Source organism: Cyprinus carpio, chromosome A24, assembly GCF_018340385.1.
Source record: "Cyprinus carpio isolate SPL01 chromosome A24, ASM1834038v1, whole genome shotgun sequence".
Classification (NCBI taxonomy): Eukaryota; Metazoa; Chordata; class Actinopteri; order Cypriniformes; family Cyprinidae; genus Cyprinus; species Cyprinus carpio.
Genome location: NC_056595.1, coordinates 18,051,660 through 18,123,748, shown reverse-complemented (window position 1 = coordinate 18,123,748; position 72,089 = coordinate 18,051,660). Strand labels below are relative to the sequence as shown.

At 37.4% G+C, this 72,089-nt stretch overlaps 5 protein-coding genes across 6 annotated transcripts in view; 2 read left to right on the top strand and 3 right to left on the bottom strand.

The window, feature by feature from the left end:
* LOC109089254 (disco-interacting protein 2 homolog C-like) overlaps positions 1-16,877 on the bottom strand; it is a 112,543-nt gene extending 95,666 nt beyond the window's left edge. The window contains exon 1 of one of the 2 annotated variants that reach the window (XM_042714506.1): positions 16,465-16,877. In XM_042714506.1, coding sequence (XP_042570440.1) covers positions 16,465-16,543 — 79 coding nt within the window. In that variant the 5' untranslated portion in view covers positions 16,544-16,877. The remainder of the gene's footprint in view (positions 1-16,464) is intronic. The other variant, XM_042714507.1, reaches the window with a different exon arrangement.
* A 1,009-nt stretch (positions 16,878-17,886) lies between these two features.
* Positions 17,887-34,270, bottom strand: LOC109049430 (la-related protein 4B-like). Its single transcript, XM_042714505.1, is given in 18 exon segments — positions 17,887-20,126; positions 21,962-22,061; positions 22,705-22,835; positions 23,205-23,387; positions 23,890-23,934; positions 24,095-24,341; positions 24,761-24,867; positions 24,952-25,158; positions 25,286-25,339; positions 25,436-25,546; positions 25,636-25,739; positions 25,872-25,969; positions 25,971-25,994; positions 26,458-26,539; positions 26,708-26,863; positions 26,961-27,108; positions 31,535-31,673; positions 33,823-34,270. Coding segments are annotated over 17 exon segments (2,148 nt in total). The 5' UTR covers positions 31,622-31,673; positions 33,823-34,270; the 3' UTR covers positions 17,887-19,862.
* A 1,060-nt stretch (positions 34,271-35,330) lies between these two features.
* LOC109049160 (cohesin subunit SA-1-like) lies at positions 35,331-56,852 on the top strand. The gene is made up of 34 exons (XM_019066861.2): positions 35,331-35,528; positions 43,596-43,733; positions 43,815-43,932; positions 44,057-44,194; positions 44,286-44,382; positions 45,243-45,319; positions 45,406-45,610; positions 45,698-45,849; positions 45,934-46,007; positions 46,242-46,365; positions 46,490-46,588; positions 46,729-46,808; positions 47,110-47,217; positions 47,330-47,444; positions 48,041-48,158; positions 48,258-48,361; positions 48,449-48,541; positions 49,292-49,381; positions 49,497-49,700; positions 49,814-49,884; positions 49,976-50,063; positions 50,884-50,964; positions 51,050-51,142; positions 52,028-52,202; positions 52,465-52,604; positions 52,687-52,788; positions 52,905-53,053; positions 53,218-53,346; positions 53,789-53,997; positions 54,195-54,369; positions 54,524-54,637; positions 55,228-55,342; positions 55,506-55,586; positions 55,792-56,852. Exons 2-34 carry the CDS (start codon positions 43,705-43,707, stop codon positions 55,813-55,815), a joined length of 3,771 nt encoding a protein of 1,256 aa, XP_018922406.1. The 5' UTR covers positions 35,331-35,528; positions 43,596-43,704; the 3' UTR covers positions 55,816-56,852.
* Positions 56,853-57,717: 865 nt separating this feature from the next.
* Positions 57,718-62,769, top strand: LOC122135380 (E3 ubiquitin-protein ligase MSL2-like). The gene is given in 3 exon segments (XM_042714504.1): positions 57,718-58,811; positions 58,814-58,888; positions 60,061-62,769. Coding segments are annotated over 3 exon segments (1,779 nt in total). The 5' UTR covers positions 57,718-58,747; the 3' UTR covers positions 61,701-62,769.
* A 1,017-nt stretch (positions 62,770-63,786) lies between these two features.
* LOC109049154 (tumor necrosis factor ligand superfamily member 10-like) lies at positions 63,787-67,671 on the bottom strand. The gene is made up of 5 exons (XM_019066856.2): positions 67,493-67,671; positions 66,235-66,381; positions 65,925-65,970; positions 65,736-65,849; positions 63,787-65,214 (listed from the first exon to the last, which is right to left on the bottom strand). Exons 1-5 carry the CDS (start codon positions 67,613-67,615, stop codon positions 64,751-64,753), a joined length of 894 nt encoding a protein of 297 aa, XP_018922401.1. The 5' UTR covers positions 67,616-67,671; the 3' UTR covers positions 63,787-64,750.
* Between the last annotated feature and the right edge of the window lie 4,418 nt (positions 67,672-72,089).

Below are 72,089 nucleotides of genomic sequence, written 5' to 3'. Positions count from 1 at the left end.
GTTCTTCACAGTGGACATACAATCACACAAGCACACTCATACATACATACAGAGTGGGCCAGAAGAGAAGTAATATAACACCCAGGGAACAAGGTGCCACGCCTGACCACGCCGGGCGCAGGGAGAAAAACAGACTGAGAAGGAGAAAGAGTAAAAGAGAGGCACAGCGAAAGAGAAAGCAAGGAGCAGAGGAGGGTAGAAACATTATCCCACCTTCCAGCTTTGTGTGCACCAGAGAAAGGGCCTTTTAACACACATTACACAAGAGCAACAGGCTCGTGTTCATGAGACAAGCTATGTGTCTGTATATGTGTGTATTATATTGTGTGTACAGTAGTTACCATGGTCATTATGAAGCTATTAAGGAAAACACCTTTTTTAAAAAAAGTACATATGTGCATACACTACCATTCAAAATTAGGGGTACGTTTTTTTTAAAATACAATAATTTGATACAGTAATTTTAAGCAGCAACTGTTTTCAACATTGATCATAAGAAATATTTATTGAGCAAAACAGCATTTCTGAAGGATCATGTGACACTGAAGGCTGTTGAAAATAATTGAATAAAACAAATTTAAACCACCATAAAAACTAAACAAAACAAACAAAAACTAAACCAAACCAAACCAAACCAAAAAAACAAACCAAAAAAAAGCAAAACAAACAAAAACACAAAATCAAAACAAAACAAACAAAAACCATAACAAAAAAAATATTGTTGTTATGGAAGTCAAAATAAAATTCAATAAAATGAAATAGAATAAAATCAAATAAAATTAAATAACATCAAAAAAGGGTTTTATGTTGACATAAAAAGCTTTAAGCAGTCTTTTAAACTGTAATACTTCATAATATTACTGTTTTACTGGTGAGCATAAACTTCTTTTGAAAACGTCAATTATATTAATAATAATAATATTTTTATATGAATTATGCACATTTAAAAATTACCCCCTGATTGCCATACTCATATACTCATATATATATATATATCATTTAGAGGTTATTCCAATGTACTTCAAAGTACCAAAGAGACCAAAAAAAATAAATGGTAACTATGGTATTACCATAACAACAAAACCATGACAATGTCATAGTACTTCTTTGTAAGGGACTGAATTAATGCTTCAAGTCAAGTAGATGTAGGAGTCATGACATATTCAGCCCAAAAAAACTGAGGTCGCTATGTTACAAAGATGTCCTACAGCAACAGTCACATTTGGTCATTGTTTTGAGGTGAGGGAATCCAATAGGGAGTTGACTGACTAACCGCAGAATAAAATGTCAACCCAACCCAAGTTCAAGCCATCGCATTATCATGAGCAAAGCGTTCCTTATTTCACAGAACAGACTTACTGTGTGGACGCATCTGACGGAACTTCAGAGAATCCTGCATGCCTTCACCCCCACCCAGCTCCCACAATTCCTAGCAGCTTCTCTCCATTACATTCATATTTCCGCAGCTTTTATATGAGTCCTGCAGAAGAGCAGTGGCTACTGGCCATGACAAAGGATTAAAGAAGCTTAGTCTCTTTTTTGAGATTCCGGATTCTCTGTTGGTTTGAAAAAGGGGATTAATTCAACAAAAAAACAAAAAATACCACAATTGTATCCCCCCAGTTCTTTCAGGAAAGAAATTTTACTTTTTGTTTAAAGCCTGGTATCGATTTATTTCGAGAGGCCCATGTGGAAATAACTCTTGTTTCGAGAGTCCTTCAGACTGAGATCGGTTCTGGTATGCTTCCTGTCATATGGACGTGGCCAGCGGTGCAGTTGTGGAGTGAGAGGTGAGCAGCTGGATTCCTGGAAAACAAGTTAACTGGAGAGAGCGGTCTGGAGCCTCTGAGGCACCGGCGGAGGGGTTGGGATTCGTGGACTCCCCCTGAGAAAACAGGCTGCTCATGCGTCACGGTGCCAGGTGTAAAATGCCAGCATCTGTCGACCGTACCTTGCCAAAACACCATCCATCAGTGATATTCAAATGCGCTGCTTTTGGGAGCCCATAAAAAAACAGATTGAATGAAATTCTTCAACACTTCATTGGCGTTCCATCACACTGAGCTTCCATTAAAGTGTGTAAGAATCACACATAGTGTAAGAACTGAGCAAAGCATATTACAGGAGACAAAACATCAAAGATGGCCTTTTAAAGGTGGTGTTAGGTGAAGTAGAAGCAATTCAGCATTTTAAGGGAAAGTCCACTGCAGTTTTCAAATCTTAGCACATGAAAACATGCTCCACCAGGATTGATGCCAATGATATTACTAACTGGCAGGCCGTGTTTAAATATGAATCAGGGTTATGTGCCATCCAGAAGTGAATTGATAATGCCTTTTAAATTCCAATTCAATCCCTGAATTGAGGTAGCAAAAAGGATGCACAACTGCAGTATGAATTTGAATGCAAGGAATGCATATTCTTGTCATTTTTTTTTTTATTGTTCAACAGTTAGAACTTAATATATCACCAGAGCATTCAATAATCACCTTGGCAGTCTTATAAAGCCATTTCAATCATTCCATCAAACCAGTCCTTTAGTTCTGGGGTTTTGTGGCATCATCTTTTGCATAAAATTACATATCATTGTAATTTCTATCTAGAAAAGCAAAGTCAAACAATAAAAAAAAAAAACTAAAAAGAAATTTTTGAAAAAATATAAGTTTTGAAAAAATTTGTTTTCCATTAATTTTCTGGATTTCATTTTAATGGTTTAAAAGCATCTCTAGGTAATTGATTTTATATAAATAAATATTATTATTTAATTAATTTATTATTTTTTTTTAGAAATGCTGTGTTGTGTATTTACATTTTTCTGGTAAATATTTTTTCTGGTAAAATATTCCTTAAAAAAAACAATGTTTTAATAATTTTATTAGTAGTGGAAGCACTATCAATGTACTATCATTACATTAAGTAATATATTTCTGTTACAGTTTCTTCAAGTTAAACAGAACCTTTATTTTGACGGGTTGCTGTGAACACTTTTACGTTTCTGTTTGTATATGATATGACAAGTTTTTTTTTTTTCAAAAGATGAGTAAAATGACATGAAGTGACTCTTTTTTTTTCAAATAAAGTTCAAAATATACTCATTAAGTGTACTAGCTACTTTTGATTTAATGACCCAAATTTTGTAAAATTCTGTGACATTCCACGTACTACAGCATGACTCTTTCTAAGATAAAATTCAGAATATTAGTGATAGAAAGACAGAATAACAATGATAGATAGACCGATAGATAGTTACAGACAAATGATAGACCGCCTAGATAGATACCGACAGAATGACAGATAGATAGATAACTATCAACAGAGCAATAGACAGAACAAATAGATAGATAAAAAGACCAGAACAATAGAAAGAACAATAGATAGATGTAATGATAAATAGAATGCTAGATAGAAGATAGATAGATAGAACGATTAGAACGATAGAACGATAGATAGATAGATAGATAGATAGATAGATAGATAGATAGATAGATAGATAGATAGATATCAGTATTATTCATATTCCACTCATGAAATAACAGACAGCCAATTCTTAAATTGATTAACTTTTTGGTCTCTTCACTAAAAGCTAACATATGGCTTCAGAAGACCTGGAATACAATTCATAAAAACTACTATGGTGTATTTTGGAGCACACTGCCTGAAGACTATATGCTTCCATATGGAAAAACGTGTTTGTGTTTCTCAACAGAAAAAGTCATGTAGGTTTGTTTAATGAAACAGAGAAAATGACGACAGAAATTTAATTTTTGGGTGAACTTTCCCTTTAAATATGTGAGCACCTCTGACACTGTGCAGGAAAACAGGGGGAAAAAAATGTGATTCCTTCAGAAATTCTTTCTTTGCGATAACGTAAAGATCATATCCATCAGTAAGGGGGTCCATGATACTGGTGAGACTGATATCAACGTTGAAGTCTTATCTTTGGGAACATGTTTCTCTCTCAAAGTGCCTGGAGTGCATTACGGCACAGATGAAAGAACCAGCATTTTCCACCACATTGAAATAAGCACCTTAAATTGCCTACAGAAGGTGTGTGCTCAGGATGACGCCAGCAAGGTTAAAATGGCAATGATGGCCGAGATGAACTTTTGAGAACATAGCGAGATGGTCTAGACAGATTTGTCCAGGTGGCATTTCTAAAAAAAAAAAAAAAAAAAAAATTCATGTAATATTCATCACAAGGCAGACCTCAGAGGAGGAGAACTGCACATCAAAATCTGCTCACGAAATCTGCCTCAACCACATGATTTATCAGCAGTGACGGAAAGAGGTTTCAACAAGGTGCATCCGAAAACACACTGTAGATACGTACAAGCTCAAAGGTGTTTTTAAACGTGAATTTAGGTCACGGTGTGAGTCACAGATGTAGCTCGAATAAGCAAAAAAAAAAAAAAACTCATGACTCGTAGCAAGCCTGGCTGATGGTGAGCCAGAAAGAGAGCAGCTCCACACATCTCCACACTCCCATGAGACAAAGCCCAGCGCATTCTCATACCACAGCCTTCACATGCTCCTCCGCTCTAAAAAAGGCCTGCTCAGAGACGGCCTATGAATAGAGCGCATTGTCATCCACAGGCCTTAATGTGTCCACAGTTTCACAGAGGCAGGGCCTCTGGGCTGCTGGAGCTGAATAATTAAAGAAGAGTTCTGCATTGAAGGAGTCAGGGTGCAGAGCGGCAGGCGGTCTGCTATGGCTCATGAGCCTCAATCTTTCATGCTTTCTATGCCTTACTGTTCCCGAAGCACTAACCACCCATGATACTGTGTTTGCCTTAGTAAAATTAGATTGTTCCCAGGTCCTTCAGCGAGGGGCTCATAGACTTGATGGTTTGGATAACAAGCCAAGTGACCTGTCAGCATCTGTTGGAAAATATTGGAGAGGATACAAAATAGCTACCCTACCATAGTAGCCCTGTTCTAAAATCTAGTTGGCTGCCAACCTAAATAGCATTTGCGTCAGCTGTTTCAAAAAGTACACAGCAAGCGCTCTATATCACCTGAGCCCAAATCCAAAGCATTGTTCTAAATATAGTTAATGGATAGAGCAATCCTAGAATTTCTAGGATGTTCTAGAATTACAACAAACTCAGCAGAAAATAACATGGCAGGCAAAAAAAGAGAAAAGCTGACTATAAATATACCTATATTTAATTTAATACCAAAAAGCATCTATAAGCTAACAAATTTAATTAAAATAATAGTATATTAAATTAATAATATAAATAAGGATAAATATACAATATTTAATTTAAAATAATATTTACTAAAATAAATTAATGTTAATGTGAGTACTGTGCATTAAATTCAGTTGACTATAAATGTACTTATATTTAATTCAATACAGAAATGCATATAATCTAAATAATCTAATTAATAAAAATATAGTTATTATTATTGCCTATGAGAGTATTGTGCATTCAATTCAGTTGACTATAAATATAAATATTTCAATCAATACCGAAAAGCATATACAAGCTAAATAGTTTTTAAAAATACATTATTATTTTTATTTTTATTATAGCATTAATAATAATAATAGTAATAATTAAAAAATAATGAACATTTAATATTAGATTAAATAAATGTTAAATGCTTATTTCTTTCAATGCTGAAAAGCATCTATAAGCTAAAACATTAAAAAAAATGTAATAATAATAATAATTAATAAAAATAATTGGTTTTTAATGGTTTATGAAAATACTCTGTCATTAGCTTAACAATATGCAATATGTTCAATTACAGAAACTCAAAAGGGAGTCAAAAGTAAGCGGACCAATTGGATTTTCCAATGGGCGGAGTCCAGCGATTGACAAAACGTGCTTTCACTCTTAACTTGCAGCAATCACTGCTGATTATTACCAAACTATTTCTCCTCTGAAAGAGATTTTAAAGAGATTAGTTCAATTAGCTGTCCATGAACGGATGTAGATAACAACACTCTCTATTTCCTGATTTTTTCAACTTCTTTAGCTTCATGTTGTCTCTCTCTGTGTTTCATTTCTTTCTGTTTGACTCTCAACACCACATTTTTCTCAATTGTCGTCTCTCTCTGTGTTTCATTTCTTTCTGTTTGACTCTCAACACCACATTTTTCTCAATTGTCCAACTTCTAGAAACGTTCCCCAAAACAAAATGTAAAAATCTGTGGCTGCTAAAACATTAACAACCCAAGCTGCAGTGTCCAAAAACACAAAAGAACATTCTTTCCCAAGCAGGGAATGTGAAATTGAAAACAGTGAGCATTAGCCAACAGTTCGCCTTTTTTTTTTTTTTTTTTTTGTCCGTGTGGAGAGATCCTAAGCAGAGTCTGTTTTAAATATGGCCCTAAAGCATCCCACTGCTGATATTCCAGAATTTGTCATTGATATATAAACTTGTACAAAGTCACATATTTGGCAGTTTGCCCCTGGCTGAATTGACGAGCTGCGGGTAACAGTTGGGAAGGGCCTGTTACAAACACGCAAATACCGACTACACTGAACAGTGCCGTTCTAAATGATATAAATAACAGAAATGACTTCTATTCTCATTGGTAGGACTGGCATTTCTAATTACAGTTGGCTTAATATCTATGCACATTCTCCATTCCACACGGATCAAACATGCGTCCCACTTGTCCTGTGTTTAAACAAATGGCCTGCTCGCTTGAATCAATTAGAAATCATACTTGCTTTAAGCATAATACTAACACATAGCCTAAAGGTCCTTATTCTACACTAAAAACCCAATACACTCCCCATGTCCCTGATTTCAACATTGCTAAACCAATTTGGAAGTGAAATCCAAACTTTGTTGCTGCAATTTATATTTATTTGTCAGTGTAATCAGTGAAAATTACAGTCATTATAAGAAAGAGCTGAGGAGGGTTTAAAAAATTTTTATATTGATTCTGGATGCACAAAACCAAATTTGTAAAAGTTGAAAATTGTTTTACTTGACACCAGGATTATTCTAGGTGATTTTAAAATAGGTTTCTGTTAATTGAAATAAACGTTAAATAAATGAATTTTTTTATTTAAGGATTTACTTATTTTATTTTAGCTAGCTGTCAAGGCGATATTTCTCTTTTTCATTTAGTTTACCTTGATGTACTAAAATAACTCAAAATGAAATAAATATGAATAAAAAATATATAAGCGCCATTTTAAAAAAAAATTATAATACAACTAAAATTACTAAAACTAACAAAAGTCAAAATGGAATAAACAATAATTGTATCTCAATGACTCTAAAATAATACTGCTTGAAACACTGTCTTTAAAACTTACAAAAATAAATAAATAAAAATTACTGTGAGTGAAATGTTTAAAATGAGAGATGATACCGATCAAAGCGCTGTGGACAGATAAGAGATAAGAAAGGGGTCTCTAAAGGCTTGGAAACACAAGCACATTGTTCCTGAGCAGCACTGTGATGTAAACAGAGGACTTGATTGAGACCACATGACTGCATTCCTATAGCAGTTTCAGAGACGCACACAGGAGATGGACAGTAAAACTGTCGTGGCTGCTGCCGTCCAGCTGTGCAACCGCTGTCTGTCTGTCTGTTGCAGGATCACATGACTACACCACTCTTAACGCATGTCAGTAATTGAACATCCAGGACAGAAAATGTGAGTAGTGCTTGCCTTGCCCAATGCGAAGCTTCCCGCCATGATGTTAGGTTGTTATAGGCAGTTGCCAGGGCATTGCTACACGGCTGCTAGAGCAATCTGTTGATAAGCAGAGTTTGTTATAGGTGGTTGCTTACTGGTCCAAGACAAATGAGGCCATATTGGTTAGCCAGGCTTGGGTTCCTCCTCCAATGCATACAGGATTCTTTACCCATTTTATTGTCTTCAAACAATAATTTAAATCACCTAGAAAAGCAATTGCACACTTCAACAATGGTAATAAGAAGCACTTTCTTCCACCGTCAATACCACGACTGAGGTGAGACCCTTGAGCAAGGCACCGAACCTCCAACTGCTCTCCAGGCACCACAACAATATGGCTGCCCACTGCTGTGTGTGTGCACTTGGATGGGTTAAATGCAGAGCACAAATTCCGAGTATGGGTCACCATACTTGGCCACACATCACTTCACATTCACACAACAACAAATATGAGCATGAGAAACAGAAAAAAATTATGCTTGCTTGCTAATAAAAGTCAATTACGTGGAGAACACCATTCAAAAGTCCATTTTTTGGAAGAAAGTATTAGAACAAGAAGAAGAATGTATTAAATTGACCAAAAGTGCCAGAAAAGTGCCAGAAAATTTCAAATAAATGTTGTTCTTTTGAACTTTCTATTCATCAAAAAAAAAACTGAAAAAAATTGTATCATAGTTTCCACTCAAATATTACGCAGCACAACTGTTTCAACATTTAGGATAAGAAATGTTTCCTGAAATCATTTTAAAATGCAGCAAATTAGCATATTAGAATGATTTCTGAAAGATCATGTGACACTGAAGACTTTATTGGCTGCTAAAGAATTCAGCTTTGCATCACAGTGATAAATTACATTTTAAAATATATAGAAAACAGATAGAAAACTGTTATGTTAAATTCCAACTTCTTTCAAAAACTTTTCAAACAACTTTAAAAGGGATAGTTCACCTAAAAACGATTGTCTATGATTATTTAACTCACCCTTGCTGTTCCAAACCTGTATGACTTTCTTTTTCTATGGAATATCTGGAAATATTTCATTTTTTGTTCATACAATGAAATATTTTGAGCACCTGAATCATTCATCAAAATAGTCATACGTGTGTCAGTTGTGAAGCACTAGTGTTGCCAAATAAAACTTTTTCCTAAACACTCATTGGTCAAATAAAAAGATAGTCCAACCTCAAACACACCATCAGTTGAGTCAAAAAATCAAAAATCACAAACATAAAAAACAAAGATCAAATATCAAAAACAACCATAAACTTTACTCATCAAGAGTTCTTATAGTTGTCTGTGCATATGAGGCTGGGATAGAGCAAGTACACATATCGAAACAATTACACACTCCAGCTTTAAGACCTAAATGTTACAGATTTCTTCAGAAGGGTTGAAGATTTCCATCTGAAACAAATCGAGCCTCTCTACATGTAGTCATCTAGGTTCACGAAGGGCAAAGCAGACATCTGTTATGTTTTAACACCAAACCCAACACATGTGCAATCTAATGTGGTAAAATATTTCAATTATTAAACCCATTCAACGCCACTTTCACCTCCAATTACGAGTGCACAAGGCTTAACGACTGAATTACAGTTCTTGGTTATAGTAGTATACCTTAAAACACAAGCCAGAAAAATATTATCACTGGAATCGTTTGCATGAAAATCCCATCAAAAAACACACAGATTGTTTTCTCCACCGAGCTCAAACACATGGAAAGAACCAACGTCCGTTACATCCTTAAAACCAGGACATGCTTTCAGCTGCTACAAGGAAGCAAATGACGTTATTTCGGGAATGCATTATTTACAGCATTACACCTTTTGCTTAGCGACGGGGTTAAAGGTCAGTTTGAGCCGGATGTGGTTGCAGAGCAGTCAGCGGGCTGAACAGTCGCTCTTCTGAGGCAGCTGTGTCCTCGAATGAGGGCTTGGTTCCAAATGCAGCATAATGTTACAGCCTGATAACACAGTCAAAAACAACAAAAAATATGCACTCAGTTCCCTGTGTATGAAATGTCCTCCAAGAGCAGGAACAGATTTAGCTTCACTGAAGCTGTGGAGCAAGTCAGCAAGGTGTGAAATTGTTTACTACCTTTCATAAGGCAACAAGTGGCTTCTACACTAATAAATGGTGCAAATTTGAATGTTTATTAAGTGTCCGTGGGTCTAGGAATAAAAGCTAGCAGTTTAAGCTTGGACTGGAATGAAATGTAACAGTTTGAGCTTGTCTGTACGTCTCCCTCCCCATCGATGGCTCCAGTTATGCTACATCGGACTGATGCTACAAGATTATCTCATAGGCATCCGATGACACTCTTCCCACAGTCACCACAACGAAAAAAAATGACAATCCATGTGTAACATGTGGGAAAACTGGATGTGTACAGGCAAGTACAGAACTTGTGTAACTCTAGTCTTGATATCATATCATTAAGGTTATCTGGAGGTATGCTAACAAGATTTGGAAGTCTCTTGTGCGACTGTATGAGCTTGTGAAATACAATATGTTTGCTTAGACAAAGAAAAACAACTTTGTCTGACTAGTCCTCTCTATTAGATCTTAACATCTGCTTTGAGTGGGGTCTCGGGGTCAGCGGACAACAGTGATTGGATGAAAGTGCCAGATAAGCATAATCCACAAGGCTAACAACAGTTAAAGGAGATTTGCGTTAATAGATCTCCTTTATCAAGCTTCATGAAGATGCAAATGCCAGTTTGCTTTCTTAGACCGTATATATCTCATGAAAACTGTCAAGAACATGTCTTGTTTATATTTTATCCCAAAATCACACAAAACGTATATTTTGCATGAGGAAAACCAAGCCTTTTTAGCATTGTGACCTAACTTTGATGACAATTAAGCACATTTTCCCATATAAAATAAATCATTGTTGAATTGCATCAGGATGTCGTTTTAAGAATATTTCTTGGTGATTCTCATTATTAAAAAAAACATACTGTATAAATTGTTTTTTTTAAAATATTAGCATAAATTCAAGTCAGCACAACAAATAGTAGTATAATGTATAAATACTTTAATATGGATATATGCATGTCTATATGAATATATAAATATTTTTCACAAATTACATTAATGTTAAATATAAACAGTACATCAAAAACTACTTAATATATTGATGCATACATATAAAATATATTATATAATTACATTATATTTATTTATTTAAAATATTTTTGTCAATATTTAACAATGTAATAATTTTTATTTACAATATATTATATAATTATATTATTTAAATTATTCATTTAACAATTAATGTAATATACATCTACAATATATTATAATTATATATATATATATATATTATTTAAAGTAGTATTTGTCAATATTAACATTTAACACAAAGATATATATATATATATATATATATATAATATATGGTAATGAGAAATAGATATATATATATGTGCATACTTTTTTCATTATGGTAATGAGAATTGGGGGATAAGATGAGGGAATGCACCTAATTTTCATGAGAATGCCACAATGCAAAAAAAAGGTCCCAAAATAGAGCTCATTTTCTTTATGCAAAATAGATTTCTTAATGATTTGGAGTGAAATATGACCTGGACATGTTCTTGAAGGCTCACGAGATTCATTCTAGAACACCTTAGTGTAGGGTGAGGCAAAGAGGCAAAACCAGCATGTTTTAGTTCATTAACCTACATTTGGATCATGAGGAAGTGAGATGTACAAGGAAAAGAAAAGAAAACTCTGGCGTGCTGCCGTGAACAGGGAAGTGCTGTTTAATATTCATTTTTCTATGGAATACTGGGAGTGGGGTAAAACCGGGACTCATGGTATTTGCCCACAGAGACTAAAGAGACAGCGAGAGGAAATGATGTCAGTCAAACCAGATGCTACAGCATCTGTTAATAAATTACATAGGAAAACAAACCATACATTCCCTACTAAATCTTCACAAAATCAACCAATAACTATAGCAAAAACAAATATAGAATTAAAACTGCAGGTAAAGCAGTGAGATGCTGTCTGTCTGGCACAGCTTACGAATAATTTATGGCATTTAGCAAATGTCATGATCTCCCCATGTCCAAGCACAGGTGACTGGCAGTGACACAACCTTGGCACCACCATCTTGCACCGCAAGCGGCGCCTCGACCCCACTGCACAGCCCCTGTCAGCTTTCATCAGAGCCCCTTACTCACATACCTCACAACATTCCATCACTTCCTCTCACTTCTTCTTTATTTGCCATAAAGCAAATATTTTGAATAATATTGCTAATATTGTGAAATATCATTAAAATAACTGTTTCCTATTTTATTTAAATATTAATTAATTACAGTGATGGCAAAGCTGAATTTTCAGTCACAAGATCCTTCAGAAATCATTCCAGAAATCTATCCAGATTTAGTGCTCAAGAAACATTTCTTATTATTATCAACACATAAAACATATCAAACCTTATTAACACATAAAACATCTTCATTTACAGATACAGTCATTTGTGCTGACATTCTCAACAGGCAAGGCCTCAAATCAGGGTCACATAGGGGTTCTTTTCTTCCACAGCCAGCATGACCCCTGTTTAACAACTTAACCTTTTCACTTACTAACAGTGTTACCCTGAGGGTGAAATGAGATCCATTCATCCTTTATTTGGCATGAACGAGACTAATACTTAGTTTGAAGAATCAGAATCCATTAAGAGTCTGCCAGCATAGACAGAAGACCACTGAGAGAAACTCTCGCCAATCTGGGAAAGGTTTCCAAGCCATGTAAATCAAAATCAATGCAAACAAGCCTCACATGTACGTAAAAGATGCAAGGCATAAAACCTCAAAAATAAACCATGTTTGACTTATAACTGGAGGCAGCGAAACACACAATAAGTTTGTTACATTGTATACAAACTTTACAAACACATTATTGTCCTTAACGGCATTATAGGTCAGTACACAGATGCAAATCTTTCTGATGAGCAGACGTTCTGTAATTTCCAGGCCTTTCATCCCATGCCAACACACTGAGATAATCACCTCTCCATGAGTGCAGTGCTAAACAGCACCAGAAGCTAAGCTGGAATGGCAAGGGAGCATCTCATTTCTACAAAGGCAAACACACACAAGCAGAGGTTCAGAAGAATGATACAGGGCTGCAGAAAGAAGGAACCGAGCCAGAATATTCCCTCCACCGCAATCATAAAGTGAGGCAAAACGTTTAAATGCAAAATGAGCTGATTAAGGCTAACGAAGCTTGAAGGGCGGCTAAAAATACTTGTGTCCACTTGCAGACGAAGCAGCCTGTGATCATCTTTAAGTGAAGTTTGGCTGAAATTACATTTGGCTCTGAATAGAATGCGAAGGGGGTGTTTGCCATTTGAACATTCAAAAAAACACACACTGCCATTCTAGAGCAATTTATGACTACAAAAATAGAAATAATACATTCAAAAATCGAATAAAAACTGCTTCCATAAATGAAAGTATTAGGTTTATAAAAGGTGCTGGCTTACATGCTTAAGTTTACACGCTCTACTTAGGGTGCTTTCAGGGTGCGTTCACACTTGTCATGTTTGGTTTGATTAAAACAAACCCTGGTGCGACTGCTCTGTTAGTGCGGTTCATTTGAGTATGTGTGAACGCTGCGATCCGAACCCTGGTGCACACCAAACAAGCGGACCGAGACCACTGAAAAGATGTCTCGGTCCGCTTCCAAACGAACTCTGGTACTTCTAAACGAACCAAAAACATGAAGTAATGAAAAGATGCGACGTTATGCGACATGATTTGACAATACGGTGTAACCAAAACAAAATGAACAGAGGGCAAACATGGAGCAACGATGAGGTAAAGTGCCTTTTATGAGCTCCTTGTGAGTTTGCAGGTGGTGAAAATAAAATTATATGTACACTACCACTACATGCAAGAATGAGTGCCCTTAGTCCAGCAGACGGCATTAGGTGTGTTCGACTTAAATCGGTGCTGAGCAGACCGATCGGTTAGTGGGTGCTTTGATATCATACACCCGCAATGCCGCTTTAAGTCTGACCTGACGCACCTTTTGTTTGGGGAGTTTGATGAGTTCTGTCATGGTACGTCACGTCATTCAAGCCGACCAATCAGGTTGTGAATATATCACAATGCCTTTAGGTTCACTGTCAAAAATGCCAATGTGAACAGTAAGCGGACCAGGACCAAATGTATCATTTTCCTTTTTGGTCATGAACCAAACGAACCGAACTACAAGTGTGAACACACCCTCACACTAGTACTTTTGGTGCGCACCCGGGTTCATTTGACGTCAGAGTTCGGTTCGTTTGGATGATGTGAACACTGTCTTCCGAACTCGGGTGCGCACCCACGAACCATACCAGAGTCCGCTTAAAAAGGGTGGTCTGGGGTACAGTTCAAGTGAACTCCGGCTACAGCAGCAGTTTTCTGTCGGGGATTTGTCACGCCATGCCGCATCCAGTGTAGACAGTATCATTGATTATAATGAGTTCTATAGTATTTTGTCACGCCACGCCCCTCGAGTCTGGTGTAGACACGGTATAAGCAACGTGGTAAACAGCTGCTGGCTTGATGACGCAAACGAACTACGGTTAGGACCCAAATAAAATTATATAAACACAGTCCAGCGGGAGCAGGGGGAGGGGGGAGCAATCAAACTCGGATTCAGACCAGGCAAGCGAACCAAGTGTGAAAGCACCCTTAGAGTGTTTGAATTATTTAGTGACTTTTGCACAAACCATGAACTAAATGTGTACTGTTTTGGACATACTTGTTATGTAAATTTTATACCAAATGACTTTTGTTTTATCGAAGTACCATCCCATACTTAACGCTCGTGCAGCTGTTGCTATGGCTACCTCCTCAGGCAAATGTGACTAATTTACACAAATGTCTGTTTTATTAACTTACCAGCTGAAAATGCTGGTTTAAAACAGCCTGGTCTGCTATTCTAAGCTAGTTTCAGCTGGATTAAGCTGGTCTTCAGGCCTAGCTACACTGGTCTTCAGCTGGTCTCTCAGCTAGACAGCTCCCAAAACTCCTCTAAAACCAGCCAACTGAATTAAGCTTGTTTAAGATGTTTTAATCAGGTTTGCAATCTAACCATTTTGGTTAACGATACACTAAATCTTAGCATGTAACAGACAGTTTAGAACCCATAATGCTTTCTGTAAGACAAATTTAATATTAAACAAAGAATATTTGTGATCTATCTACCCAGTAAACCCACTGACTGTAATTTGTTAGGTATAAAATTATGCTGTTTTTCACTACACAGGTTGGTGCAGCATGTTTGGTATGGTTTGGATATACAGGCCTGCTTTCTGCTGGAACTTTGAGGCAGGGTTAACAAATGCACAAGCACTTATCGCCTTAAATGGTTCAGATCTACACACAGCAGACAATCACACATGCCACACACACACAAACGCACATTACAAAAGACCACCAGGCGCTAGAATTAAAAGCAACATTAGCAAACGGTTCACTCAGTTCAGTTTGCTTATGTCAGATGCCAGGATTCTCAACATGATACATGATACAAATATTACATGCCTGTGTTTCTGTCTGACTCCAAATGATGTGCAAAGCACACAATGCTGCAAAAAAGCCTTAAAGCCTTTACCAGCTTTGAGCTACCAATAATCAGTTTTGCCAATTCTAATTTTTTATGACTGATACCATTACGTTGTACCCTCCAACTAATTATTGAACAACTATCACCCCATCTGAAACCAGTATTTTTTTTTTTTTACAAATATTTATGAATAAACATGCATGAATATTACATGCAATATTACATACTATTATACTCATTTAAATATTCGTTAATATAAATTTATATTTGTAAATTGTGTTTTTACTGTTGTAGTCCAGTAATTATTTAGATATTATTGTATCAAAAGATGGGGGAAAAATCATATATATTTGCATTATCTGTCTTTTATGTTTGAAATGCATAAATAAAAAAATCTAGTCAAAAAGTAGAAATGGAAATACAATACTATAAATGTCTGCTTAGAATTATTTGGTATCTAAACATAAAAATAAACTGTATAAGTCTTGAAAAAATAATATTGTACGAAAAAATCATCAAGCTGTAAACTTAGTTGATGTCATGTTAAGAGCATATGTTAATAATTCATATTATCATACATCCATCATGTCTCTATATTCAAAATAAAACCTCAATTCCATTAAGATTAATATCTAACAATTATCTTATGTAAATGAATTTTTGCTGCATTACACTGTCTGGGCATCTTTTTGTGGTATAAATGCAGCTTCAGATGCAGCTTTTGCAGTCTAAAGATGGCATGGCAATGCAATTGTGGGGAACTGCTTGTTTACCTAACTGCTGGTGTATTGAAGACATTATACTGGCATAAATAACAACACAGCCAGAGAAATTCAAAAATATCAGCGGGTACATGAAGATTCCACGGCGGAATTCTGACCGTTGGTCTCTAGGGAAACGCATTTTCAAAATCCTAACGGAAAAAAAATCAATTCTGAAGTCTCTGAATGGTTTCCTCAAGGTCAAATAGATACATTGTAACAAAGAAAACGAGGCGGGAGTTACAGCAAACGAGCGAACGCCTTTACGAACACAACCTCAGTGCTGCTGCGGGGATAATAATTGGCTCCAACATCTGGTGCTGGTTGTGTTGGTATGGTGGTGGGTTTGTGGTGGGAGGGGGAGTAGGAGGAGAGGAGGGGGGCATTAACGTATCCTCCGCAACAACCGTATTGTAGAACGAAATAAGTCATTTAAAATGTCAATCATACCTTCGGATAACTCCAGCTCCAGCTCAGCCAATCTGGCCCGCACTTCCAGTGGAAGGGGCAGCGCATCGCGGTCCGCCATTGTCCGTTCAAGGGGGTAAAAATCACTCTCGTCCTCTTTCTTCGACTCTTTCAGCGCTGCTGCCGTTTCTCCGCGTCGCAGCGGTGCATAAGGAGGGCTGCGGGAGACGCGTGTCCAACAACAAACTGTTCGGTGAACGGTAATGCTCGGAGATTTTCTGTCCCTCTCAACGAAGCCCCGCCATGTCTGAAGGGCTCCGCCGTTTGAGTCAGCAGTGTAAGATGTGGACTGTCAGTGCGGTGAAGCTCGCGGATCGGAGCGGTGAGTATGTGTGTGCGCGTGCCTCTCCAACCCCTCTCTCCCTCTCTTTCTCTCTGTCACTCTCTCATGACGCAAGGCGAGTGTGATTTTTTACAGCCGCGAGGGGGCAACAGAACGACTCTGTTTATGTTTCCATAAATAATCATTTCATAATGTGAAATAACTATTCAGGTTACATTTATGTAATATTTATTTACATAAATAAACTAAATAAAATATGTTAAATAAAAAGAAACCGTTTGGATTTAAACTGATCAAAAGTGACGAGACATTAAAAAAATGTGTATTCACAAAAATATTAAACCCACTGTTTTCAGCATAGATAATAATATGCTTCTTGAGCACCAAATCGGCATACTAGAATGATTTCTGAAAGATCATGTGACTCCTAAGTCTGGAGTAATGGCTGCTCAAAATTCAGCTTTGTCATCACAAGAATAAATTACATTCTATCAAATAAAAACAGGTATTTTGAGTAGTATTTTTTAATACTTTACATTTGAAATTTTTAATTTAAAAATAATATTTAATATATCACTATATTTTTGATCAAATAAATGCTGTCTTATAGAGCATGAGACTTCAAAATAAAATTAAATAAATATAATAAATAATATTTAAAAATCTTACCAACCCCAAACTTTTGAACGGTAGTGTACTGTATATAGCAATACTTGATCTGTATTCAACAGATATATAGGAAATAATGTCCTAATGGTTGAGATCACAATGAAAATCTGGAATTTTTTTAATTTACATCTTGAAATAAAGTTTTAAATATTTTTAAAAACCATTTTACAATGTAAAATGATGTCAAGTGAACAAATATGAAATATGTAAGAAATTAATTACATTTAACACGCGACTCTGCGAAGATGGTCAGATGTTCTTGCTTCAGTTGAAGCACAAGATGCTGGATAATATCAACTTTTACGCAAACTATGTGGAGTGCTTGTATTATTGTACGCTTATATTATGCCACCTTGTGGTCATACTGGTGACCATATGATTATGCCAACATTGAGAATAAAACCATGACATAATTGAAAACAAACCAAGCCTACTTAACAAACATACAATTTCTCATTAACATTTATTTATTTTTTTCAATACATTTTCTCATAACCAATTTTAGGGTACCATTTTAACATTTTCCAATTATTTACATCTGTACAGAGAAAGCACACACATACAAGTGTATACATGTACTACAGTTTAGACTACAAGCATTTACACAGAGGAGAACAAAAAAACCATAATCCCATCTCAATCCCAAAAGTATTGTGCTACACAAATGTAGTGACGAAGGCTTTGTGACACCTCAACCACATCATCCTTTTTTCTACACTTTGGGAATTGAAAAAGAAAACAACAAAACAAAAAAAAAAAAAACTCCAAACTGTCATCTAAAAAGTTAAGGCAGAGACTTTTTTTTTTTCAAGTTTAAATAAAATTCAAGTTTTCAAACACTGTTAATTTTATGTGATGTTTCTTTTTAAATTTGCTTCTTTTTTTGAACATCTTAAAGGTTTATGTAATGAAATACATACATACATACACCAAGGTATGCTTCATTTATTGATGGAAAAATTATCAGTTGCATTCAGAAAGTCAGAAAAATCAACAAAAACTTTTTTTTTTTGATTAACTAAGGGGGGAAAAAATACTCACAGGGAAGATACAAGAGAATATAAACAACAGACACCATGACAACATCTCAAAGCATTCTGCACGTGCTTCACGCTGCAGGAAGACATAAAAAACAAAACAAAGAAAAAACAGACCGCCTCGCTCAGCCCAAGATGATTTTAAACTCAAATGAGAACCAATGAACTTAACTAATGAACAGCATGACCGAGAGTGACACTGAAATGCAAAGTCTGCATAAATAAGAAACCCCACAAAACAGCGCTGGTCCTTGTGTGCTGAAGGCTCAGATCTTTTTGCTCTTGATGTATACGTCACTACACAATCCCACTCATATAGTTGTGGTGATATGAAAGCGAATCGGTGAAGGTCATACGATAGACGTTGGTGCATGTCAGTGTCTTTCCCTTCGTTTCTATAGATAAAAGCACCAAAGTAACCATGTGACGAACCATAGCACCACACTGGGATTGCAAACAAAGCTAAGCAGCAAATAATATAGCCATCTATCATTGAGATCACAGCAGACTAGGCACATGAACACTTCACCCCTCGCAACCTGAGGACTTTGCAGTGTGAAGATCTTCCAGAATCAAATGAAGAGGCATCAGAGCGAATTCTTCCCAAACTATTGGCGAGTAGGGAAAAACAGAAAAGAAATGATACAGGAAGCCAATGTGTGCCATTAAAAGGTTAAAAAGAAAAGAAGAACAATGTAAAAGAAAGCATGCACACAAGAACAGGTATACATACACCTGCTACAATATCACATCAGTACAATTTGATAGAGGATTAGCATGTAAAAAAATAATTCAGAGCTCAAAAAAAAAAAAAAAAAGTCACTCCAGTGCTGGAACATCCAAACATAAAAACAAAACAAAACAGATTTACACGAATGTCTCACTCATGCAGTGTAATGGCTGGGACTGTCGGGATTCGGAATCGCCTCGGCACCAAGACACTCAAGGTTAGCAAAATTATATACATACCAGTTAAAAATAAAAGGAAAGAAAACACACAAAATTAAAGTGTTTCAGGATCAGCACTATCCAAAAATCACTATTTCCTCCCAACAGCACTACTTGAAGTTTTAACCTCAAAATAAAGGTGAGCTCTGACGAATGTTTTTAAATAGTTCATCTCCAACTGATGCTGGTTCATTAATCCCATTTTCCTTGGAAAACAACAAAAGATCGACAATATAAAACGACAGAAAGGACAACAAAAATATTCAGAGAACCCTTATGCACAAGTGCTTTTGTATGTAGGCCCTGATTCCAGTGACAAGCTGTCTGTCTGTGTGTGTGCTCACAGAGACCGTGAGATAAGAGGGTCTTTTTTTTCTTTCTTTTTTGAGCAGCCCTGACAAAGTTTTCGTTCCCGTTCGGTCCTGGAAACAAAACCAAGGCCCTCAGGATTGGTGGAAGGAAGCCGTCGTGCCACCGCTTGCTCGTTCTCCACTGCTCTGATGAGGTTTCACTGTCTCTCTGGGACAAGCCGTCGCCGCAGATTTGGCAGGTGTGGGTGCTGATTCTCTGCATCTGCGTTCTGCTGAGTCAGAAGTCTTGATGTCTTCAGCGGTGGAGCTGAGAGGCCGGGGATCTGCTGATGGCTGCTGTGTTGGTGCCTCCCTTATCCTCTGACAGATTTCTGCATAGCTCGGCTTCCGGGGCTCCTGGTTAAATATAATAAATGAAATCAAATGAATCAATTAAGATTATTGATTATGCATCATTGCATTGTCAAGTGTAAATCATAATGTCAATCTTTGTATCCAAAATGTAGCATGAATTAAAGGACATGATGAAGCAAATCTTTTATCAAAAGAAGTCATTAATGCTCAGCAAGGCTGCATTTATTTAATCAAAAATGCAGCAATAACAGTAATATTGTAAAATGTTGATATAAATTTAAAACAACCGTTTTCTGTTTTAAAATATAATTTATTCCTGCGATGACAAAGCTGAATTTTCAGCAGCCTGTCTTCTGTGTCACTCATTTGTACTAATATGCTGATTTGGTACTCAAGAAACATTTATTATAAGTATTATTATTTAGAGCCAGACCGATATATTGTTTAACCGATATTATCGGCCCATATGATATATTGGTATCGGCGAATATGCTGCCGATATAAACATTTATTTTTTTTACAGAACATATAACACAGATTAAATGCTTCTGAATGGTGTGATTAGTTAGTTAGTCCAGCAGAGCGCGCTCTATTGTTTGCTACTGGTGACCCATTTTTAACAGCAGATTCAGTGACGTTAGAGACTAGAGCTGATCTGTGCATCAAGGTATGCGTCTGCGGTGCACTAAAGGGGTCATATGATGTTGCTAAAAAGAACGTTATTTTGTGTATTTGGTGTAATGAAATGTGTTTATGCGGTTTAAGCTTCAAAAAACACATAATTTTCCACAAACTGTACATTATAGTTTCTCCTCTATGCCCCGCCTTTCTGAAACGCATAGATTTTTACAAAGCTCATCGTTCTGAAAAACGAGGTGTACACTGATTGACTAGCTATCCAGTGTTTTGTGAATTGTGACAGAAATCTTACACCCATTACCATTCTGTGATGCTGTGTACCAACGCGACCACACAAAATCAATAAAACCCATTACAAACGAGGCATTGGTTGCATCCAGTGGGGACATAATTATGGATTAAAATGATTTAGTCTTTTTATGTGTATTCTACATCTGTATATATATATTCTGTTTATGTATGCTACATACTGTATTCTATATACAGTACCAGTCAAAAGTTTGGACATGCGAATGGGAAGTGTGTCCAAACTTTTGACTGTACTGTATTATAATATAGCCTACACAAAGAATACCGGCCGATATATCGGTATCTGTCGTTTTTTCCTCCCTAGTATCGGTATCGGCCCCCCAAAGAACCCATATCGATCGGGCTCTAAATATTATTATCATTATTATTATTACCAATATTTAAAATTGTGCTGCTTAATATTTTTGTGGAAACCGTGATACATTTTTCAGTATTTTTTGATGAACAGAAAGTTCAAAAGAACAGCATTTATTCTAAATAGAAATATTTAGTAAAATTATACATTTTACTTTCACCTTTGCTCAATTTAATCCATCTTGGCTGAGTAAAAGTATTAATTTCTTTTATTAAATAATATGAACCACAGTTCCATATAATATGTGCTTCTGTAAAATCCACAAGCCAAGTGAGAACTATTTTTTTTACAAAAGCTACACTAGCCACAATCAAAGAGTTTTTACCATAAAAATTAAATCATGGTAAAACAGCTCAGCAGTGTCCACCATTTGTGCCACTGAGTTGGTCTCCCTACACTCAACAACATATACAATTATACATAATAGATTATAATTATATTATCTGAATATTCTGCTATAAAAATAAAATGTACTCAAAAAAAAAAAAAAAAAAGCAGAAGTCTAAATTTTGGATTCAATAAATTACTAATGGGTTTGATTCAAAGCACATGGTGAGGCTACCTGGACACTTACTGTTATTGGATTGCTCAGTGGTGTGGTTTTAGCAGCTTGTGTCTCTGAGCACTTCTCTGCAGGTGTCTGTGTCTCTTTAGGTTTTTCTACAGTTGTCAGGCTGTAAAATTCCAAAAAAAGCAGTCCATATATTAGAAAGCACCATTTTCTACAGTTTTCCAGCACTTTATTTTTTCCACCAAAAGTACATTTATAACATAAGGCTGTTTACAACAAGATATAATTTTGAATTTTACATGATTATTTTCTGTTCTCTCTGACCCAAAGAACTAAAGCTGTTTTTGCTACTGTACCTTTAAGACATTAAAGACCTCATCTTATATGAAAGTATTAAACACCACCGCCAAATTGCTAAATAATATTGAGTAAGTGTTGACAAGTAAAATTGGGTCGTAAAACACCATCCAAAAGGCTTCAAACTATTTCTTTTTGAATGCCACACATGAAAATATCCACACAACCTAACAGAATCCTGAGAAATCACCCGTCACTGTGACAGCTGTAAACTTACGTCAGAAGAAAAAAAAAGAAAATAGTTAGGTGACCTTTCTCATGCTTTAAGCCTTTCAGAAATGCTGTAACATCCACATAAGCCTGTAAATTATCTTAAGAGTCTTCTGAGAATACACTATTTACAATACAATAGAATACACTAGTTAAAATCTGAAATCACTTCCAACACCTTTAAGTGAAAACAGATGTGTCACATGTATTGATTAGTTACTCAGAATAAGAAAACCCACTTTGTAAGGGCTGGAGAGGGTGAGTGTTGGTGGTCCACTGGGGTCTGAGCAGCAGGAGTAGGAGCAGCCCGCACAGATTCTTTGGGAGTCCCTGAGATCACACGGCTGGTGACCACATCCTTATTTAGAGGCTGTGGAGAGACAAAGAGGCCTCTGTGAAACTCCTACGGCAAGGACAGCAGGAACTCACACACACACACACACACACACACACACACACACACACAAACACACACACACACTTACTCTAATCCATTCAAAACACCCAAGGACTTGTCATGGTTATGACGGACAGCAAGGTCTGCTGTGAACATGGCACTCTGTGCTCAGTGAAAGGTAATATTTAAAAATCAAGTGCATTTGGTCAATTATCTAGAATTCAAATAATATAAGCCTGAAACGTTTTTCCTCTTCCTTTTTTAAAATTCAGAATATGAAAAGACTAAGTTTAATGCTAAAAGACATAAAAGACACTCATCGAAGACTGAATGAAAGCCAACCTTGTCTTTAACTGCTCCGGTGACAATGTCAGACAGTCGGTTGTCATGGCTGTTTTCAGTTTTTACTTCAGGCTTTAGATTTCCTGCGGCTCCAGGTAGAGGAGGGAAGCTGGACAGGCCCAGCTCAAAGCTAGGGGATGGAGTGCGCTCTTGAACAGGAGGAGGTGACTGTGTTGCTGCTCTCTGTTAAACACACATATGGAGAAAAAGAGTTGAAATGTGTGCAATAAATTGAGCCTGCATTGGCACATTTATTTTTAACTCTGTTTCTGCTGTGATAGAAACACTTTCAAGTGCATTTTTGGCAACTCAATATCCTACGTACATTATTACACAGGACTACAGGAAAACTATTCTGATTGGTCAATCGCTGCATTCTCTAGTCAAACACCCAGGCAACTGATATTTTTCTTTTTTACATGGATGTGCTAGTTTTATGTCTTTCGTATCAATCTGGGTTCTTTTCTTGACAAAGTAACTGGCATTTTCATTCAAATCAATACTTCATGTGCGTTTATTTGTTTACTTGCTGTGTAATAAGCAAGATAACGTACATTCAGCCCTTCAGGATTGACTGTATATTATATTTTACTTGAAGTATATAGAGTTTTCTATCATAACAAAAGTAAAACTAAACAAAACATTTGTCTATGCAGGGTTAGCTGTAAGAAGGCAAATGACATACTGGAAACTTGTTGTCATCTCTCCTTTTCCTGTATCCATAGCCACCTTTCAAAAGAAACAAACGATCAAACAAGCAATATTGAAAAAACTACCACCATTTCTTACAGAAACAGAGGTCTACATGCTTTCCCCCTCATTTTGGATATGGTATTGGTATTACAATATGTATGAAATTAATAAACAGCTTGTGCAGATGTGCAGCATTACCTTCCACGGCCTGCATTCAGAGAGTAATCGGCCCCGTTAACTTCCATTCGTCCATTTCCAACCTGGTCCCGGCGTGGATAGCCTGAACCGCTCTGTAGTCGAGGTCGGCTACCCAGGTGATGAGCCTGTGGAGGACGTGTCCCATTGGGGACTCTCTCCGAAGGGAAAGTAGAGAAAGCAGCAGGGTTTTCCAGCAGAGTGGTTCCACGTTCTGTTGTGAGTCGAATGTGTGTTCTGTTGTGGGTCCTGTACAGATGAAAGAATGGTTACACAGCTGTTTTCTATTTTAACATTTTAAAACGTAAATTATTCCTGTAATGCAAAGCTAAATTTTTAGCATAATTACTCTAGTCTTCAGTGTCACACGATCCTTCACAATATTTTAATATGCTGATTTGATGCTTAAGAAACATTAACATCAATTTTAAAAAATGTCAAATTGATTATTTGTTCTGCTTAATATTTATGTGAAAACCATGACACTTTTTTCATGATTTTTTTAATAGAACATTTATTTGAAATGTATATCTTTTATCAAATTATAAAATTATTTACTGTCACTCTTGATCATTTGTATCCATCCTTGCTGAAAAGTATTAATTTATTTCTCTATTTAGCCGGTACTATAAATGCATAACAAATGTTTTTCACTGTAACAAAAGTACCTGTTTCGAGGTGTATATTGTCTGAAAGTTAGTGGAGATGTTGCTGATTTAAATGTCGGAGAACCAGCGAAGCCGTTAATGAACGCATGGCTGGGAAATGGAGTAACCTGTTGGTAGACAAGACTTGAATAGAACCTCTCCAAGCTACATTCAGATATTCCTCAGAGCCAAACAGAACACATGGCACTTACCAGAGTCGGGTCCAGGTAGCTCTGTGTAGCTGACCAGCCCTGAGGCGTCACCAGTCTGTAAAGAGGAAACTGTTGCTGTGCTCCATACACAGGTGGGATGTAGTAAGGGGTGTAGCGCTGTTGGACATTTGAGGACACATCCGCTGGCCGATACCCATTCTTTGGCACAAAAGTATTGACGGCAATGGCCTTGGCCTTTATTCTAGCCTAGAATACATTGGTAGATGGACAAAAAAAGCTTTAATTGAACGTGCAAAAAAGGAGAAGCCTTAACTCCATAAAAATAGCACAAAACATCCTTCAGTGATGTCACATATGCTGCACTGCACTCTACCTTTATTGGCTTCCCTTGAAAAGTTTTCACCTCTTCTCTGAGATACTGATATGCCTGAAAGAGTGATGTGTGCCAATGTTTAGCAACAGGAAGAGAGCTTATTAAAAATCCTGAGGCGATCAAATCAGGGGCAATAAAGGAGACTCTTACCAGCTGAGCGTCTGCCTCAGATTCAAAGGTGATGAACCAGTTGTCATTGTAGGCAAACTCGCAATTGATGAATTTGGGCAAGTTATCGCTCTTAAAGAGCGCTTCAACTTCCTGTGAAAATAAAAGCCAAATGTCATAGCACAAAAATAAGGTCAGAGCATTAAAATTATTATTGAATAAGAGAGATGCATGATGCGTACCTCCAGAGGAGTGGCCTCGGGAACCTCTCTGAGAATTACGATGCAGCGGTTCTGATTGGGCCGCACTTTCTCTCCACATTTGTCCACTTGGACAAGAGGCAGCGCTGGTGAGTCAGAAATGCATCATTAATGTCAGACTCATCTGCTGTGGGTAACCAAACCCATTTTGATGAGTCTAAAACAAAAAGCCACACTACGACCCATAAAAGTGCAAAGGTGATGATTTTTAGACTCACTTTTTAAGATGTCTGCAATGAGATCCACATCAGTGGTGAGTTTCTTGATTTGATCAAGGTTTGCCAAAGTCACTATTGGCACATACTGGTCACTTGAAGTACATGTCATTGGCTAGATTCTCCCTAGAAAAGGATAACAATAAAATCACAATACTAAACTCACCAAACCAAACCCACAAAATCCAAACAACAAACACTACAAATAACATCCAAAAAATTTCAGCTAAATAGTTTTCAATTAATTTTATTCATCAAGGATGCATTAAATTGATCAAAAGTGTAGTGTATGTCCTAGCCTTTTCAGAATCTTGTAAGCATATCCCACATTCTCAAATGCTAAATGCTCTTAGTTTACATTTGCATAAGTGAAATCTGTAACATCTCAATGAGAAATTAACACCTACTTCAGGCCAGTGCACCCAACAGGACCAGTTACCAATCAATAAGCTCTGTTGTTCGGGATAACTTCAGGCCAGTGCACCCAACAGGACCAGTAACCAAACAAACTTCAGGCCAGTGCACCCAACAGGACCAGTTACCAATCAATAAGCTCAATGTGATCAGTTGTTAAGATGCTAGTAATTACCTAGAGAGGCAGAATTCCAGCGTTGCCTTCAACTGTTCCCGAAGGTCTTCAAGCTGTCTGGAGGAGTCTGAATCATCCACCCCTGCACAAAAGCATAAATCAAATGATAAATTATTTAATAATGCGATAGCTGAAATGAATCCTTAACGATTGATTATGGCATCTTGTGTCATAGTTAACCTGCATAACAGTAAACAACTGAAATAAAAGTAGGTTGACAACAATGAACAAAAGAGCAAAAGGATATTACCTTTCATACTGGTATTCTGGTTTGACACAATGCCCTTCTCACTGGCTGAGCTTCCCATGTACACTGATTCAGGCTGTGCTGCAAAGGGCAGCTCTACAGATGTAGATACCTGCTGTTCCTCATTCCAGTTCCCTTTGCCTTCACTGTTGTTATAACCTAGCATGGAAAAAACAAATAGATCAGAACCTCCTCAGACTGATAGGGTCGTTATATGCTGAATTAACTTAAGCACTATCATTTCTGGAGGGTTTACCTCGTGAGATGCAGTTTGATGGGTCATCGGCCGCTTCTACCCATGACTGCTGAGGATCTGGGCAGGTTGGAGCAGAGGCCTCCAGTTTAGGCATGTAATTGGCCCATGCCTTTGCATTGGGATTAAGGTCTGAGATCTTGGAGGATTCCTTTAAAAACAAAAACAAAAAGCAAAAAACATGTGTTTTCAATAGGGTGTATGATTATGAAGAAAATGCATATTCAACTGTTGGCTGAATCAATGCCTTTACAGTGCACGCCACTTAATTATGGTTACAAAAACAGTGGTCACTTAAGCCACACTTTAACATGGGTTTTACTGCATTACATGAAAGTTTTTATTCATAACCTTTGTGATGACTTATCCTGACCTGAAAAATAATAAAAAAAAAATAATTTGTATTTTTCCTTTTTAATAAATTTCATTTAGTTTGATCTAATGCAATGACATTCATACACTTTTAACTGTGGCTAAAGTGTCCAAATAATTTCAAGGGCTTCTGAATAACCAAGCTCAAAGCTGGCTAGAGAAGTACTTACGAGTTCACTATAAGCATTCCGCCAGTCCCATACACAAGATCCTTCAGTCACTAACAGGTTATATGGGTAAGATGCTATGAAACCCATAGAGGTTTGGAAATCCTCTGGGAGAGCAACAGAGTCAGAGTCAGATTCAGCATCCTCTTCATCATTTTGCGCAGTAAGGCCAGCCTCAGAGACAGCATTGTCCCATGCTGACACCAACGCACATGCCTCTTTTTCGTTATCAGATAACAAGACACGTGGTTCTTTGGCCCACGCCGGAAGGCAGTGACTAGAGTGCACCTCATCGCTCAACTCTGATTTCCCAAGAAGGTCTGACACCATATTCAGCATGCCTTGCTCTCCCTCCATTTCACCCGAGCCCTGAGGATTTTCCACCTGCACCGAAACTGTGAATTGATCTTTATTGAGGAAATATATCTCATAAGATGGCAAGGTGGCATAAATATCAACCTGGTCAGGCTCTACTGGCAACGGAATTGCTGTATTTACATAAGCAGCTTTATCACTCATATCATCAACAATGACTTTCAAATCAGACTGATCAAAGTCGAGAATTTCAAGACTGCTTGTTATAAGTTGGGAAACATGAGGTATGGTAGTTGTCAAGCTCTCAGTGGATGCATAATCACTACAATGGCCTTGTACGGCACATGTCTGCGCCTCTCCAGTTTCAACTGGTAGTCTTGCAGTACTCACGAGAGGAATGTTGCAGTACACAACATCTCTGATTTCCCCCATGTCTTGAAGGTCTCTGAGCTCCTGAATGGATGTACCTGAAGATCTCGGAGTGTCATTGGTTGGCTGTTCTGAAGAAGAGTCTAGGTACTGGCAAGCACTTTCCCTCATGCAGTTTATTGACAATAAAGTGCAATCAAATGTCTCCAAAACTTCAGATGGGCATGGTGGTTGAGACAGTGTTTGTACATAACTGCTAGCAGAACAAACAGATTTCAAACAGTCATTGTTATTCCCATCATTTAAGCAATTAAGCAGCTCTAAAGTTGGTACGAGTCCCTGCTGTTCAAGTTGTGACATTTCGGTTTCACCATCATCAGTACACCAACAAATCTCATCCAGTACCTTCCGTTCATCCTCCCTGAAGCATTTGCTGGCAATATGCATCTCCTCATCATGTTGTGAACAAGTTTTTCCTATTTCATTGTCCATGACTTGCTCTTGTGCTGTTGCAGGCAATTCGCTTCCCAATCCCACCTGTATTAGATCACTCGCTGCAACGCTTTCTGGATGTCCATTATTACAGACATCATTGTGTGATGCGTTTACAAACCAGGTGGCATTGCTGTGGAAGAGATTTTCTTCAACAGGACGATCAGAACCAGGTACAGAGATTGTGTGAACGTCATCAACAACAGATGAACTCAAAGAACTTACATTGTGATAATCAGCTTCTTCGGTGACTTCCAGCAGATGCTCAAAGTTCACAAGAGCGTTTGTAGGAAGCTGAGATGGACTCATGTCACATGGTTCAGCATTTGCAAACTTAGCATTTGGTTCTACATTCTGTTCCCTGTTTGGATTGTCACAAGATTCTGACACAATCTTTGTCTGGTCAGTGGGAAATACACCGCAAGTGAAGACATGTGTGCTTAAAGTCATGTCTTCTTCAGCATAACAAGTGAGATCTAAACAAATACCTTCTGCATGAGATGGACTGCTCAAACTCTGAGCCACACCAGCAACCTCGAAGATAACAGATTCATTTGTCTGCACTTTACTTTGCAATACACTGCACTGGCAAGCATTCAGAATGACCTCCTCCTGCGTTGCTATTTGTCTTGGTTCAATTTCAGCTCTACAACAGGCAGGTGATTTTGACAGGTTGTCTTCTTCATCAGAAGCCAGTGGGGTCTCAGAGCAAAACCTTAAATTTTCAATGTCTTCAGAGGCATCTTTACAAGAAAACCTTTGGTCCTCTGTCTCAACTAAATTTTCTAATGCAGATGTACTGACAGCTGAAAGAGCCGGAGACGTTTTTTTCTGAACTTTCTCAGTAGGGGTTTTCTTGGATACACATTGATCTGATTCCACGGCAGCTACACTAAGGTTTGTAGAACTATCTGCTGTGCTGCTAAGAGAAGAAATGATGTAATCAACATTATCTGACACAATGGGTTTCTTCTCCGCCTTTAGGTTCAAGGACTCCATATTATCATCATTTCTACATTGATTTTCCAGTTCTACTTCATCCGGAAGACCATTTAGATCTTGCTGAGTTGTTCTCAACATAGATTCATCAAAAATGGTGTTATGCATGTTGAGCTCAGAATCATTCTCCAGATTTGTAGCCTTGTAACCAGAGCTACTATAAAGATCATGGTTGTTAAGTAGGGCAGCAGGTTCCCCATGTGGCAATGTGGTATCTGTACTTGACTTCAAAACAGACATCTGTCCATTTCGCGCTGGCAGATCTGGGGAGGGTTGATCAATGGCATCCTCTACAGCAGTAGAAGGAGAAAGTGTGTTCCCTGTATCTGTACAAGGAGTGGAAATGTCATTTTCAGATAAAGGCTTTTCATTTTCTTGAACAGGAAATGGATTTAGAAGATCTGGGTGGGCATGTTCCTCATTTGAAAGTGCTAAATTTACAGGTAGACTTGTAGAAGACCCTAGAGTTCTCTCTGAGGGACCCTTTTCTGTTTGTTGTGTTGCTGTAATCTCATGTAAAGGCCATAAACCTGTTATTGTGTGGTCTTTCGGGAGTAATGAATTATCAAACAAAGCCTTTTCAGAGACAGCTGGTGCGCTTGCGTACCTGACTGCGTCATCTTGTTTCACAGGCTGGTGCCCACACTCGTTCCCGAAATCCTCTAAATCAATCAAGCAGATGCTGTAGAAACTCTGTTCTTTTTTAAAGCTACGGTCAGTGATCAACAGTCCAGATTTTCCCTCTTCTGAGTCATCCAGATTTATTGAGCTCCCAGAGCATTTATTGAACGGAGAGGTGGCATGCTTTGGAGTGGAAACAGGTTTTGATTGTACATCCCACGGTGTCTTAATTTGTTCTTCTTTTGCAATAACGGAGAAACCAGACAGACTATTACCCAGGGCATTTCGTCCGAGGGAGGTGTTCTCACTCTTGCCATCTCTAGTTAATTCTGTGGAATTCTGTTGACCATCACAAAACCATTTTGCTCTCATTATGGCATTTTCAGCTATTCTCTGTTTCACAGAATCCAACGTTTCAGTTTCCTTAATTTGGCAATTGTCTCTCCCCATTTCACTGGCATTTCCTTTCTGGACTGCAGCCTTGTGGATAGGTGGATCGCCAACAGGTGGGTCCCAAAATGCCATTCCTTCCTGTGCACTGCTACCGCCCTCTTTAATGAGGTTAAGACCTGCTGACAAGTTTGTGGAGGAAGCATTACAACTGGTATCTAAAGCAGCGTTGACATTCCCATTTTGAGAAGGCTTCTCGATGGCCAGATCGGCCGCGGACCAAGCAGAGTCTCTGACGTCTTTCGCTGTGCAGCCCTCAGGAATGGCTGCCTGAAGAAGACTTGTTCTCTCGCTGACCATGTTAGGGTTCAATTCTTTGCTGAAACAACACCCCATATTTTAATTGGTGAAAGGACGTCTATGCAGACCGGCAAACAAAAACTAGCTCCTCTCACAAGCTCCTCAGAGAGGGAAAGAGAGACAGGAGACGCACGGTATGGCTGCTAACCCCCTCCCCAGACCCAAAATAGCACATTTAAAATTATACAGCTGACTCACATGGGCCCATCACTCAAATGCGAAGTCTCTCCAATGATTGGTGCTTCAATGGACGCTGCACTTGCATTGTATGAATGAGATCAGCAACTTGGCATTGTCTCAAAACACAAGGGTGGTACACACAACCGCCTGTTAAGCCCTTTCACAACGCCCAAAGCTGGGCGGGGTTACTCAGCTGTTTAGTAGGTTTAGTAGTAGTTTAGTAGTAGTAACGCTAGTAGGTTTTTATTCCCTAATCACAATTGCTTAACATACTTCAAAAGACTAACCGGCAATGTGTAGGTTATACCTTACCAAAAGGGGAATCTCTTTCTCCTTTGCTTCCTGTGACTGCTGCACCTGTGGCTCCACGATAGTTTTTCCTTCCTGGTCTGAAGTCATGAGCTGTCCAGGTTCTAGCTCCGAACGCAGAGCTCTCCAGACCACCAGGGAACTGTGGATGATGAAAAAATGGAAATAAATCAATTACAAATTACAAACGCTCAAAATCAATTAACAAGGGAACATAAATGGGGAGCATCACAAGTAATGTGTTGCAATATTCACAGCACAATATTCATTAATTATTATTCACTACATTAAAATGACACCAAGAAAGATTGTAGACTTTTATTCTTTTCTTACCAACCAATTACACTTCCACTTCCAATAATGTTCAAATGTTTAGGGGATTTGTAAAATAAATTAATACTTTTATTCAGTATTTGACAGTAAAGCGGTTACAAAAAATTCCCATTTCAAATAAATGCTGTTGTTTGAACTTTCTATTCAACATAAAAAAATGAATCACAAGTGTTTTCAATTTCCAAATCAGCATATTAAAATGATTTCTGAAGAATCATGTGATACTGCAGAAACACTGGATTAAAGGCTGCTGAAAATTCAGCTTTGCTACCACAGACGTATAAACTTCAGCTATTTTAAATTATAATCATATTTCTCAATATTACCATTTTTATTGTATGTATCAAACATATGCAGCTTTGGTAAGCATAAGAGATTTTTTTTTTAATCTTACTGACCCTATTCACAATTGTTTATATTATAATATGTCATTTAAAAAACATAAAACCACTCCACCATTATCAAAGACTTATGGTTTTCTACTTATAGGTTTGTACAAATATGTACAAATTCTTAAACCTTCTGATTGTTGGTACAGTAGAGCTGACTGGTCAATGTAACTACTGTGGAAAGCATCTCTGAATGAGCTGACCTCATCAAATCCTACAACTATTTAAAATGCTGAAAAAGGAGCTCTACTGAAAACTGTTTGAAATACTAGATATCTCAAATTGTTTACTGACAACAAGACTTAACAGACAACAAGACTGCATTCATGAGAAACTCATTCTTTAAAAAAACTGTATAGTTATTTAAACAGAATCTGAGTAAAAAGCTATACTGCAATAAAAACAACTGTTATAAAATACTATATAGGCACATTTAAGTAAACAAACATCAATAATGCATATACATCCAAAACAAAACCACTGTACCATGTGCTTCAATAAAAATCCGTAATGCACTTAGGGTAACCATATTTCAGTTTTCCAAAAAGAGGATAGTGGGGGGCGGGTGTTGTGTGATTGGTGGTTGGGTTTGTGGGTGGTTTGTATAATATCCAAACTCAAAATATATAATTTCCATACCTAAAATACATATATTACAGTCATTGTTATGCATAACGATCATAAAGCTAAAAGGCTTCTTACCAGTGGCCCTCCTTCGTAAAACTTAACATCTACCACAGTTTATCATGGGTAGAACGCAAAATGCTTCAATGTTACAAGCATTTCAGTCAAACGTAATTTATGCAATATTTGAAACCTTTAACCAACTGGGGTGAATTCAATATGGCAACAGTAGCACAATTCAATGGGGGAGGGGGACAAAAGTTAACATTTAACATTTGCTTGATCGTGTTAACATAAAAACACATACATTTGATCCTTCAAATGCGAATGCTAACTCAAGACAGTCCTTTCAAATGACACATGGTGGATGTTTACATTATGACAGTACGTAAACATGACTGCTCCTCAATGCATAACCATTTAAAATGACCAATATTTAAATGCTGTTTTATAAAACGACATGCAAGAACCATAAGCAAACTAAATGATGATTAAAAATGACATATGTATTGAAGATGTCAAATCAACTCTACCCATATGTCAAAGCACATGAATACTGCAGGGCAAACCCACAAACACAACAGTTCCTAGCTGAACCAGTCAAACTATCCTTTTCTATAAAGTGAACTGCACACGAACACATCAAAAACAAACTTTAAAATCCTTCAAATCTTCAGCTATCAAACACAGAATGTTAAACATCCATCAAACAGCTTATTCAAACAGAAAAACAATAAGAGTGTCTGTGTTAGCTTACATGCTAAAGACTGGCAGATATTGAGAAGTAACACAGCTAGCCTGTAGAGTTAGCGCAGGTTGCTAACTTCAAACGGGGAATAAACATTCAGGTATTCATTTCTGGATCTAATTTCTGTCTAAAACTATACATGGATGTAATGTGTGATTAGATTAGCGCAATAATCGCGCGTATGAGTCTCCACTCACCTGTTTCTGCTCTCCGCGCACGGGAGACTGTTTGCGGGCCGAACGTCTGACTTCCACGAATAAAACTTAGAAAACAGATCCACAAATCCTTGCAAGAAACTTTCAAACCACCACAAAACCTTCAACAGCCTCCAAGTACCACCAGCTCCTCGGTCTCAGGCCTGATAGTGAACTTTAAATGTCTGTTTGGTGATGTTTAAGTGACTGGCTAACGTTTGTTGTCGAGATGGTAACAACACGAGACTGAATGTGTGTTATTCTTCAAAACGGCTTGCGTCTCAGTGGGAGAAATACGACTGACTTTTACTGTACGTGCTAGTTAAACTGCGATATGATAAGGAACGGAGCCACACGCCTCTTCCCTCCCCGTGTATTTATGTCCGGAGCTAAGCTTCACTCTCTCGGCCAAACCGCACTACGAACTCCCGCCCAGAGCCGCTTTATTGACTAGCCCGCCCACTCTCCACTGCGGCCCTTTCAGTAACTCAACGGCTGTATGTTCTACTCGCGTTTGGCTGCAGTTCCACGAAGACTGTCGATAGGGGGCGCCATAAGACAACGAATTGGGAGTGCTCTGGCGTCCATAAATGAGGATAAAATTGAAAAGTTAAAAGCTTTTTGGTAGTTATGGTATTGCATGAAGACATAAGGTGCTTAAAATTTAAAGCCGTAAAGCAGTGGTTCTCATCTGGTTCATTGCATTTTTTTTAAACAAGCTTTTTTATTACTTGTCCATGACTTCATCACAACATACCCTTTTTTACAATGATGTAAATGATGTTGGTGCATAATATATGTAAATGTGTTTAAATGTATTAAATGATGTAAATATATTTGTAAAGATGGAAGCACTTGTACAATACAGTTGATAAGAAATGTAACCAATCAGGATCCTCACTGAGCAGCGTGTGACTTATGTGTGTGTGAGTGGATGGTCTGGGCTGTATTAAAACATTCTGTGCTTCCGTTTCATCTGCGAGGTGTTTTGGTTGGTTGAGATAGACTACGGGTACTGATAACGCCCAAAAAGGACTGTATTTTTATTTTTATTTTTTTGGCATGAAAACATTCTATGAAATGTTCCCGTACTAAAAATAATTTCTAAGTGTTACAATGCAACACATTTCCTTGTAATAAAAGAAAAAAAAAAATCAGTCACCTTTTTAATACATTATTATGCCTAATCGGGAAAAAAAAACATAGAGAGAGGGAGAAAATACAACTTATTACAATTTATTTATTTAGGAATGAATGAAAGTCTGGGTACAGTCCAAAGAGGATTTTCGTCGGGGTTGTGGGGGTATTTTTCGTAGCGTAACGCTACTGTATTTTTTGTTGATGTGCTTGGAAAAATGCCTGTAAGAAACACACGTGATCATTAATGATACAAAAGGCAACCTCTGCGAAAAAAATGCCCCAACTACGATCTCTGCACGGTCAACTTAATCTCTTCCAAACAAGGCTTTTGCTTTTGCTTTGTGTAAAAAGATCCTCTGTCCACCAGGAGGCGACCTCAGATCAGTCTCCCATCGCGCCATTTCGTTGCAGTAAAAGCCGCCAGATGGCAGTTTAGGATTGCTTCTCTCAGGAAAGGCGCGGTTCAGCTTCAGGTCTAATTTACAATATAAAAACATAAACTATCTGGTGAATTAATCGCGCCAATTATTACTGACGCGTGTCCCGGAGGACCCCTCTTAGCGGTTGAGGTGAGTTTGGACGAGTTTTGCAACAATTGAGTCTGAATCTTTCCGTGGGGCGCGCGCTTACTGCGTAAATCGAGCTTGCATTAAAGATGGAGGACATGCAAGAGGGAGTGTGTGTGTGTATTTGTATGTGTGTGTTTGTGCGTGTGTATGTGTGCGTGAGTGAGTGCGTGCGTGCGTTCAGGGGGGGATGGGATCAATTCTCGAAGGACAGTGTGTGTGCATGCCCCCTGTCCTTGATGGCACTGTCTTCCCTTTCACTCGTGGCTGTATTATCTTAATAGGCTGAGGTGCATGTGTTTCGGTGTGTAATTGCAGGGAAGAATGTGACTTTTATGTCTTCCTGCCGCCATGCACGCGGACAGACAGACACTCAGTCGGGCGCGCGAGACTCTGCTGTTGTTCTCTGAGGCTCTCGTGCGGGTCGCCGCTCGTTTGAAATGTAACGTCTGGTTTGTGTACTTACTACTAAGTTTTCTACACTTTCCCGAGTTGTCACTAATAATATGCCGTATCTACACACTTGAGGGATGGAGTCTGGTGTTGGTTAAGTAATATGGGTCAGTAAAAGATAAACAGCTCAACTTTTTGGTCCCAAACGTACATAACTCTGTTAACTAACGCGAAACATCTGAGAGGAAAAATGTGTGGAGTGTATCTTACGTATTTTTAATCATTCATGATCCATTTGTTGTTTTTCCTTATTCACTTTACAAACATTGATGTCCAAATTTAGCCGGTAGTTCATGAAGGTTTCAGTTCAGACAGTACTTAACATAGTTCAAGGAAGACTAAATCTATTTTCTGATCACTAAACCGAGCAATGAAACACTTAGAGGCACAATATTTTATGTTATGGTTGTGTATGACTTATTGAACAACGTAAAATGTTTACTGACCCTTTGGAAACGTAATGGTTCATCTAGCTTCATTCTGTTTGTAAAATATAACTAACTAATGATCTGTTTGCTAACCAAGTTGTCACAGATGGTCTGTTCATCTATCAAGACCGAATAAATGCAATATGACGTTATTTGAAAGCTCATGTTGACCCATTAATCAGTTTTCTATGTATATTCCAATGCAGTATTGTACACACATCGTTTGCTTTAGATTATACTGCTTTTTAAGGTGAGATGTTGGCAGGTGTCTGTAAATTGTCATCCTGGGCCTGAGTAAGCACTGAACAGGCGATATCCAAATGTTGTTTGTGCACTTTCTGAGTGTTGATTCAGCACTGAACCATGGTACAACACCTTGATGCTTTTTTGAGGAAATGTGGTTTATATATTTATAAAATGAGAGAAGATTTTGGCAGCGCATCAAGTACTCTTAAGCTAAGAGATACAATTATTTGACTTAGTTGAAAGCTGTATTACTTTCTGTGTTGCATATCTTACTTTGGTTAACATGCAAGTATTCCATACAAAATATGAAATAGAAATATCAAGGAAAAAAAAAAAATAGAAAACCGGAAAATATCAAGGAATTTTAAATTTATGTTTTCCATGTCTAGAAATCATAGGAATTAATGTAATGAATTAAATTTCTAAGCTTTAATATGCTTGAAATTGCTCTTAGGTAGAGTAGAACCGCAGATTTTCAAACTTTTGACCAAATTGTTCTTTCAATTAATTTTATTCCTGGTTCACAAATTGTTTTAAACTCTGCATTTGCGAATCAGTCTGTTTTTGAAACATTTTATAAGTCATCATGCGGTAATTGACTGAAAAGGATTTGGAAATGTATTGGTCAAAGTCAAAAAAAAAATTTATCCTTAGTCATCAACTCTATTTGGTTTGTACATACACTTTCTGTTTACTCTTATGAAGTCATGGCAGACATGCGTAATAGTGTAACATTAGAGCTTCACGATTTCTAATACCATAAAAACCACTTTGATCTTAGACTATTGTGATGAGGGTTTGTGCTGATTGAAGAAACCCACATTGGTATAAACGGCTTTGTACACTTTAGTGTTCGATATGTTGTCCATCTACATGCCTCGCTTACACTCTTGATAAAACAGTAAGGCTGTTACATGTTTATATCTTAATTATTGTGCTAAATGCTGAATGTTTTACTTGGTATCTAAAAGTCTAATCAATCTCAGAGGGTTAGAGTGATATTTGTAAAGATATTATTGGATTTACTCTAGAAGTATGTTAGTCTTATTGTGTGTAAGTGTTTCTGTTTGTACTGTTGCCAGGAATCTGATGGCTTTTTAAATACATCAAATAAAGGCTGTGGTTTGTAATTCTATCTATATACATCTAGCCATAGGCAAGGGAGGCATTGTGTAAAGTGTAAAATGGTTGATTTCACAATAGACCAGGGTTCATCCTTGGAGAACTAGTTAAAGACTTCAAAACAAAGCCTAAATCCCACCTTTAAGTACATTTATAGCTAACTTAAATGTAAGATTAAAAAAAGAAGAAGGATTTTCAGTTTCTTTAAAGTCTTTTTCTTTGGAGTTTGTTTTAAACCAACTCCTTGGCAGGCCTCAGCTTAAATGTGCTGATTTCATTATCTCTCACCTTTATAGAGTGAACTATAAGGCAGAAATATTATTAAGGACCACTTCAATTGATGTCCTTGGCTTTGTCCCTCTGGAGAACCACATGCGGAGAGAAAAGCTCTCCTTAGTGCATTATGCAAGCATAGATATCACCTTTCTCCTTTGGTCATTCATCTTTTTTGCATTATTTAGTGTTTGTGTATCTGTGTGTGTCTGTATATGCGTGTTATGCTAAAATAAAAACATGCATTTGTTGTTTTTATATGGTTATTTTACCAATATTCTCAGAAGCGAATCCTCTTGAAACAGATGTTAATTGGAATAAATGATGCCAGGATAGTCATATGAATATTAAACTTGCGTGTCTTCACCTTTCTGTTTTATTATGCCCTCTCCTGAGTGCGGGTGTTTTTGGCAAGCAATTTAGATGGGTGACATGTATTCCAGGAGGCCGTTGTTACCATGGAAACACCCTTACTGTCGGTCATATGTTCTTATTCTGGAATTGTATTGGCTGTGTTCCTATAAGATCAATGAATGTTGTTTTAAGAGATAAGAAAAATCACTTCACCTGTGGAATGAATGAATAGTTTTAATAACAGAAGTGGATGTAGATTTTTTTTTTTTTTTTTTTTTTCCTAAGCAGTTTTATGAATAGTGATGTGAAGGGGCTTTTAATGTTTGTGAAATCCTTCAGACGGGGCTGAAGGTACGGCATAAGTTTGAAATGGTCTTTTTCTAGTACTGTGCACATGTATGTTCATGACCAGTTTATATGCTTATTAAATTTTCTTTTGTTAAATAATAAATTTGTTGACAGTATAAACCTGTATGCAATAGTTTAATTCTGCGGTACAATACATAATGGATTAGTTTAGTTCTGCTGTGCAGTATTACATAAAGAAAATATCATTGACTATCTATATTTCTTTAGCATAATAAAGAATTTATCAGTGTACTTTAGAATCGTCTGTATACCCTAAAAAGGCAAAACACGTTAAAGGAATAGTTCACCAGAAAATTTTTGAAAATTCATTCATCATTTACTCACTCTCACGTGGTCCCAAAACCTTTTCTTCTGTGGAACACAGAAGAAGATATTTTGAGAAAGTCATGCTGGTTTGGAATGATGTGAGGCTGAGTAAAAGATTACACAGTTTTTATTTTTGACTTTAACCCCGGAACAAGTTTTTTAAATAGTTGGACATGATATTCTCTGATTTCTTTGAACCTGAGCTTAGTCAAGCCAGAGTTTTAGTTATTATATTTAGTAAGTTTAGTAATTATAGCATACTTATTGCACTGCATTTACATTCACCATTTCTCTCTCTCTTTTTTTCATATTTAGTTGTAATATGTAACACTGTAGTTTGCACAATTTAATCATTTTCCATCACATTATAATTAGTTCATTACATTTTCCACATTTTCTAAGCAGATTTGGGGTTAAAATCTGTGGAATGGATTTAAGTGTAGTAAAAATGGTTAAACAGAACTAAGTGTACTGTGCTCATATTGGTATCCAAAATATGTATTAAATAACCATTCAAGTGGCAGGAAATGTTTAGAACTTTAAGTAACAGCTGTTCAGATTCTATGGGCACTGATTGTATGTAGGCCTGGTAATTCAAGCCATTTCAGTGTAGGAAGAGTGTTAGCGGTTTACAAACAATGTTAAATTTATCTACAAGATCTTATGTCATCTAGCTAAAAGCTGAATTCCACGTTTACAAGCCAGATGAAATTACATTATTTAGAAAGTCAGTGTTGGTAATGTCTTTCGCTGCGGCCCACTCGCTTGAAAAGACCTTGATTACGCTGATGTCTTCAGACAGATTTTGATCTATAAAACATTGAGTTTCTTTCAAGCCTGAGGTGGGAATGTGTGTCTGCGAGACAAAGCGAGAGCGAATGCTGATTTTCTCACAGTCTCTCAAGACAATTGTCAAGCTATTTTGAGTGTTTCACAGATCATTAGAGACTGCTGTCTGTCCTTAGCGCGAGTCTTTATGAGATGAACAGATGAAGGGAGATATAAATCCACTCTCATGTAATTTGAATAAACAATCTTCTCTTCTTAACCAGCCCACGTATACACTGAGAAAGATGTATAGATAAAGATCAGATCTCAGTATACAAGATTTACAGTGTTAAAAAGAGTACGTTTTGACATCAGGATAAATAAAAGAAAGTGGGGATGGTGCACATAAGGATTTCTGTTGAAATGTGCCTTGTTTTGTGAACAGTTTTGTGTGGTTATGATAAGGAAATTTGTGGATTTGGTAGATGCTTTAATGCAAAGCTAATTAAAGTGCATTTATGTTGTACATTTGAGCAGTGTGGATTGAACCTATGAAATATACATTGTTAGCACTATTGTGTACATGTTGAGCTACAGAAACAAATGTTAATTCACTAATGAACACATTTAAAAACAATGTAATGTGTAACTATTTTGTTACATTTTTATAAGTTGTAACTGACATATCTTTACATCTAGACCTGTTCTGAGGAGAACATGCATTCAAAGAAAAATATATTTTATTTTCACATTTTCTCAGCCATTTTAATTAAGAGTCAGCGAGGGTAGTTGAAATCTGTGCCATGACTTATTGCTCCTTGTCATTGAAAGTTGTGTGCTGCTGTAAGAGAGTTGCACTTCTGAAAGCTTTTTGTCTGTGGAACGACTTCAGTAGGATCTATTCTGGTGATGTTTGCGTACTTGAGGAGGTAAAGATGATAGGTTTAGTAGTAAGAGATGAACTTGAAAGTCATTATGTCGTACAAGCATAAAGAGGTACTCTTGATCGAACAAAACCATAAAAGCTAGACATCAGATGCAGCTATCAGAGGTTTGTGCATGATGCACACACTCAGAATGGGCAGTTTGGTCTGATGTAAGCCAAACTGAAGCATACTGAGATTCAGAGTTTCTGAACCCCATTTAACCCCATTACTAATTCAACTAAGAGCCCAGAGTGATTTGAAAGACATTTTGTTGTGCACGAACTTGAAAATAACCAGTTATCGGATCCAAGGAAAGGGACATAATTGGTCTGATTTAAAAGCATCTCACCCAGCCAGTGCCAAGAATAGCCTCATTTGACTGTCATCATACAGTGCAAAGCATTTTATAGTGTGTCCCCAGACTAATGAATCTGTGCTGCTTGCTCTATCAGCTCGATAAGAAGCTGCAGGCCCATTAGCACATTCACTGATCCATTGAGTTGCTTTCAGGGGTTGTTCTGTGCAGTGCCATTACTGGCCACATCTACACTTCTTTTTCCAATTTGACCTCATTGTGAAGACCATTTCATCTTGACCCCATATGATCTTTTGTATACCTCTTTGGTTTATGTTTTGAATAGAAATGCAATGCATGTTTCTTTCAGATAAATGGTTTCTCTTACGTTTCAAGTAAATTTTCTCTCAGTAAAAAGTTTTTTATGAAAAAAAGTAGCAGCCTGTTCTTACATACTGTTTTATTTAACTGCATGTTAAATTGATTCATGAGAGCCGTCGTTTGAAGAGCACATGACCATCTGAACACCTATTTATAACCCCAATGTTATTGGACCCTTGCTGAATATTCATTGCAGAATAAATGAATAATTTCTGACTGTAAATGGAATGTTTCTAAAAAAATCTCAATATTTGTAATTGAAATCAGAGAGATTCAGAGATTTTATGAAGAGGAGGAGATGATGATGATAGAAATATAAAAAAAAAAATGGTAGATATAGTAACATTCAATAATATGCAGGTTAAAAGAACCAAATGCCTTTTTCACAGAGGCATTGTATGTTGTTTTGTTTAGTTTTAGCTAAAAAACTGATATTAGTTTTGAATGTTTTTGTCTATTTTTATGTGATAATCAGGAAATGTACTTGTATGACTTGAAATGGCTACGTGTGGGTGTTACCAAGATGGCTGCCAAGCGACTGACTGACCATAGGACATATGGTTGTGTGAGTTTAGGGTGGGGCAACCTGTTTGGTAATAACAATAGCAGGTTTGGAAAACCTTAGTGGAAACAATCTTTTTTTTTTAAGTTTAGTTGTACTGCTGCAAAAATTATACACTGCACCTTTAAATACCAGAAGATTGGAAAATAGTTTCAGATTGGCTGCTCATAGTGGAAGTAGAGAGTCGTTTGAAATAAATGATCTTTTACCACGAGCCATTGAACTTGTGAATGCTCCTCCATTGTATCTTGCTGACATTGACATTCATATTCTAGTACTCCCAAAAGGATTCTGCTCTCTTCACTGTCACCAGCCTTCACTGCTGAGGTGTAAATTAGCCTAGATTTTCTTTCCTGAGCTCTGGCCATACTATACTTAACACTTACTCATCAGAGGAAAAACAGCATGTCTGCTAAACTAGAGCTATTTGTGCAAGAATAACATTATTTCAGTATTTCAGTGTTTGTTTTATGTGTCTGCTGCCCTTCTCTGGTGTGATTATGTAACAGTCAGCTGTTGAGTTTGACAAAACTGTGTAGTCTTTTTCCCAGAGCACAAGCCCAGAGTTTCGGCCTGGGCCATATTTACTGAGATATCCAAATCTGTATGGGGGAGGGGAGCAATACAGATGCAAAGTAAGGGGTTTTATTTTCCCGTTATTTCCACTTAGAATACCATCTGACATCAGTTTGATCTTGAAAACCCTGTATGTTGGGAATGCCTGCATTCCTGTTGAACTTCATCCATATGTCTGTTTCCCGGGTAACGTGTGGTGATTCAAGCGTTTTGAATCCTCAATATCCACAGAAACATCTATCACTACAGTGTTTAAAGTCTCCTCTGGGGGTGGAGAGCCATCTTGTGTTGGTTAAGATCAAATCATGTGTGAAGATGCATCCAAGTGAATTTTCTAAATCAGAAGGAGATGGAAATATCTGCTTTTCATATTATCTAATAGCGCAGATATAGTCTGATATAATTTAGATCTGTATACATCCCATCTCAACTTGACATAAATGTGTTTAGCCATCCTATCTGCCTCTGTTTCTGCTGTTTCCACAGCAACAGGGAAAACCCATGCTTGGGATGCCCCCTAATGGCAGTGTTTCTTTTGTCAAATGTAATATAATTTTTTTTAGCCTCAAGTACAAGTGATTTAAAGCAAATGTTATTTTGCTGTAATAAATAAGTATTCATTATGATTGCATTTGAAGTTGTTGCATATTTTTGTGGTTTTGATCCTGGATTATAGTTTTATTGAGAATCATGGGTCGTGCTGTCCCTAGTGGCTGTGTGATGTTACTATTTGTTTATGCTTTAAAATGGGAGTTTTGGTTTTATTTTTATATATAAATTTTTTCTTTATTTTATATTATTTAAAAAAGTATTATTTTTTTTATAACTTTTATTATCTGAGCTTCTGTTTTCTAAAAAAATTCATAATAAATAATCTGAAAAATTCATATCCTGAACAGAACACAATTGCTTTATTGCTCAATAAGCTTTTTGTACTATTTTACATTTATCTGCACATAATTATGCTTCATATCATCCTGATCTGAGCTTCTGTTTTCTCTCAATTTTCAGGTTATGTGGTCTGAAGCATTCTGGGCCTGAATTGAAGAATCGCAAACATTCACGTCATCACTGGGTGATTCATCTTTAGAAGTCTCCTAGATTTGTCAGAAAACACAACATGATCAACTCAGACTTTGCTGTGTTGCAGTAAGTAAACACTTTAAAATGATGGACACTAATATAAATGTGCACAACAATGTTAATAAACATTTGCATTACGCTGAGCAGGGACTCGTCAAATGACGGGCAAGGCGACACTGTGAGTCTGAGCATGAGCGTCAGTGAGCTGGATGACTCTGGGGAGGGAAAGGGCAAGAAAAAGAGAGGCAGACCTGGAAAACAAGGAGTAAGACCACCACTGCTGAGCAGATCAACTGATTGCATTCATTTTAACCCTAAATGCATGCAACCAGCCACTCTTTCTGATCTCTCTTTTTTTTTTTTTTTTTTTTTTTTTTTTTTTTTGCCAGGCGGCCAGTAAGAAGGCCAGAAGGTCTCCAGTTGATAAAGGTGGGAGGAGGCCGAATGGAGTGGCCCATCAGAATGGAGAAGGCACAGACCCCAGCACTTTGTTTGAGGTGGTCAAACAAGGCAAAAGTGCCATGCAGGTAAAACGCAACACACCAAGTGTCTGTCTGTTTCTGTCTGTTTCTGAGGTGGAATTAAATGAATTATGTTTTTCTTTGCATTTGTTTCTAGTCCGTCATTGATGACTGGATTGAATCTTACAAGCAAGACAGAGACCTTGCACTCCTAGATCTAATCAACTTTTTCATTCACTGTTCTGGCTGTAAAGGTAATTTATCTAATTTATTTCTCAATACAGTTCCAAAGTTGCTTTTTTTAAACTATGAATTGCAATCATAGGATTTAGGCTTGGAGAGAAAAATATATTAATGCATCCTGATCATTTTTCAAATGACTGTGTATCAAAGTAATTTTATATTTAGGTTAACCTATATGCACCAGCATACAGTATATATTATTAAACATCTATGTTAATAATAAGGTAAATTACAGAGGAATCACAATCAGGAGACTTAACTTGTGTACAGCCACAGAAAACAAGATTTTGCAGCCAGCCTCTTAAATCACCAAGCTCTTATGCTGTTGATGAAAAAATTAGATGCTTCGAGATCATGATTATTTAAAACTGATTTAAATAGGGATAGGAATCTGCAGTTATTCTACCGTTTAAAAGTTTGGGATTGGTAAGATTTTTATTTTTTAGAATTTTCAATAGTTTTGAAACGCATTTATTTGCTCTAAAATATGGTAAAACAGTGATATTATCAAATATTATTGAAGTTTTTAAAATGTTCTATTTTTAATATATTTATTTTAAAATTCGATTTATTCCTGTGATGGCCATTACTGCAGTCTTCAGTATCACATTATCCTTCGGAAATCATTCTAATATGCTGATTTGGTAAAACATTTCTCATATTATCAGTTTTTGACAACAGTTGTGCTGCTTAATTTTTTTTGTGGAATCTATGATACATTTTTTTTTTTTTTCAGGATTCTTTGATAAATAGAAGGTTTAAAAAAAACACGTTTATTTTATGTCTTTTGTATCTTTAAAGAAGCCTTTTGATCAATTTCAGTGCATACTTGCTGAATAAAAGTATTAATTTATTTAAAAAACAATCACAGGCACTGTAAGGATCGAGATGTTCAGGAACATGCAGAACGCTGAAATTATCAGAAAGATGACAGAGGAGTTTGATGAGGTTTGTTATTATTTTAGACCATATTTTTTCCACCTGAATTCTTAAGTGTTAATGAATTAATGATTTTCTCTGCTCTTCTAATACAGGACAGTGGCGACTACCCTCTCACTATGGCAGGGCCGCAATGGAAGAAATTCCGATATAACTTTTGCGAGTTCATCATGGTTTTGGTCCGTCAGTGCCAGTACAGCATCATCTATGACGAATACATGATGGACACTGTCATTTCTCTGCTCACTGGGCTCTCAGACTCACAGGTCCGAGCCTTCAGGCACACCAGCACGCTGGCAGGTCAGTCCTTCTCCATTGACTTTCAAGTCATACCCGATACTGCAGTTGAGTAATTCATTTCTGTCTCGTGTCTTGTTTCTGCTGCAGCAATGAAACTGATGACAGCACTGGTAAATGTTGCTCTGAACCTGAGCATCAATCAGGATAACACACAGAGGCAGTATGAGGCCGAACGGAATAAGGTCGCAGGGAAAAGAGCCAACGAGAAGCTGGAACTGCTGTTGGAGAAGAGGAAAGAGGTGAGGTGGCTTCCTTTTCTTCCAAGTTTTGCTCTGCTGTCTCATGAATTTAATTTTCAATCTGGTTTCTTGTTTTTCATCTAGCTACAAGAAAACCAAGATGAGATTGAGAACATGATGAACTCAATCTTCAAGGGTATTTTTGTTCACCGTTACAGGTTAGTGGCATACAAGTAGCAGGCAGAAACCCAGTAGTGAGCAAATTGTTCTCTTCAGTGTCAAAGTCAAACCATTTCACTAATTATAGTCTGAATGATTTATCAGTGTGTTAGTCAGAATCAAACTGATTTTAAGAAATCCTTATCCAATAATCACAACTGATTAAAAACCAATTTGTCAATATGTTTCATAAACCTGTGGATTTCATATTGTGTTTTCTTGATTTCTTTCAGGGATGCCATAGCGGAAATCAGAGCTATTTGCATAGAAGAGATTGGCGTTTGGATGAAGTTATACAGTGATGCTTTTCTCAATGACAGTTACTTGAAGTATGTGGGTTGGACGCTACATGACAGAGTATGTATTTATTTATCTGTGCGTTAATAACTATCAAGCATAACATAAATTTTAAATGATACATACTAGATTAAATATTATTGATCTAGATTTTTAAAATTGTGTAAAATGTAATCCTTTACAGCAAGGTGAAGTTCGACTCAAATGTCTAAAGGCCCTTCAGACTCTCTACACCAACAGAGAGCTTTATCCCAAACTTGAGCTCTTCACCAATCGATTTAAGGTAATATACCGGTATATACACACAATTCTGAATACTCTATGACAGCTTTTATTATATCTCTCCATTACAATCTTCAAAATGTGCTTGAGTGCTGTAGGCATCAGTTTGGAAACATCATGATGTCACTTTCTTCCTCTCAGGACCGTATTGTGTCCATGACACTGGATAAAGAGTATGATGTGGCAGTAGAGGCCATACGACTTGTCACTTTGATTCTGCAGTAAGTATTTTTATGCAATCCTTATTTTTTAAGATTATTTGACTCCATGTTAAATATTATATGATATGACATTATTACATTCAAGAGGATTATTGAACATAATATAATGTAGTAATAAAATAATTACATTATAGAATAATAATAATTAAAAAATATGTATTGTATAATAAGTAAGAAGAGTTCCTTACTTAGTGTCTCCTGTGTTTCTTATAAGATTTCTCTTTTATGACTCTTTCTTCCATCTCTCACATCTTTCTACATCCTTAAATCTCTCTCATCTATGTTTTTTTTCCTCCTCTAGTGGTAGTGAGGATGCTCTGTCTAATGAAGACTGCGAGAACGTCTACCATCTAGTGTATTCAGCTCATCGTCCTGTTGCTGTAGCAGCTGGAGAGTTCCTTCATAGAAAGTGAGATGAATTAATGTGTTTTTGACAGCCACATTTTACTCTTTTAAACATGAAGACAGCACAGCAGACTTCTCAAATGTTTTGATCAGTTGGTTGTTGCGTCTGGCTGCAGGTTGTTCAGCAGGCATGATCCTCAGGCTGAAGAGGCTTTGGCGAAAAGACGAGGCCGAAACAGCCCTAATGGGAACCTTATCAGAATGCTAGTGCTTTTCTTCCTGGAGAGTGAGGTGAGAAAAATTCATATATTTTTTGGTGGTTTTATAAGCAGGTCGCATCCTGTATTCACCAGGCATTCATTTATTAGCTCATCCCTTCACTTAGAATTACAAAGGGATGTGTTCCAAGAAATTAAAATTAAATTCAAATAGCGGTAACAAACAGGATACAGAATTGGAATTCGAGAAAGTAGAACACATGTGGTTTTTCTAAGCATTAAATGATATTAATAATTCATGTTTAATGCCCACACTGATAAGTGTACTATATTTTAGAAAATAACCTTAATAAATTAACTTTTCTTTTATGGACCATAGTGAGTCATTATTTTTCCCAGTTCCAATTTACAGTGAATTTCTTTGTCAATATTATTAATTTTATTAATTTTTCAATAACATTTTTTTGTTATATATTTATATTTAGTTTAATTTTACTTGATTACTTTTTATAAGATATTGATAACCATGTGATGGACTTTTTGTGGTACGAATTAAAATCCATTTTGATGGCCTTGTTAATTGTTTTGACAGTCTTTTCCCAAACACTATCTATCTATCTATTTAAACACTATCTGTTTATCTAACCATCCTCCTGTCTTGTATGGTAGCTTCACGAGCATGCAGCGTACTTAGTGGACAGTCTGTGGGACAGCTCACAGGATCTGCTGAAAGATTGGGACTGCATGGTCGAGCTCCTGCTGGAGGACCCTTTGCAGGGGGAAGAGGGTACAGCCACCCACATTTATTTCAGATCTCTCTGGATGAAACTAGCATGTATCTCTGTGTTGCTCATTAGTCCTGTCTGATTATGGGGTCTTTTTGTAGTGTTGGGAGACCGGCATGAGAGCGCACTGATCGAGCTCATGGTCTGTACCATCAGACAGGCAGCTGAAGCTCATCCGCCTGTGGGCAGAGGAACAGGAAAGAGGGTAAGTTGTCTTAGAATTGGTATTTACTGTAGACATATTATAGACTCTAGGTTTAAAGACTTTCTGTTGTTCTTCTGGGCGTCCCTGGTGCTCACTGCCAAAGAGAAGAAGACACAGATTGACGATAAGAACAGACTGACTGAACACTTGATTGTTGCTCTGCCCATGCTGCTTTCGAAGGTAAAGTACAAAGGTCCAGTAATGTCAGTAAAGTTCATGAGGTAGGAGAATATCCTCACAACATAGTTTTCAAAACAACAACTGTACATGCAAAACAGAACCAAATTCCTTTTATAATCAAATCAAGCTGTCTACACTTTAGGCGTTCAATGTGACATGGCACATAATCCATTGATGGTTTCCCTTCTTCCTATTTTTACGACGCACACTACCGGTGTGTGCATTTATTTGATCAAAAATACAGTAAAAACAAAAAATAATTATTGCCATTTAAAACAACTATATCCTACTGTAATATATTTTAAAATGTATTTTATTCCATTTTCAGCTGTCATTACTCCAGTTTTCAGCGTCACCGAATCCTTCAGAAATCATTCTAATATGCTGAGTTGTTGCTCAAGACATCTGCTAAATAAAGAAATTTAAATATTGAGTTTTCAAATAATTCTGTTATTTTGAACTTTGTTCTTCAAAGAATTCTAAAAGATGTTTTCCACAAAAATATTAAGCAACACAACTGTTTTCAACATTCTTGAACAAATATTTCTTGAATCAACATTTTAGAATGATTTTAAATTGTAATAAAATTTCATAATTTTGACTGGTAGTGAATATACATGCATAAAAAAAAAAAAAATAATACTTAACTAATACATATATGCTAGCTTGTGATGGCATAAAGTTGCTGAAACGAATGACTTTGAATGGTACAGGAAAAATGCTTCATATTTGTTTTGCTTTTGCCTTTAGTACCAGACTGATGCTGAAAAGGTGGCAAACCTCCTTCAGGTCCCTCAGTACTTTGATCTTGAAGTCTACAGTTCAGGACGAATGGAAAAGGTCTGTTAGAGTTCTTACTACTGTGACATAAAAATTTAGACTGACACGTTGTGTTTCAGTCATGTGTTTAGTTGTTTTCTGATATTTATTCCTATGTCTTTCTGGCTGTGTTTAGCATCTGGATGCCCTACTGAAGCAGATCCGGGTGGTGGTGGACAAGCACACTGAGATGGAGGTTCTGGAGGCATGTAGCAAGACTTACAGCATCTTGTGCAGTGAAGAATACACCATCATGAACCGCGTGGACATCGCTCGCAGCCAACTCATCGACGAGCTCATGGACAGATTCGCTCACTCAGTGGAAGACCTGCTGCAGGAGGTGAAAGAGCAGTTTCATTTCAGTGCTTTTTTCATCTCATATATGAATATTAGTGACTGGTCTTTATGCATTTGATATTATATTCTGTCTTTGTTCATTACTTTATTTTCTAGGGTGATGAAGCAGATGATGATGACATTTATAATGTTCTTTCAACGTTAAAGAAGCTGACTGCTTTTCATAAGTAAAAGACCAATTCCCTCTGATTTTGTCTTTGAAATGCAGAACTTGTTTCTGTCTACAGATCATTCAGGTTTGTTTTGTATGCTTTCCAGTGCACATGACCTCACAAAGTGGGACCTTTTCAAAAATTGTTATCGATTGTTGAAGATGGGGATTGAACAGGGCTCCATGCCAGAGCAGGTAAATGTGTTAAACTATGAAAATGGATGGCGATCAATGGAATTTTAACTTTCTAATTTAAAAACATTGAATAAACTGGCATGAAACACAAACTTATAAAAGATTTTTATTTCAAATAAATGCTGTTCATTCAAGAATCCTACAAAAAAGGCATGATGGTTTCCACAAAATATTTAAGTAGCACAACTGTTTTTAGGGGTGCAAGATAAATATCGGCTGATAATTAATGCGCATCTCGTCAGTACAGCCGGTTCTCTAATCAGCGGTAAATTCCATCAGGTGCGTGATTTCACACAGAGCAGCTGTTACTACACAGAGCTGTTGTTAACAGACAAGATTAGAGAACCAGCTTTACTGACGAGATGCACATTAATTATCGGCCGATATTTATCGTGCACCCTTAACTGTTTTTAACATTGAGAATAAATGTTTCTTAAGCATCAAATCAGCAATATAATTTTTTTTAAGGCTTATGTGACTCTGGTTGCTAAAAGTAACCTTTGGCATCACATGAATAAGTTACATTTTAAAATTATATTAAAATAGAAAAGTTATTTTAATTAAAGTTACATTATTACTGTTTTCACTGTATTTTCTTCTAATAAATGCAGCCTTGGTGAGCAGAATAGACTTCCTCACCCCAAACATTTGAACTGTAGTGTATACAAAACCAAAATAAAAGCTTGATAAACGATATTAAATTTAAAAATATCACATATATTGATAACTAGGAATGAGTTGTAACATGTTTATTATGGAATAGCCCTTTGTAACCCGGTGCATTAAATGTTGAATCTTTATTCTCTTGCCTTGTGGTCAGATTGCTGTCCAGGCTCTGCAGTGCTCTCATTACTCCATCCTGTGGCAGCTGGTGAAAATAACTGAAGGATGTCAATCAAAGGTGCAGTTGCCAAGTACATAAGTCTGATTTATTTATGTTCTCTGAGAATTATGTGTGACGGAGTTCATATGTGTTTCCTGGGCAGGATGATCTTGTGGCATTAAGGAGAGTGGTGAAGTCTTTTCTAGCAGTTTGCCAGCAGTGCCTGTCCAATGTGAACACTCCAGTCAAAGAGCAGGTGAGTAAAGGCATTTTAGTGACACTGACAGACGTTTTGCTGGTGTTCTTTAATTATAATCTTCAAGGGATAGTTCACCCAAAAATGAAATTCTGTCATTGATTACTCATCCTCATGTTGTTCCTTCCTTCATCTTCGGAACACAAATTAAGATATTTTTTATGAAATCCGAAAGCTTTCTGACCCTGCATAGACAGCAACGCAACTGAAAAGTTCAAGGCCCAGAAACGTAGTAAGGACATCGTAAACATAGTCCATGTGACATCAGTGGTTCAACTGTAATTTTATGAAGCTACAAGAATACTCTTTTTGCACAAAGAAAACAAAAATAACGACTTAATTTCAACAATTTCTTCTCTTCCATGTCAGTCATTGACGTGCTATATAGCATTGGTGTTGCTATAGAGTTAGAACCGGTGAATCCGGTTTACAGGTTTCATAGAAAGAGAATGATGTGCGCCAAATGAGTCCCTGTAGAAATCGAGTACTTTAATGGTTGCGGATGAAATAGTTCAACACGAGAGCCAATGCAATGACGTGAAATAAAATGTCATCATGTTTTAAAGAAGATTGGCTTGATTAAGTGTTGGAAATAGCGGCACAGAATGGTAACAAAACTCCAAGACTTTTACAGTCATACACAGCAGCAGGCATGTCCACAATGTCGTAGATGATTAGTTTGCAGCAGGCGGCCAACAGAGTCCTCCTCTTATGAAGAGCCTCAATCTTATTGGCTTCATCCTCTTCGTCACCATCTGAAATTAAAAAATTTAGAAAAAGTTTGGAAAGGCATGAGGGAATGTAATGAACTGTCCCTTTAAATTTCAGTTTCAATGTGTGCTATGAGTCACTCTTTTCAAGAGTTTGTCTGTTTAATCTCCACAGGCTTTCATGTTGCTATGTGACCTGCTGATGATTTTCAGTCACCAATTGGTCACAGGTGGTCGAGATGCTCTGCAGCCATTGGTCTTCAACCCAGACAGTACTCTGCAGAATGAACTGCTCAACTTTGTCCTGGATCACGTGTTTATCGACCAGGACGATGAAAATCAAAGCATGGGTGTGTGTCTGTTCTGATACACTTGGACTTTTGTAATCAGAACTATCCTGAGAATGAGACAGTGAAATAATAAGAAATTGGAGAATTTCTTTATAAAGCACATAAAAATATGTTGACACTTCTGAAAGGTGTCCAATATAATGATACTGAGAAAAGTAAAAACATAAGCACTACTGTTTAAATGTTGGGTACTTGCCAAACACTAAACAGCATTTAATCGAGACTTCTTAAAGAGACTCTGCTTTAAATTTTTACATTTCAGAGGGTGATGAAGAGGATGAAGCCAATAAGATTGAGGCCCTTCATAAGAGGAGGAATCTGTTGGCCGCCTTCAGCAAACTAATCATCTACGACATTGTGGACATGCCTGCTGCTGCTGACATCTTCAAACAATACATGAAGGTATGAAAAACTGGGATACTTTTAAAGCGCACAGCTCTGTATGGTTAAAATGTGATTCAAATAATTGGTGTTTATTTTTCAGTATTACAATGACTATGGAGACATCATCAAGGAAACGTTGAGTAAGGCCAGACAGATGGACAAGATCCAGTGTGCAAAGACCCTAATCCTCAGCTTGCAGCAGGTATGGGATATGATTTTAGGATGAGATTGTTGTCGCAGTTGGTTATGGATTTTGAATCTCTTACAACGTTCCTCCCTGATGCTTCAAATATTCAATTTGCACACTTTTGTTTACAGCTCTTCAATGAGCTGATCCAGGACCAAGGACCCAACCTGGACCGAACGTCCTCCCATGTCAGTGGCATTAAGGAATTGGCCCGTCGCTTTGCACTCACATTTGGGCTGGACCAGATCAAAACCAGAGAGGCCGTGGCCACACTGCACAAGTAAGAAACTTGGCATACTCATCTTTACTGCACAGTTTGTATGTAAAGTATGAAAACAATAAATCGCAGAACCAGAACCGATTTTAATGACCGTAGGTTGTTTTTTTAACTCTAGATGTTTAATGTGAATGTTTGCATGAACTAATGTTATATAACAAACATAGGGATGGGATTGAGTTCGCCTTCAAGGTCCCGAATCCAAAAGGACCGGAGTACCCACCACCGAACCTGGCTTTCCTGGAGGTGCTCTGTGAGTTCTCCTCCAAACTCCTACGACAGGACAAAAAGACTGTGTAAGTAAACACTTTGAGGATGTTTTATGTGTATATATTTTGTGCAGCAGCTGTAAAAAAAAAAAAAAAAAAAAAAAAAAAAAAAAAATTAAACACCCTTATTAAAGGGGAAGTTCATCCAAATTACCCATACCCATTTTATCTTTTGTCCGTACAATTGAAGTGGGAACCAAAATGGTATAGTTACCAACATTTTTCAAAATGTCTTCTTATGGCTCTACAAAAGAAAGCAAGCCATAGGTTTGGTATGGCATGATTGGTTAGTAAACTATGACAGAATTTTCATTTTTAGATGGACTGTCCCATGAATTCTTTATTATTGCTATTTTTTTACAATTTAGAATAATGATAACATTACCAAACTGTGTCCAGACATTAGGCACTGTGTTTGTGCATGTTACATAGTGTTTGATAAACTCTGTTTAATGTGTTCATGCCACAGTCATTCCTATCTGGAGAAGTTTATGACAGAGTATATGATGGAGAGAAGAGAGGACGTCTGGCTGCCTCTCATCGCATACAGGAACTCCCTTCTGACTGGAGGAGATGACGACCGACTGTCTGTCACCACCGGTGCCAGCTCTACCAGCAAAGCCAGCACGGTCCGCAGCAAAAGGGGTCGACCGCCACAGCACAAAAGACGACCAGAAGGTAGAATAAAACCTTTAATGTTTCATGCAAGAGTTTAAAAAAAAAAAACAAACAGTGAAACTCACAAAATGTATTAATCTTAAATAACAGACTGCATGTAAAATACCATATTATTCTCTTGTCCATGACTTCATGGTGTTGACATCGTCTCGGATTAATCTGATTTGACATTGATGTCTTTTTGTGTCATTTGACAGAAGAGGCTGTTGAGGGTTCGTGGGTAATGCGTAATGACACACTCCAGACACCAGGGGCCCTTCACACCCCACAGCTCACATCCACTGCCCTGAGAGAAAATCCCAGACAGGCAGCGGATCACATCCCAGACCAAGACTCGTCAGAACCAGGCTCAGAACCAGACTACATGCACAAGTATGGAATTAAAGCCTAATAAAAACAGGCAGCTGTTTTTTCACATTGAAAGATAGGAGAAACATGCAGAGCGTGCTGTTTTCTTATGTAACTTGAGCTCCTGCTGAAGCAATTCTCACACTGTTCTTGCATCACTTTGTCCCCTCTCATTCAGTCCTCAGATGCAGATGTCATGGTTGGATCAGCAGAAGATGGAGGAGGTGAACAGAAAAGAGAGAGGAGGGATGAACTACATGAAATCACGCAGTGGTGGAGTGAGACAGCAGGTGTACGTACTCACACTGACCATGATGCTAAGCAGTTGACATTTCAGGAAGCTTTTTGTCCTTTACTAAAGCAGCAATTATAATCATGTGTGCAGTGACTAAACCCCCTTCAATCATAATTGAATAGATGTTACATAATAATATATAAATATTACATAATACAATATTTAACACACACATATATAGAAATAATAAATGTTAAAAAATTGCTAATTGCTTTTATAAAAAGGCAGCAACAGCAATATAATTAAACCATTATTAACAAATATATTTATATATTACATATATTGAAATTTTAATTTTATAGAATAATAATAAAAACTTACTAATAATTACATTTAATTTAATCCAGTTTAAAAAGTATGTATTGCATGCACTTATTAAATGGAAAGATTTTTATTTATTAAGTAATAATAATTGTCAGAATAAAATAGATTTAGTTATATATTATTAGATAATAAAAAAAATGATATTTATACAGCATGTAAAAAATCTAGATATATAGTTTATTAGCGTAACTATAAGCATAGTTTAAGAAATTAATTACAAAACATCAGTTTATCGTATCCTTAAAATGTGTCATTTCATTCAGACGAGGCCTCATGGAAGATGACGCTGAGCCCATCTTCGAGGACGTGATGATGTCCTCACGCGGTCAGCTAGAGGACATGAATGAGGAATTCGAGGATACCATGGTGATCGATTTGGTAAGAACTTACAGATGTGCTGAGCTCTGTTTTGTGAGTTCTTTAGTGCATTTGTAATGTTTCTGGTGAGAGCCAAGACTACAGTTCATATGACAACATCTGTTCATCTGTAAGATTAGATCTTTGAGGTCATTTTTGCTCATATGTCCGTTCCACATTTTAGCCAGCGTCGAGAAACCGGAGAGAAAGAGCTGAACTCAGACCAGACTTTTTTGACTCTACGGCCATAATGGAAGATGATGCTGTAAGTGCACCTTTAAGATATTGATATGTAAATTAGATAAAGGTGTAACAATGTAACTTGTTTTGTAGGATTACCACATTTAAATCTTCAAATTAAAACCCTGCTTTGTTTTAAACATCATTCTGAACATGCTTTTATTTATTATTATTCAGTGCTTTTGCGAAGGAAGTACTAATCAATTTACCATGTCTTCTTCCTCTAACAGGGATTCGGAATGCAGATGTTTTGAGAGAGATTTGAGCCTCTGTGGGGATCACAACCAGCAACCAACAAGAATCACATCTTAACTGTTTATTTTGTGTTTTAATAGCAGTTTCACACAACTACGCAAGCATGTGAGCTTCCTTAGTTTTGTGGTCGGCCATAATCCCATTGTGAGCCTTTCCTCTCAGTCAACATTTCCTCAGTTCATAAGGACCAAGAAAGCCTGTACAGTCTGTAATCTGCTGGTCTTACATTGGTGTTAGGATTTCAGCAACATCTCAGCTGAATCGGTTCCTGTTTTTCATATCCAGTGATTTCTCAGAGCAGATGTGGTTTAATCAGACATTGTCCGGACAGATGTTTCTGCTTCAAAGCTGTTTTAAGACTACCACCCATTCATGTTCCGGTTTTGTTCAGCGTCAAATTTAGAAAGCATTCATTCATAAGCTAGAGCCGTAATTATTTTCTTTTCAAGTTTGTCCAGAAGTACTATTGGCCTTAATGTATTATGGCTTGAATTTGGTGTTAGATTACTTCATTTATCAGATTAGTAAAAGCAAAGCCCACATTTGTTCAGAAGAACTTTTTAAAACTTAAAATGTTCAGATATATGCGGATATTTCAGGAGGAAGTACACAGAAGTATTCATTCATTCAGACACTGGTCATGTGTTTTATACAAACCTTGAACTTGTTTGTTCTCATTTTAAAGACATGTTTACCTCCTCTGTTTAGTCTGCTCAGTGATTTACCTTTTTACTGTGCATTTTTGGAAACATTGTAGCTTTCACACAATACTGTATTGCTGTGAACATTTATTGATCGTTTATTGGGCTTTGAGGTCCATCTGAATATCCACAGAGCAGGTTTTGATAGAGCCTGTGAAGAGTTTTGAAGAGTGATGTCAGAACCCTTGTTTAGACCGGTGCTTTTAGATACAATTCTGTTTCAAGACTCCGATCAAACAGTGGGATTGTCATTTATTTTAACCTTTTAACTGTTCAAACTTTGCTTTTTTTTAAAAAACAAAAAAAAAATGTTTAAATAAAAGTATTTAAAAGTATTGTCAAGTATTTTCAAAAGAATTTTGTGAAACCTGCCTTGTTGCTAATACACATTAATTGATGCTACACGCAAGATTTGCTTTGATTATTCTCAGATACTTCGGTACTAACATTCTGTGAGGCATGTGTATGTAAAAAAAATAACATTCTCATTCTCTTTGAGACATAGGAAAGGAACAGAGTAAGGATTGTGTCAACAAATATTGGTTTTACTGGAAAACAGGCTTCCAGCCAACATAGTCAAACTGAATTCAAAGATGGCGATATTACTTGTTTTAAATGGAAATATGCTGTTTTAATATAAATATAATGTTATAATAATGTATTTTAAACATTTAAATATTATTAATACTATATAATAGTATAAATACTACAAAGTTCAGTCAAATTAGTCTAATGTTATTGGTATACAATTGTAATAAACATTTGAAGCAGGAGAAATCAGAAGGTATTGTGAAATGTATGCTATGCAGAAATGAAATAATATTCACAGCTTCGTATTAATTGTTGCACGCATTAGATGGCGCTGTTGAAATGATAAATGTGGTTTTCGGTGTCTCACAGTAAAAAAAAAAAAAACAAGGGCACAGACAGATAGACTACTGTAAATTGTGGGGAAATAATTATTTTTTATTAATATTTCATGTACTTTGCTATTTTAATGTGTCTGGATATTTTACTTACTGTTTGTTGTTTATTCATGCGTTTTTTCGGGGCCACGCCCCACATTATAACGTTTATGTAACCAAGGGAACCAGTCGCCCACACGAGTTTGCGTTCTCTTCTCGCGATTAAATAACAAGCCTCCAAGCCGGGAAAAGTATCGCGAGACTATCACGGAAACATCTCTCTCCATAGCCGTTCTTGCTTGGTTCTCGCGAGATGTACACAGCAGCGCCCCCTCCTTGATCTAATGCGGAGAGAGGAAGGGAGGGGAGAAGCCTTTTCAAATACATTTCAATATCGCTACTGAATATATATCTATACGTTTTTTCTCCTAAGAATAATTTGTGCATATGGCGTGGATATTAAATTCGCATATTTATCACGCGTAACACGTAAGACGCATCCGAACGAAAGGAAAACGGTAGGATAAATCCTAGAAAGAAGCGAAGCGGCCTGTTTTTGTTCCTGAGGCGCAGCTCACACTGACATCAAACGGGCAGCTAACTCACGGGGCTTTGTTACACCCGACCTGAAATTACTTCGCAAGCATGCACGGTGAATATCTGGCAGCCTAACGCACTGGAAGACTGGGTGCACAAAAAGCGGCCTGTTTTCTTTTTTGCAGCGGCAGCGCTATGAAGAGCGGCGGACAATAACAGAGTGACGGTGCTTGTGTGCTGTCGCTATGACCTGAGGCTGATCACATGTGTGCACGACAAGAATAATATATAAACCTATGGAGTAGCACTGCAAATAAGGACTAAGTTCATCCAGGATAAGACGAGGAGGCAATCTGTGCACTCTGTTTGAATTTGGTGGTAATTGCAGGCCCGGTGGGGTGAAGAGCGCCACCAGTGTGTTGTTGTTGAATTAAAAAAAATAATAATAATAATGCACGAAATTGTGCAAATGCATCGCTGAATGTGTTTTCAATCGGATCAGCGTGGATGTGTTTTTATCCGATGACGACGATGATGATTTGGCCGTATTTCGTGCCGTGGAAGAGGGGCAAACGTTAAGATGGAGTGGTTTTAATGCATGCGATGTAACGTAAAGACAAGCGTATCTGCTTAAATCTCCCTTGCATTTCACACTCGACGGAATTGCACGCGCAGGTTAATCGACATTGATGATACGTGGGCTGCTGGCGGGACTGAAGCCTTGTACTGTCGCTCCTTCTCTTTTTTTTCCTCCCCGAACTGGATCTGTCTAGCTCGACACTGCTGAGATGAACCCGGTGAATGCGACCACTCTCTACGTGTCAGCTTGTCGGTCGGTGCTGCAGTGCGATCCCGGGACCCCCAGGCTTTGGCGGAAATCTATAAGCTCTTGCCTTTTTTCAGACAGTCTCTCGCCTGCCTTGTGTGTGGTGAGAGCCCGTTTATTTTGCTTCATCACTGCATGCTTGCATGATCACTTCTGCTTGATCACTGCATGCTTATAGGTGCTCTCAAAGCTCCACCGACCATGACACACCCCCATTCAGTCCACAGATTCCTGACCTACAATGACAACTGGAGCCTGGGTATTTAGACACACAGCAGTGCATACAGGCTCTGTGTTTATAGATGCATGGGGGTTGAATAGTAATGGCTTGCCTGTCCAGTCAGATAAAACCAGTTGCTTCAGACAAATTACCCAGTTACCCAGATTCCGTCTTTACAAGGTTTTCAGTGGAAATGTTCATATAAATATAGTATATGTAATATTTATTTAGAAATGTATAATGTATATATTTGAAATATATTTAAATATAATTTAAAAAGGCAAGCAAATCATTCTAATTTTATGTTAGAATTTTTTTAATATTCAGCTGTTTATTTTTGTATTTTAGCTGGGTTTCTATAACATTGAAACATTATATATGTTGATATAAATTATAGATAATTATTTAATAATCCAGGAATGCAAATCATTATTTATAATTTTAAGTTGTACTTTGTGTGTGTGTGTGTGTGTGTGTGTATATATATATATATATATATATATATATATATATATATATATATATATATATATATAATTAGTTGGAAATGCACTTTTCAGTTGCAAATAATACATTGATTGTAGTCAAAAATTGGTCAATAGGTGGGAACCCTGTATACAGTAAAGCCTTTATTTTGAATGAGTTGGCAATTCGTTGCTAATTTTCTTTCTTAAAATATATTTATATTAAGCAGTGCATATTTACAAAACACGAATGTGTTTATACAAACAATGCATATGCATTTGAGATCCCTGCTAACCATATGCTGAGTGTGTAATATGAGCCACATCATGCAACATCACATGACCCTTTAACGTCAGCATATATGGGGCTTTTCTTGAATGTTACAGAACCATCTCTTATTTAGATACAATGTAGTGCTTGTTTTGTGTTTCTAATGAACCACTAAACTGTGATTGGAATGATCACTTTAAAGGCACAGCATCCAAGCAGCCTATTTAGGCTGCTCTTTGAATAGTTAGCGTGTAGATGTGTTGTAATAATACCTATTCTGTTGTTTCCATGGTCTAAACATGGTTTCTTTCTTTATTTAGGCAATTTGCTACACGATCCAATCGCTCCAACCAACTCATCGTGCCAGCACTATGTCTGTAAATCATGTAAAGGTAAAAAGATGATGATGAAACCATCGTGCAGCTGGTGTAAAGACTATGAGCAGTTTGAAGAGAATAAGCAGCTGTGCATCTTGGTGGACTGCTACAGAAAGCTTTGCGAGTACATCGCAGATTCTCCTCTCGCCCAGCACATTTCAAGTACTGTGGGAGGGTCCCCAGACATCCTGGCACTGTTGAATGAGGGACTCTCATTGGACAACAGACAGGGGGAGGAGTCACTCTCCTTGAGCTTGACAAACCAGTCCCCTACACCCTCGACCTCAGAAACGCTCCCCGATGAGGGCCAGTCCCCATCGACAGAGATCAAGGAGCAAGACCTCAGTCCTCTAGGGGTGAACGGTCTCCAGGACTGCAACGGTTTGACCAACGTGGAGGAGTTGACCGCCAGTTTACCTTCACTAGAGGCCAGTGTTCCAGACTCAGTGGAAAGCGGGGTCGAGGCAGTGAAACAAGAGAGTTTCACAAATGAGATCCCTGTGTGCGAGGCAGTGGCAGCTGCTGGTGAGGAGCTTTGTACCAGCACCATGGACATTTGTGGCTTTGGCGAGGATATTAAACATGATGGCGGGACTCTCCTCTTGAGTGTAGAGGAAGTGCTCAGGACTCTAGAACCAGACCACGTTGCCCAGGATGAGTGTCCTGCAATATTGCAGTCGACTCTCGAACCTTCGGCAAACTTGAATGGACCATTTGCATCGGTCGACTCTGCTCGGCAGCTCTCCTCTCCCCCACAAGACTCGCAGGAGGTTTTTGTCCCCCATCCACAACATTTGGGAATGTCCTGTTCCGCAGTAACACCAAGAATGCCACGGTCCAACCGGAAGCGCTCACGGTCAGAAAGCGACAGTGAGAAGATTCAACCCGTACCCATTTCCACCTTCATCCATGGCCCCACGTTGGGAGCCTCCGCCCCTGTTCCAGTCAAGTGCGAACCTAAATCTCCCACTCAGACTATCCCCCACATGGTGGCGGTGCCCAACGGTGGTGGCCTTTCTAAGGTGGGCAAGGCATTACTAGTGCCTGCTAAAACTGCCAAAAAGACCATTGACAACCATGGACCCAAAAAGGCATACACTAAGTCCAAACAAGGCACTCCGAAAACGAAGGAGAAGACGAAAGAACGGATTCTGACTAACGCCCTCATTCCCGGGAGCCCCACGAAAGTGTTGTACAAAAAGGCGCAAGAGAAAAAGGGCTGCAAGTGCGGCAGAGCAACTCAAAACCCAAGTGTTCTTACATGCCGTGGACAGCGATGCCCCTGTTACTCCAACCGCAAAGCCTGTCTGGACTGCATATGCAGGGGCTGCCAGAACTCCTACATGGCCAATGGCGAAAAGAAGCTGGAGGCCTTTGCAGTGCCAGAGAAGGCACTCGAGCAGACAAGACTCACTCTGGGCATCAACGTCACCAGCATCGCAGTGCGGAACGCCACAGGTAGCGGCGCCAGCGGGATGCTTAATGTCTCCACGGCGGCTGGCTCACCTGTGGCCTCCTTCTTGGCTACGGGGCCACACGAAGACAAAGGATTCGATGAACCATTGGACATGAGGTTTGACTGAATACCGGATGATCGCCCTGTATTCCAAACCGACTTGCTTTCAGTGTGAGGGCACTGTACCGAGGGGCTGATGCCAGCAGAGTCAGCGATAAGGCAGCTACTGTGATTCTATTCCAGTTCACATTATCAATTAAATTAGTTATTGCTGAAGCTCGTGCCTTAAAATCGTTTGTACTGTTCGTTTTGGTTTTCTTGCACACCTTAAGAAGGAGCTGTGAGTCAGGATACTGTAAGTCGAGGGTTTCATTTGTAAAAGGTTTTATTTTTTTATAAAATTATTATTATTTTTTTTTACTTTTAAGTACAAGTGATCTATAAGGCATGATCTTTGGCAAGATATACCTGACCTCATTGTTGTGGGTCATGATATGTGCATATGTGGAAGATTTTCAGTTTGTAGGTTAGAGGATGAGACCTGTTAAATGAATGGTACCCTACAGCATCAGTAGAGACTGGTTGTATTTATAAACAGTTTTTGTACACAGACTTAAGAAATTCGATTTAAAAAGTACATTTTATGATATATTTTGTAAGTTACATTAACAACATTTGCAGTATTTATTGGGTATCACTTAACATTAGATTACAGTCCACCCAGGGCATCAGCTGGATACCATTTCTACAGATGCAAGTCACACAGATGCAGTATGTATGGTTTTTCTGTCTAAATTATGTTGTTGTCCTGATTGTGCTAGTTTTTGCTGTCTCAAACTGTTATTTTTTTTTCTCTTGGGGCATTTAAATACCTGTAATATAAATGTAACATATTTCCACAAAAAAGAAAAATCCCAACAACATGACTCTTGTCTTTCATTTCAAAAATCACTTTATCATAGAAGTTGCATTGTGTTTTTTTTGTTTGTTTTAAATAATTTTGTTATAAATCATTATGACAAGTTTAGAACGGTCATTTGAATGATTAATGTATTAATTAGTGTGACTATATATTATCCAAACTTGAATGCAAATGGAATAAGCTAAACACAGCTGCTCAGACGTGATGTTAAACAATGGGTGCTGCAAACAATTACAAGAGTGTATTACAATCACAACAAGACTTCGCAATGAAACATATGTTGTCCATATGTGAGTGTATAACTTGTATGGCTGTCCATGAGTGAACTGTACATATGCAGTGTTGTTTTTTCCTAATTGAAGTAACATGAAGGTGGGTATGGTCTGTGGAGCTGGGAGATCTTCACTAGTTCAAATTCACTTTACAGGGGCTTACATAATTTATAAGCATTTCATTTTAATAAGAAAATTCATTCATATTCCAGCTCAGGAAAAATATTGCTTAGGTAGGCACTATTGCTTAGCTTTATTCTGACACTTGAAAATGGCAAAATCCATAAATACTGTGTATGTTTTCGTGTATCATCTTTGTCTACGGTACATTTGAACCATCTGTATTGCTCTTGAAACATCAGAGGTTAAAATATAACTATTAATCACTCATGTTCCAAAGTACACAAGATGGTAAAATAGAATCATATGTCCTTAATAGTGAAATCAAACAAATCCATGGGGCGCAGTAATGTTCTGGATCTCTGCCCAGCAAGTGTGTTTGCGAACATTTACCACAAGTGGGCAGAATACAGACAAAATGAGTTATTATTTTGATCATAAGCATATTCATAACCGCTTTGTTCATAGGAAATGGGTGTAATAAATCAATTTTACTATAAAAACTTTAATGTATGTTACCATAATAATAAGAAACAGATTTTTGACTAGGTAAAATTAGTCAATAAATAATAAAAATAAAAAATAGCCATAAAAAGGGCCAAAAAATAATAGTTCCAGTGGATAGTTGCAAGTATTTTATATATAAAAAATAATCACCTAATATAGCAACACAGTCTATATACTGTTTGTGTGTGCATGTGTGTGTTGTGTTGTGTATATATATATACACACACACACAAAATCATATTTGAAGACAATGTAACTACATTAATATTGTTGTAACATTTTTTTTTTTTTACTTTTTATTATTATTAAATTAACTCAGACTGTTAGAAACAATATTGAAGTAATATAGTTACATGATCTTAAAAGATATAATGAATCAAACAACCCAATGATTGTTTTACCAACATTATGTATAATGTACATATTTAATATGAAGAATTATGGTCTGGGTAAGAAAAATATCCAGAAGGGAAGAACACAGTGTACTGTAACGTACATAGTTACTTTTAGCTGAAAGTCCGTTTCAGATTAAATGTTATAATAAAACTGAAACACTACAAAGAACAAACCAAAATGCAGAAATCCTCAGTTTATGTTCAGCGCTGGTAAAAGTATATACAAAAGTCATTTTGTACAAGACGATTTACCATTTTACAATGTCACAGTGATTTTCACATTTAGCTAATGTACAAGATTCATGCTTAAGGAATGAATTATGATATAAAAATAACTCACTCACTCACAATACAGACACATTAATAGTGCTTAAACTGACAGTCATGTCAATAATACAATCAAGGGATGATTTAGAAGTCTCTCCAACCACATTTCGACATCCCAATATGCAGTTTGTCTTTAAAAGATGTATAATAGCCTACAATCACATTTCCAAAGAGGACAGAAGAAAAGCACACAGGAAAAGCCTGCAGCTCTTCCACAGATGTTAAAGTCTTGCTTAAAGTCACACCTTCCTTTTTCCTGCCCAGACAGAGGCATCATGTCCAAACAACTCGCTTCCTTAATGTCCTGGCAAGCCCCTCGTTTTCCGTCGCCCCTCCAGGTAGACATTCTGGATTTGAACTCCAACACATTTCACCAAGGAGCTGATTCATGATCGGATCCACTGGCCGAATGCAAAAAAGCGCCAAATATTTGCACCTTTCTGAGCTCTCATCAGTCGAGGTTAACTGTTTTGTCAAGAGAAGGAGCATCTCGGCAAGCGCGTCCAAATGTTTTAAGGCGCTTGGCGCCTGTTCAAAGGAAGCTCAGTTAGAAATACTGAGCAAGCCGAGTCTTGTGGCTCATCTTAGAGCTCAAAACAAACCATGAGATGTGTTGTTTTCTGGCTGTGCATCACTAGCTGACCAAAAACGCTCCGAAGAAGCTTGACTTCTCGTCCATGTCGATGGTGCTTACGTTGCTGACCGTCACAAACACCCTGTCGCCTCCTCCAAGCTGAAAAAGCCCCGCTTGGTAGATGGAATACAGTCCGTATTCTGTGTCACGTGACCAGCAGGTCGTCCGAGCGTTTTTCATTAGCAAAATTGGCACTGGATACGAGCTTACTTTTTTATAAACATACTGCAACATCGGTTTCCCCCGAACCGATTCGCCCGACATCCTGTCCTCTTCATCGCGGTCACTTTCATCCTCCTCGATGAGTGTGTGTCGGAAGTACGTTTGGGAGTAGATATAATAAAGCCCGGCCTGCGGCACCACCAATTCTCCATCGCTCAACTCCACATTCTGGAGGAAAGCCAGACCCTTTTCGGACTCCCACGACTGAATCTTCTGGCCGTACACCTTCCTGTTCGGTTGACCTGCATTGTCAAGCCAAAGAGAAGGATTATGGGTCGGGTTTGAAAGAAAAGCTGCATTGTTTCAGCATTTGGCAGTTGAATGGAACAGAGTGCTTATTTCAAAGACTCGGCTCGAGTTACAAACCAGCTTTTTGTTTCAGGCTAACAACCACAGAGATATGATGAAACTGTTTGGTTTTTTTAAAGGAGGAAGACGTCCTCTGACCTACATTAAAGGTTTATGAGCTTCCTTTTAAGGAAACTAACATTAAACCTATATTTATTTACAGGGATGCAATGCCTTTTTTGCATAGCATAGTGGTTTTCTATCTGATCTGGATCTAATCCAGTCTGGCAACATATATTGGTGTACTTAAAAGGTGAATGTGGACCCAAAGATAAATGATAAGTTGTTGTTGTAATAATTCAGAACAAAAACGGAAACTGAAAAGAGTTGCAGAACTCAAATTTAACCAAATTCCAGCAGCTAATAAACAAAGCTTAACTTTGATAAATCAAGTATTTCCAGGAACTAGACATACCTCCTCCGTCTTTTTCTGGTATATAGTTCCCGGTCACATGTGCTGCAATTTTAGGCCGAGGGGAATCTTCTTGATCTTGGATCACCAAAGAGGGAAGCACACGTGAGACTTCATCTGTTAAAAGCCCAAAGGTTAATTCACTCATTGTTTGTCTTCCTATAAACTTAATATGAATGTGCTGTGAAATACCTTTGACGGCAGACGAAATTTCTTTCTGGTAACGACTGGACATTGACTGTTAAAAAAAAAAAAAAAAGAAAGAGAAAAAAAATACAGTTTATAAAAGATTCAATTTAAGGTTTCACAATGAGAGATGTGAATGGATTAATTCTTCAGCATCATTTCTCATATTTGGGTTTCCTCAATTTAAGCTTGGAAAAATTAAGGAAATTCCTCTATTAATTAAAAAAGGAAAACCGATCCAAGTCATAAATGGACTCATTGTCTACACCCTGACCCTGGCCAGCTTTATGATTCACGGCCCCTCTAAAGCGGATACCTTTTCAATCAGAAAGTGGAGCTGTTGCGTGACCTGCCAGCAGGGGTCGTCCTTCCCCTCCGCCGCGTTCAGTTCCTGACCCTTTATCGTTCTGAGGTTGGCGCGCATCAAACACGACACGCTGCTCTTGGAGAAGGTTTCTTTCATCTGTAAAGAAAAAAATATATAGTTTTAGTACTTATTATTTAATGAAGAATATGGTTTAAACAATTATAACTAAATATTCTGCTCGGTGACCAAGCAAAAAGCTTTTTGTGTAGCCTACTAGTTAAAATTTTTATATGTGCATGAAATATGAATTATTGTTTTGCATGCATAAAAAGCAAAAACAATGACATTGCATGTACTTATTTTTATTTAAATCAAATGTAGGTCCACGGCAGTCAAAATATAAAATGGAAATTGCTTTAGATCTTCTCGTTTGTACACATAAAATGCAAAAAAAAAAGTAAATTTTATGATACTTTAGCAATTTTAGTTATATTTTTATACAATGCAAAATCAAGTCATCATATCTAATTGATTTTCATTGATGATTGGTTGATCATTTTTGCATCAAAAATTAAGACATTTTGTTTTTATAATCATGAAAATGAAAATATAAAATGTCAGTTACTAACAATTAATATATATCGAATCATGTTTACTTGCATACAACGCTAAGATAATTATATATTATAGATGCGTATCTAGGCTATTTATTATATGATATTTGCTTGAAATCGCGTCATACACAAAATGTAACAAACAAGACGCGGTATGTTCCATTTATAATGTTTTGCATACATAAAATGCCAATCCATTCCATTATCGTATGTCTATCCATTCTATAATTTTATGAAATTATACAATCTTTTCTATGCATATAGTGCACAAATGAAAACATTCTGTGCTCATTTTGAAATTATTATACAATAATAATTATAAAACGTTACATTTTGCATTTTATATTTTATAATGCTGACTTTTTTCTGCAAAAATAGACTTTTAATAACTGTGCATTGCCATTGATTGTCGACTCCTGTTGCTTAACTTGTACTTCAGTCTCCAGTGACTGAGCGACCTGTTGGCAGCTGTCCACTAAACAAAATGCAGACAGAAACCTCAGCAAACGAACCGAGAAATTCTTGCAAACAATTCATATTCGCTCTACAGTCTGCATTTCCGATGTGAAACATACACAGCAAGGCGTTCAGGCAAACTTTGCAAAAGTTCTGAGGTTACGTGTATGAAAACGCATAGTTTAAACGGCCCTTACCGTCGATAAGACGTTGCTGAAGTATATGAACGTTACAGCCACGGCTATTGTTTGCAGGAGAATTGCAGCCAGCAGCAGAAGTCCGATATACTGCATGGTGTGTGAGCTTGACATGCTGACCATTGCGTGTGTTACTGCAGCTCGAGACAAAAGCTGGGGCAGAATTCCTTCTGTACATATAAAAAAACATGGAGGCGGGGCAGTCTGACTATCAAGGAAACGAAGTGCAGGTTTTGCTTCCCTGTAAAGACATGCATGGAAAGCCTCTTTCGTTTTTACTTTTCTGTTCAGTGCGATCACATTATGTAATAATTACTTGTGAAAGTTACGTAATTTAGCATAAAACTGATCTAAATTGCCGTATGCAGTCGTCTCATTAAATCATGATTGTCCTGATGGAAAATCCTGTTTAAAGTCACAATTTACTCCAAATTTAAATGCTGTCGTCATTTTCCCACTCAAGATTTTCCAAACCCCCAGGGGTTTCCTTATTCTATGGAACACAAATGGATATGCTTGGCAGAATGACAGACAACTTAATCACTGTTCACTTTTATTGTGATCGAGAAAGAAACGGTTGAGGTGAATAGTGTAAACATCTCTGTTTGACTTCCATGGAAGTCTGAAAACAACACGCTGTTCCTTTAATCCTATAGACCCTGCTTTATCACATATGATAAATTAATTTCTTAGGACTCTTAATTATAAACATCCTAAACCTTGCTGAAGAATATGTTGTATTCATGTCTTCTGTGTCTTATTGGCAGTATACTCTTAGCAAGTAAAAGGCCTTTTACTGTAATTCTAAGTATTTTTGCTGTGTAATTTTTATAAAGTAAACGTTTAAATGTAAGTTGTGTTTTTTGATTATTCATAAATAATTTAAAATTGTGTTAAAATGTATCAAATATGATACATCAGACTTTTGAGAAATTCTTTTGTACATCTCTCAATCATTGTTGTATTGAATTGCATTATGTTTATGCCCACCAAAATTAAAACTACAGAGTTCTGAATCATTATGTAAAGGCTTAACAGGGTTAAGTATTAGATTGTATTAGACTAATTTCTATTTTGTGTAAGTTGATCATCATTAGCTGGTTTAATTAGTTGGTCTAAATTGGAAGAACATTTTGAACTACAACTAATGACTAACTTGCATCAGCATCTAGAAACCATCTACCATGTTCCTTAAGCTGGATTTTCCAACTGGGTTTAAATAATTTACAGTTTTGTTTTAATAAACTGATGTATTTCCATTCAGAAACATGTTGAGTTTCATTCAGATTCAAGTATTATTCTGTTGTAATGTTGCGCTGTTCTTGTTCGAGAAAACATGACCAATTCTGACTGTATTTGATTTTTAACATGTGGTTGCAATCTGGTCCCATTTACAAAGTCTAGGGGGTATTCCATGTATTGTGCTTCTCAGGGGCTGGCCATTTCTTGCCATCTGATTTAAAGAGATATTCTGTTACTCCCATAAGGTGGGCCCCTTTAAAAAAAATCAATTCTAAATTTCAGGGTCCAAAAAGGAAACTACATTTTCTTCCTGTTGTCCAACCATGTTTATGCTATATGCTATGTATAAACTATATATAGTTTTCACATGACAAAATTATTTGCTTAGCCCATTCCAGGTGCTCCATAACACGAGTACCTTCCAATCCCAAGCCAACGAACAAATTTTCCAAAATACATGAGCGTTATACAACCCCCAAAATGTTTAATTAAAAACAGTGCTGCTTTTTCCCCCCATCTGTGAGTGTGATTATTAAGTTTAAAGACATAATAAATATGAATAGCACTCTTTAAAAAGCACTATTGTTTCCAGCAGAGCATATTTACTCATTAACCTGGAGGTGCTTACATGTTCTCTAACATTACCATTTATAGATGCTTTTAAAACGACTCCCAATGTGAGTTCACAGCTGAGCGGAATTGGGGCCTTCCGAAGCTCCATTCCGCTCCACAAGCGTCAGCAAAGTTACCCAATATTGCTTTTTTTCATGGAGTTGTTTGTGCCAGATGTGTCACGCTGAGATTAGATCAACTTCTATAATCAACAGCAGATGAACAGAGGTGACCAAACAGGCTTCAGCAATCTCCTGGGACAATGACTGTGACTTCCTCCTAAAAAGTAAAGCTCAGCAAAAATATGGAGCGCATGCTTCATTAAGAAGGATCAGCAATGCTGTTATATAGGTTTATTGTGAATAACCAGTTTGATTGGCAATAGAGTCAAACAATGCTTGTGGTAATCATTTACATTGATTCATTTTTCTGAACACAAAGCAAGAGATTACAAAGCTAAACAAAATGTCCTTGCATGTAGAACAATGGAAAAACTGGTATGAACCTTGTTCTTAATTCAAATATTTCTTTTTGTTTCCACACCCATTCTCTTTCACTCTCTTTCGTTCTTTCTTTCAGTCTATCTCTGTCAGCCAGCTGCGTTCAACTTCGGTCTCTGAAGGCCACGGTGTTGACATGTACTGCTCTGAATCGCAGGCAACCTAAACAATGCAACAAGCTGCACTGTGGAACTGAGCATATCTGGCACAGACACGGTGGAAGGGAGGAGGAGGAACACAAAGAAGGAGAAAAAAGAAACAACGGCAGGCGACCAGTGGACGGGCCGGAAACTTGGGATTTTCCAGCAGAAGTGGATGCAAAGTGTAGATTTGGCGGGTTTGTTTTAGCTGACGCCAGGAAAAGCTGCAGCCAAAGAGTGACAAACTCATCGCTTATGGTGACCCTGACACATTCATACATCAGCAGAAAGATCTGAAGATCTCTTTTATGAGTGTGTGTGTGTGGGTGGGTGGGAGTTGTTGGTGTGGGAGGTAGTGGAGGGAGATACTTCTGCCCATGAAACATGACTGTAGTCTGGCGCCATGATTGACCGATGTCCTGCCCTGGAGAAAATATCGTCCCCCACTGACTCCCTTTTTCTAGGAACTGAATGTTTAAGCAACCCCTGAACACACAGGAACACTCTCTCACTGTAAACTATCACCATTTTCAAAAGGAGAAAAAAATCCCAGACTATATCTAAGGAGCAGAATATCATTAAAGGGTTCATATGATTTTCCTAAAAAGAACATTATGTTCTATAATGTTATAACCTAACGTTATGTTATAGGTTCAAAAAACACATTATTTTCCACATAATGTACATTATTGTTGCTCCTCTATGCACCGCCTTTCTGAAACGCATCGATTTTTACAAAGCTCATTGTTCTGAAAAGCAAGGTGTATGCTAATTGGCCAGCTATCCAGTGCATTGTGATTGGCTGAATACCTCAAGCCATGTGATGAAAATGTTACACCCCTTGCAATACTGTGATGCCTTCTCCCGGCGCGACGAGACAATTCCAATAAAACCATTACAATAAAACCATTACAAACTAGGCATTTGTAGCATCCAGTGGGGACATAATACTGATTATAATGACTTATACTGTCTTTTAACACGTTGCGTATCACGCCGCATAAACAAAAAACCATGTCTGCATTTGTGATCAGAGAAACGACAAACAACAAGCGCTACTCTACACTGCTCAAAACTCACGTTTGAATCATCAGTGGTAAATTCTTTTAATATGAAAACGTACTTACAGGCCATGAGTCAGAAGCACCAGACTGTCCTTGCAAAGTTGGAACTGCCCTACTTTATAGAAACAGCCTTTGTGCACAGACGCGTTGTAGCCTACTTCCAGGAAACAGTCCTCCGTAAAATGTGCTGCACACATCTGAATATTTGGGTTGAACTGTTCTGGAACAGTGTTGTAAATACAACTTAACAACTAGTTTCTAGTTGTGTCCTCTTTTGGAAGGCCAAACAAAGTAGTTTCACTTTCACAACGAAACAAACAGTGTCTCCATGACATGAAGGTGGCGGCAACAATACTACAGTAAGAATAAAAGTTACGTCTTCTTTCCTTCCCACACAGTGATGTAGACATGTGGGGGTGTGTTTAAACGAACCATTTTAGGAGGGCGTAGATGAGTCTTAACTTTTATAAAGAATATCTCTTTGGGTTTGAGACTTGCAACTTTAGGGATCTAATCTATGGTCAAACTAGTTCTTAAGACACAGTCTTAACATGGTGGCTAAGTTTATGCAACTGGCCCCTGAACTGTAATATCATTGTGTTACTATGCACTTTTCCAAACTGATAGCAAGCTAAAGTGAGAACTAACAATAGGACCTCAGGGCTGGTTTTCCCTCCTTAGGGATTTTTAAGCTAAGCTGCAGGGGCCGTAAAGACTTGACAGAGCGCTGATGAATGTGTGATCATATCCGTTGCAAAGAACATGGGGAGGGAGTGGGGGGGGGGTTAACAGAGAGTTATAGGGCCTTGATTCAATGCTTCATTGCACTTGGGAAATCAGGAATTTGGCTCGTAAAAAAACCCCAATTTTGGGGGGGGGCCCACTTTATCATCGGAAAAAAATTGCTGTTAGTGTCAAATGCTCAAAAATGGAAAACAGAGTGGCAGGAAATGAAAAAGTGGTAAAAGAGTAAAATCGTTTGTTGGAGCTATAAAGTCATAGGGGGGCTAAAATGATATTCTGACATGCCTAAGCCATG

Bases quoted from the DNA above. Each gene is read 5' to 3' on its own strand.
- LOC109049160 (XM_019066861.2), top strand. From the start codon at position 43,705: ATGATCAACTCAGACTTTGCTGTGTTGCA. The intron at 45,611-45,697 runs GTCAGTCCTTCT...TTTCTGCTGCAG, and splicing joins GCACACCAGCACGCTGGCAG to CAATGAAACTGATGACAGCA. The intron at 46,589-46,728 runs GTAATATACCGG...TCTTCCTCTCAG, and splicing joins TCTTCACCAATCGATTTAAG to GACCGTATTGTGTCCATGAC.
- LOC109049154 (XM_019066856.2), bottom strand. From the start codon at position 67,615: ATGGTCAGCATGTCAAGCTCACACACCATGCAGTATATCGGACTTCTG. The intron at 66,382-67,492 runs GTAAGGGCCGTT...TTTTCTTTACAG, and splicing joins TCAGCAACGTCTTATCGACG to ATGAAAGAAACCTTCTCCAA. The intron at 65,850-65,924 runs GTATTTCACAGC...GGCTTTTAACAG, and splicing joins AATTTCGTCTGCCGTCAAAG to ATGAAGTCTCACGTGTGCTT.